The 72,089-nt window shown below is 43.8% G+C and overlaps 1 pseudogene; it reads right to left on the bottom strand.

Moving 5' to 3' along the window:
- Positions 1–46,354: 46,354 nt before the first annotated feature.
- On the bottom strand, positions 46,355–46,472 carry LOC126164162 (5S ribosomal RNA; annotated as a pseudogene).
- Positions 46,473–72,089: the final 25,617 nt, after the last annotated feature.

Below are 72,089 nucleotides of genomic sequence, written 5' to 3'. Positions count from 1 at the left end.
GTCACAGGTTTGTCTGAAACACGAGACTGCGACGGAGATGCTAAAAGAACCGAGTAGGTAGACTCTTGAAGATAGACGGAAACCGTCCCTTGAGAGCATACAAAGGAAGTTTCTGGAACCAACTGTAACCGATGAATCTAGAAATATGCTACAACAGCTTTATTATCGCCCACATGAAGTTCACGAAGACAAGATTAGACTAACTACACTGCGCACAGAGGACAGGAAAAAATCCCTAACAACTCGGACCATGGAACGTACCCTCTGATAGGTACTTCTTAGTGCTTTGTAGAATATAGATATACACTGAAGTGCCAAAGAAACTTGGAATAGGCATGGGTAATCAAATACAGAGATATGTAAACAGGCAGAATACGGGTCTGCGATCGGCAACAACTACGTAAGGCAACAAGTGTGTGGCACAGTTGTCAGATCGGTTACTGCTGCTACAATGGTACGTTATCAAGATTTAAGTGAGTTTGAACGTGGTGTTATAGTCGGCGCACGAGCGATGGGACACAGCATCTACGAGGTAGCGATGAAGTGGAGATTTTCTCGTTCGACCATTTTACGAGTGTACCATGAATATCAGGAATCCGATAAAATATCAAATGTTCGACATCGCTGCGGCCGGAAAAGGATCCTGCAAGAACGGGACCAACGAAAACTGAAGAAAAGCGTTCAACGTGACAGAAGCGCAACCCTTACGCAAATTGCTGCAGATTTCAGTGCTGGGCCATCAAAAACTGTCAGCGTGCGAATCATTCGACGACACATCACCGATATGGGCTTTCGCAGCCGATGACTGCACGACACAATGCCTTACGCCTCATCTGTGCCCGTCAATACCGGAATTGGACTGTTGATGACTGGAAACTTGTTGCTTGATCGGACGAGTCTCTTTTCAAATTGTATCGAGCTGATGGACGTGTTCGGGTATGGAGACAACCCCATGAATCCATGGACCCTGCATGTCAGCAAGGGACTGTTCAAGCTGGTGAAGGTTCTGTAATGGTGTGGAACGTGTGCAGTTGGAGTGATTTGGACCCCTAATATTTCTAGATACGACTCTGATAGATGCCACGTACGCAAGCACCGTGTCTGATCACCTGCATCCATTCATGCCGATTTGGCAATTCCAGCAGGACAATGCGACACCCTACACGACCAGAATTGCTACAGAGTGGCTCCAGGAACACGTTTCTGAGTTTAAACACTTCCGTTGGCCACCAGACTCCCCGTATATGAACATTATTGAGAATATCTGGGATGCCTTACAACATGCTGTTCAGACGAGATCCGAACCCCTCGTACTCTTACGGATTTATGGACAGCCCTACAGGATTCATGATGTCAAATCCCTCCAGCACTACTTCTGTCATTACTCGAGTCCATCACACGTCGTGTTGCGGCACTTCTGCGTGTTGACGGGGGTGCTACACGATACTTGACAGGTGTACAAGTTTCTTTGGCTCTTCAGTATAGTATGAAGAAACTCATAATCCCTTTCTTACTATAAACTATGTAAATTCCATTCCGAATACTTGCAATATCCGCGATTGAAATTCGCCTTCTGGATGACGACAATGGTACCCTGACAACAGTAGAAGAGAATTAAGCTGTCTCTCCTAAGAGCCGCCCAGCACATATTCATTGGTATTTCGATAGATATTTGAATTTCGTAGTTCAGTCAGCCCATACAAATAGTGCTCATCACGTCCTACATGTTACGTCCAGTATCGATGGAGAGCGTCGTTTTGGTTCCCGTTACAAACTAAATGGTTTTTAAGGCGGAATATTACGTGCCCATTCGATAGAGCTGTCCCAAATTAGTGTGGTCCGATATTCGGTTTACCATTACACAAAGAACAAACAACATTTCAACAGCGAAAGCACTTCCCTGGCCCTCGCTGACTGCTACTGCTATGCAAGACTGGTACTTTGTTGCTACTGGAGTGCTGAGTACTCTTCGTGTTTCGCTTATGCTGTTAGTACATATCGGTAAAACAAATAACAGACCAGACTGATTCGGGACCGGGAAACAAACCGACGCTTTGCGTCGGCACTAGGAGTAGCATGAAAGACCTGATGAGCAGTACTTTTCTTCGTCTGACCCCAGCTAAACATTTCAAAAATCATACCACGAAATATATGCCGAAACATTAGTGTAAATGCGCCCGACGACTCTTAGGAGAAACACCCTTGGGTGTATACACCTGCTTGATATTGCCGTTGTCCACTGCTGCTATGGTCTTCTGCAGCAATCCTGCATGACATGGATTCGACAAGTTCTCGATATGTTTCCTGATGTCACGCAGTTTCCATAAATTACAGGCTGGGGGACTGTGTGCCCCGAGCTGACGCCCGATAGCGTCTCAAATGCGTTCTCGGATTCAGAATAGGCGAATTTGGTGGCCAAGACATCAACGTGAGAGCGACACAAGGGCAGTTGTCCTGCTGGATGATTCCGTCGCCGTCGGGGAACACCTAAAGGGGATGCCGGTGGACTGAGATAATGTTCATGTTATCCAGGTCTGTCATTTTGTATTCTACTTTTACCACAGGTCCAATGGAAGCCCATATGAAAGTCCAGATAGCATAATACTGCCCCCACCGACCTGCATCCCCGGCGTCCCGCAAGCTCCGAGCAGCTGTTCGCCTGGCTGATGACGACGTATCTGGACACGACCATCGAACTGGTGGAACAGCAAACACGATGCATCCGACCAGGCGACACGTTTCCATTGGTCCGTGGTCCAATTTCGATTAACCCGTGCTCACTGCGATAGTGCTTCTCGCCAGTGCACCGTACCAGTAGGTTCCAAAAAGCCGCTTCCAAAATTTGATTTTTCTGAGGGTCGTATCTCGGTTTCTACTGATGACAGAGACAAAGGGTAGAGTGTTTTGGATAGCCCTTCGCCAAGAGACCATATGTATACCTTTTGGAAGAACAGGCGTAAGTCGCTATCCTCCATTACAGCGACCAAACTTAAACGTTACACTTCTCTTACAGCCCAGGCAAATTTAGCAAATCAGTATTGTTGTTTTGGATTAGCTGTTGTCTAGGATGGATCTTAGGCAGATTATAAAAGCACTACTTATTCATAGACGTTTCCTGAGAAAACCCGGAGAAACCATAATTTTTGTGTTCGAACAGTGCAATCGTGGGGCGGTGACTTCAGTCATTTCTGTTCATGGCGGGTCATCGAAATTTTTAACATAATTCTTTAAGATGATATTCTCGGTGAACTACGAAACTTTTTAGGATATCATTATCCGTCGCCTAAATCCAGAGGTCCAAAGCTACCGTACATATGCAGTAAACCGCAAAAGCGGTTTTTTAGCTATTTTTGTACTGTGCATCGCAATTATTAAATTAACCATAGAAAATGGCCCAATTTTAAGTTTACATTTTTTAGACATCCATCTAGAAACACAATTTTCCTGTTTCCAGAAATTTGTACCCGTATCAATATACACCCGAAAAACGAAAAGTACCAGTTGTGGGGATGGCCACTTCTATAATTTCTTTTCATGGCAAACAGTCCAAATTTTCACCATATGTTCTTAAGACGATATTCTTGGAGAATTTCGAAACTTTTTTCGATACCATGACCAGTTACCGAGATCTAAAGATTCCAAGTTACCGCACTTATGCAGGTAAAATATGTACACAATTTCCAGTCTGAGGCGTAAATGTAGTTTTAAATGAAATAGTGAACACATGATATTGGTTCTACTGTCACCGCAAGGGAACTGAGGTCACAAAACTATGTTTTTGTGGTCTTTTTTTCACGAAAAAAATTATGACGCGCTGGCTCTATCTATTTAATGGGCACTTTACGCCTATACAAATATGCTCAAAATGGTACAGCAGTGACAAAGAAATGGGCTAAAGAGGGTCTTAACATGCCTGAAATGAACTTAAAAAAGGCTGACGAAATATACTAAAAGTGGAAAGACAGCAAATTCAATAAAATATTTCTTATAACGGATTTACTGTTTTAATATACAAATCATAAGCTGGCCGTTTTCGATGAATTGCGACCGACACTCATAGTATTCAAGAAAAATGTAAAGCAAACGCTTTTGTGTTAACTTCATTTTATGGATACTTATTTGTTGTTTAAAAATGGTTCAAATGGCTCTAAGCACTATGGGACTTAATATCTGAGGTCATCAGTCTCCTAGAACTTAGAACTACTTAAACCTAACTAACCTAAGGACACCACGCACAACCATGCCCGAAGAAGGATCTGAACCTGCGACCGTAGCAGCAGCGCGGTTCCGGACTGAAGCGCCTAGAACCGCTTGGACACAGCGGCCGGCTGTTGTTTATATCTGTCAAAGTTTATACATGCGTCAAAGTATATAAATAAACATTCTGGCGTAGCAGGGAAAAGAAGGGAACCAGCGGAGGAATCCTCCTCTCGGAGCACAAAACAGGCGAATATGTTCCTCTTTAAAAGACAAACAGAAAAGTGAGGAACCAGCAGCCCTAATCCTCATTCCTCGTTCTTCATCAAAAAATTTACCAAGCCAACATTCTCGCGCTTTTTTCGGTTGAAAGAGAGTAGCAGCGAGGCAGTGACAGAGGAAGAAAGAGGAGACAGTGCAATGGGAATTAAAGAGAGAAGATACGTGGCGCTCGGTGGGAGTGTGGATCGGCCGTGAGGGGCACCGAGATGGTACTGTTGCGATAACGCAGTGGTTATTGCACCTGCCTAGTCTGGTGATGGTGGGAGAGAATTATTGGCAATGAAGGAGAAAGAGAGACGGAGAAGACAGCAGCAGTGGGAGCCACAGAAATAGGAGATATTGATGCTAAGTGACAGATAGTGGCATTAAAAGAGAAAGAAGGATGGATAGATGTAGTGGGAGCGAAAGATAGAGGAGACAGTGGAAATGAAAAATAGAGATGAGTCGAAACCATGTATAGACTTGTTGAGTCTGGATCCTCCCAGACCGGCGATCTTTGGTACTTTGTTGCAGAGGTGGGGGGGGGGGGGGGAGGGGGGCATTTGAGCGAAATTTTAGACTCGTAGGTATAGAGGAAAAAGATGTTGGAACCCCCAGCCCATAATTTTTTACTGCCGAGGTATGATGGAGACAGTGCCAGTGAAAAAGAAAGACAAAAGAAGAAGCTGTAAGTGAGAGAGGAGACAGTGACACAGGGATACACTATAAATCAACGGGAGGAAAAGGTAACAGCTTGGAGAGAGATATGTCTAGACAATACGAGGAAGACGCTGAGTATGAAGCCTTAATTACAAAAAGAGACTGGGGAAAAGGATTTAGTATGTTGATAGAGTGTGAGTATTTTCGCACACCAAAATTTATTGTGAGGAAGGTGGAATGAGGACTGACGCAGCTGATACTCACTTTTCTGTCCGAGTCAGTGTTGTTACAAAGTTTATTTTAATGCATGGTGTCTGTTCGTTCGAAAGACCACACACCACGCAATTCCTGCAGCTATATGTAAAATGATGGGGGATTACTGCTATCAACTGCAGCGGCACAATAAGCGGAATCAGCGGCACCAAGCGAAACTGTGTATCCTATCAGGATTCGAACCCGGGATCTCCTACTGAGTACGCAATGCGATAACCACTGCGCCATCCGAGACAAAGCGTATCGCAGCTTCACGGACTATCTCTGTGTGCCTGACAACCGATGCACACTCCCACCGAGCGCCATATATCGTGTACCGAAAAGGAGTATAATGGACAAGGACTGCGGGTAGGTCTCTGCAGTGTGCCTTCCCACCATCCGTCCCCAATTTCCACAAGGAAACCCGCTCCTGCCATGCACAGTTTAATCACAACAGTGGTTCACCATTCGTCTGAATTCCAAGAAGACCCATCACGGCTGGTTAAATCATATTCTGTTTCACAGTCGCAGAGTAGATGTGGTAGACTCCGAAAAACGGTTTTGTAATACAGTTTATGTTTTCATCTATACTTCATCTATAGACGCCAAAACCTCAATCGAAAAAAGAAACTATCCATTTTTTGCCGTGAAGGACAGGAAAACGTGAGCAATTTAGAAAAGTACATCTCTTAAGGAATCGCGACCTACTCGAACACCATGGAGTGCAACAAGATGGCCTGCCACTGTGGCCGAGCGGTTCTAGGCACTTCAGTCCGGAACCGAGCTGCTGTTACGGTCGCAGGTTCGAATCCTGCCTCGGGCATGAATGTGTGTGATGTCCTTACGTTAATTAAGTTTAAGTAGTTCTAAGTCTAGGGGACTAATGACCTCAGATGTTAAGTCCCATAGTGCTTAAAGCCATTTGAACCATTTTTTTGGAACAGGATGCACTTATAGTATTACGAATTGAGCAGTAACGCTTTCGTCGCTGCGAATAATGTGGCAAAAGGGGAAGACGATTGTACGGCCCTATTTGAGACTGTCTCAGGAGCTTTCGCATATTCACCCCTTTCAATGCTGGCCCGAGTTACATTTCAAACAAACAACCCAAAACATAATTTTCAAAACGGATTTTATTTAACTTTAATTAGGCCAATCAGCTTTGAAAAATAGAAGGCATCAAAATAATTGAATAAATCAATTAACTTGGTGTAATGTGAAGTTTTGTAAGCAAACGAATTGTTATAGATGGCACCAAAATTGAATAACAGTATGTGAAGTTTATATCCTATTTCTTTGAAGAGTATTAATCAGTGATTTCTGTGATTTTTTTGCTAATAATAATAGGATTTTCTCAATTTTTCAGATATTTTTGTACTGAAGTTTTTTTTTTAATTTTCGAGATCAAACAAACATTTTTGTAACATGAAGAAAAATATATTTTGTGAATAATTCTAGCTTTACTTTTGTAATTCGTTGGATGTGCTGAATTTAATCATATGGTAATGTAATTTTATTTTTAATCGAAAAAGGGGGAGTCTATCTACCTACTGACCATACAAAGAGATGTACTTTGCATACGCAAATGTTCTATGCCTACCTTCTTTGTGTCAACGTAATCTCTCTTCAGAAAATATTGATTTTAAACTACCAGTCGTTTGACGTACAAATGTTTAGCATTCTCCTTGTGAAATTTAATTCTGAAAATAGTTCAGTTATTTCAAAAACGACAATTCTGGAACCTTGCCCCCTGTTGGATAAATTTACGCGGACACCCATAACATAAAATAAAGCGACGAAACATACATTCGCAAATAATATTACAGTCCAACAAATACAAGCTTCATTTTCTATGATTTCTGTAAAAGAACGAGTAAAACATTACAACGGTAGACATCATAAGAAAAAGATGCTATTCGCATCAGTTTCACAGAGAAGAAAGCTGTTCGTCATTTAATTTCATGGAAAGAAGCTAAATGTGAAATTCTGGTAAAGCTCATCTCCCAGCCGTGTTAGCAATTGCAACTACCTCCTCACTTATTTGCTGGATCTATTCCAATCTCTGTCTTCCTCTAGTTTTTACCCTCTACAGGTCCCACTAGTACCTTGGATGTTACTCTCTGATGTCTTAGTACATCTCCTATCAATCCGACTCTTCTTCTTGTCTGAATTTTCCTTATGTTCCTTTTTTGCTGATTTTGAGTAGACCCCCACATCCCGTACCTTACCAGTCCACCTAATTTTCAACATTTCTTCTACAGCAGCACCTCTCAAATATTTCGATTCTCTTCTTTTCTGGATTTCCCACAGTCCATGACTCACTACCATACAATGTCGTGCTCCGAACGAACATTCTCAGAAATTTTTTCCTCAAATTGAATCCTATGTTGCATACTACGAGGATCGTTCAGTAAGTAATACAGCACATTTTTGTTTCGAAAGCAGGCTGGTTTTATTCAGCATTTCAGCACACCATCACCATATCATTCCACAATCTTTTGGCTACAAAACCCTATTTTTCAATGTAATCTCGGTTCAGTGCGAAACATCTTCCTGCATCAATAGCCTCTCTACCACCTATGCGCTGATTCGCGCGGAGTGCATACTTCATTGAGCTAAGAGAAGGAATTCGGAAACTGTGATATCCGAACTATAGGCTGGATGAGGAATAGCAGTCCAATGAAGTTACATGAGCTCCTATCGGGTGCGCAGAATTGTGTGAGGCCTTGCGTTGTTATGCAGAAGTTCGCTTGCGTTTTTATGGCGACGAACTCGTTGAAGTCGTTTTTTCTTCCATTTCTTAAGGGTAGTAGATTTCAGGGGCCACAGCTGTGTGCGACCAGCCGGCAAGTGGGAATTCGGACGCCTTTGTGCGACCTTGTTGCGATGATGACAGACGCCTCGCCCAGCGACTCACCGTGCTTTTCTTCACTGCCAGGTCTCCGTAAACCATTCTTCAAGGATCTATGAATATCTGCGATACTCTGGTTTTCCGCCAAAAGAAACTCAATAACAACTCTCTTGTTGGACCGCATCTCCGTTACAGAAAGCATTCAAAGGCTACCTACCGGAACTTCATGAAACTCTAGAGGCTGAAGCGAGAATATTCCACTATATCCCACAACAAATTCTGCACTTTTTAACGGAAATTGGCCGAGAAAAAAGTGTTAATTAATGCCCCTCGTAATATACTTTCCTTGGCCAGGAATGCATCCTTGCCTGTACTAGTCTGGTTTTTATGTCTTTCTTGCTTCGTTTCTTATCGGTTATTTTGCTTCCAAGGTAACAGAATTCCTTAACTTCAGTACTGGTTAAAAACAGTCTTGGTTGCAATTTTAGTTTTTTAATTTTTCAACGACGCGTTTCGCTTTATTTAGGCATTTTCAGGTTATCTTTTCTAGATGAACGCGAGAGGCACCAAGATCTGCATAACGCTTTCCCGTTCACAGGAGCGAGTATGCGATAACCCGAAGATGCCTAAATAAGGCGAAACACGACTTTGAGGGAAAAAAAAGAAAAAAGAAAACTAAAATTGCAACCAACACTGTTTTAATCAATACTGTTAAGCACTGGTTTGCTGTTATGCCACATATGGACTGGAAGAATTCCTTAACTTCGTCTATTTCGTGATCACCACTTCTGGTATTAAGTTTCACGCCAATATTATTTTTGCTGCATCTCATTACTTTGGGCTTTCTTCGGTTTACTCTCAATCCATATTCTGCACTCATTAGACTGTTCATTCAATTCAAAAGAACCTGTAATTGTTCTTGACGGGCACTGAGGATAGCAATGTTATTAACGAATCTTATCATTGGTATCCTTTCATCCTGAATTTTAATCCCATGCTTGAATCTATCTTTCATTTCGTCATTGGTTCTTCGACGCTATAGATTGAACAATAGTGGTGAAAGTCTGCATCCCTGACTTATACCCATTGCGTACCATATTGCAAGTCTGCTACGATCCGCCTGAGTGCCGTACGAGGCGGGCACACGTGGCCGTAATGAGTGCGGGCCGCCGTGTGGGCACGCCGGCCGCGGGCGAGCAGGTGAAGGCGGCAGGAAGGGAAAGCTCCGGCCGGCTCTTCCGATTACGCCCGGCCACGCCGCGCCGCGTCGGCACGCGTGACCGATTTCGCTGGCCGTTACACAATGCGCCCCGACCGGCTATTGCTCTCGTGGTGAAATACGTGCAGTGGGCGGCGGAAATACGCGGTTACGCATGCAGATCGATGGTTGCGGGTGTAATTGTACTCGTGGCCAACCACTTATTACCGCCCAGTCAGCTGTGTGCCGATTCTATGCGAGGAGTACGTTGGACGTGTGTGAGTTATGATGGAAGCGAGACATCGCATAATTATGAGGGCAGTGGAAGTTATGAATCCAATCGGGGATAAAACAACTGATCGCACTAATTTTTCAACTGTCCCAAGAGATTCAGGGAAACCATGAAGATTCTAAGTCTGGATAGCTGAGCAGGTTTTTGAAGCGCAATCTTCTTCCTAAATGTGAGTCCTGCGTCCTACTTTGAGCCAGTTAGCTCTGTACTAAAAGAAAGGATAGGTTGATAGGATGCATCCCGAGGCATGAAGGAAAACTTAATTAGGCAGTGAAAGGGAGTGTGGGTGTGTGTGTGGGAGGGGGGGGGGGAGGGAGGGGGAAAGTGTCAAAATTTATACAGGGTTGAAAATTATTAAACCGAGAAATTCTTGGAGGTTGTACGGGACATCAAAAATATTTTCCTCTCCCTCATAATTTCCTGTGAAAGTTATTATTTCCGTATAGAGCGTATTCAGTCTTGAATTAACTTATTTAGTTCCAGTTGCAACGATAGGGGGGCATTCTTCAGTTGTAGTAGCTTTTGACATTCACATTTAGTTGTACATCTTGACCAACCACAGTACTCGTTTACCATTGGAGCAATACATATGGAATGAGTACACAGATGTGGTTGGTGCTTGCTATATCCAGTGTTCACACGTCTGGAGTGACTTTCATCCTCTTGTCACATTTCCTCGCTCTCATCAACTGCTGTTCTACTCGAATGTGTGGACATCTGGTTGTTGGTGACTGTTCAAAAAATGGTTCAAATGGCCTTGAGCACTATGGGACTCAACTGCTGTGGTCATAAGTCCCCTAGAACTTAGAACTACTTAAACCTACCTAACCTAAGGACATCACACACATCCATGCCCGAGGCAGGATTCGAACCTGCGACCGTAGCGGTCGTGCGGTTCCAGACTGTTGGTGACTGTTAAATTGGGCTGTATCTCCTATCTAGGTCTTTAAATTGCGTTCATTTTTACAATTTCCTCGCCAGAGCGTTGCCAGAATTGCTGGATGACGTACCACTCTCTACAAGGCAACGCACGTGGTTCCAGCATGATGGGGCGCCGGCACATTGCAGTCGACTTGTGCGTCGATTTTTGAACCGACAGTTTCCAGAGAAGAGGGATGGCAGAGGTGGTCCTGTACCGTGACTTACTCTGGATTTCTCTTGTGTGGGGAGAGATGTGCAGCCTCGTTTACAAAACCGCTGTTGAATGATAAGAGGATCTGGTTGCCAGGGTAGCAGCCGCAGCGGGAGAGATTAAGGACACTCCTGAAGTCTTTGACTCTGCTGTAACTGAAATAATTGGGTTGTGTTAATGGTGTTGTCTTTTGGTAATAAAGAATTAAGAACTGTTTATGTTTGTTTTTGTCTCCTTTAGGTAAGATTTGATGTCCTCATAATATGGTGCCTCACAGGATACCACGTTAGAAAAGGAGTTTTCAATGTCCCACGCAATTCCCCTGAGTTTTCTGGTTTAATTAATTTTCAACCAGGGAAAACTCTTTCTACAGTTTTAAAAAAATCCTCACAAAGAATAGGACATTAGAGAAGAATATTTGTTTTGATGTCCCTTACAACCTCCCAGAGTTTGTCGATTTAAATCATTTTCACCCTGTAGAAGTGCACAAAGAACTGAGTGTAGTAAGAGTAAGAGGTTTCAAGTAGCTGCACGTCGTAGTAGGTATGCAGAGATGAAAACTCTTCCACAATGTAGACACCGTGAAGCTCTAGGTCAACACAGTATTCATGCTGATGAGTACAACAACATCAACTTTTAACACAAGATTATGAGAGCATTTTAAAATTCGGTCTCTAATTATGCGAAATACTGGATATCGAAATTATCTTGCATTACGCTGCAACTGTTGCAGGGTTCCCGGTTCCGGAATAACGTTCAAGTAACAGACAGCGTCGTTACTGGTTTCAGACCGACGGCCGTTTGATGATGACTGTCGGTTAGAAACCGGTAACTGCGCTACTTGTTCTTAATAAACAGTATTATTAACATAGGCTGACTGCTGCTTTACTTTATTGTAACAATTAACTGTAAGGAAGAATAAGTCTGACGTGCCGTTGACGAGGTCATTAGTAGCCGACCTCAAATTCGGACAAGGATGACCCAGGTGGCCGGCCATCACCTTTATAAACGAATCTGTCTGGTATTCGAATTGAGTTTGTGACAATCGCGTGGAGTAAGACTTGTCCAGAAATGGGATGCGTTGACATTTCGGTGGAGCACGAGACACTTGAGGTAAGTTTTTTGCTTTCACATTCGATGGCTTCGCCAGCTCACAACCAAACTGCCACATTCCAACCTAACATAGACCTCGGTCTGTCACCACAACCAGGTGTTTTGCTTTCACATTTACTGGTTTCGACAAACAGTTCACAACCAAATTACCACATTCCAAGATAACCTAGACTTCGTCTGAAGAGGAGCAAACCATCCAGAAACTTGTTCAGGCAAATAAAAAAGTGACAGGTTGCAGTTTTCTCAATCTTTCAAAATATGATAAAGCTATTTCCTAGTAAAACGTGTCGTAGACTGCAGCATGCTGTGCTACGCTGCTATACCGGAAACAGTTCTTAGTGTTCCCACTCGCCTCCCGCGAAAAGCCACTTATCCCAGCAGGAGCTCCAGGCTACGCAGAAATTCCTCGCCCGCATCTCGTGGTCGTGCAGTAGCGTTCTCGCTTCCCACGCCCGGGTTCCCGGGTTCGATTCCCGGCGGGGTCAGGGATTTTCTCTGCCTCGTGATGGCTGGGTGTTGTGTGCTGTCCTTAGGTTAGTTAGGTGTAAGTAGTTCTAAGTTCTAGGGGACTGATGACCGTAGATGTTAAGTCCCATAGTGCTCAGAGCCATTTGAACCATTTTTTGAAATTCCTCTCCGCAGAAATGCCACTCCGTGTAAGTCTTCCAACCCCTTCGACACAGTTCAGTGAAGCAACGAAGAACTGATATCTGAATAACCGAACTGGGATCTGAACTCTGCTACCCCCGAATCTAAGTCATGTGCAGTAGCCATTGCTCTGCGTCGTAATACTAAAGACTTCTCTTACTTTAAGTTATTTACTAGCTAGTCTGTCATCACCAAGGAAGGAGTATTTCGTCTCCACAGCTGATTACAGCGGACGTGCGACAGTTCATATTTAGATCCAAGTGCATAGTTACCACGAAGACTTATGGTAAATTTCTGGGCAAGATTCTTCGGTGATAGATTTATTGAAACTTTCGTTATGCCTCTCTCATTAAACAGTAAAGTTATTTACTGTTTGCTACTAGACTTTTACTCTACATAAGCAACAACATAAGGAAAGGCAAACCTACGTTTCTAGCATTTGTAGACATAGAGAAAGCCTTTGACAATGTTGACTGGAATACTCTCTTTCAAATTTTGAAGGTCGAAAGGCTACTTAAAATTTGTACAGAAACCAGATGGCAGTTATAAGAGTCGAGGGGCATGAAAACGAAGCAGTAATTGGGAAGGGAATGAGACAGGGTTGTAGCCTATCTCCAAAGCTATTCAGTCTGTATATTGAGCAAGCAGTAAAGGAAACAAAAGAAAAATTCGGAGTCGGAATTAAAATCCGTGGAGAAGAAATAAAAACTTTGAGGTTTGCAGATGACATTTTAATTCTGTCAGAGACAGCAAAGGACCTGGAAGAGCAGTTGAACGGAATGGCCAATGTCTTGAAAAAGGATATAAGGTGAACATCAACAAAAGCAAAACGAGGATAATCGAATGTAGTCGAATTAAATCGGGTGATGCTGAGAGAATTAGATTAGGAAATGAGATACTTAGTAGTAGATGAGTTTTGCTATCTGAGGAGCGAAATAACTGATGATGGTCGAAGTAGAGAGGATATAAAATGTAGACTGGAAATGGCAAGGAAAGCGTTTCTGAAGAAGATAAAGTATAGATTTGAATGTCATGAAGTCGTTTCTGAAAGTATTTGTAAGGAGTGTAGCCATGTTTGGAAGTGAAACATGGACGACAAGAAGAGAATAGAAGCTGTCGAAATGTGGCGCTACAGAAGAAAGCTGAAGATTAAATGGGTAGATCACGCAACTAATGAGGAAGTACTGAATATAAATGGGAAGAAGAGAAATTTGTGGCAGAACCTGACTAGAAAAAGGGATCGTTTGGTAGGATATGTTCTGAGGCATCAAGGGATCACCAATTTAGTATTAGAGGGCAGCATGGAGGGTAAAAATCATAGAGGGAGACCAAGAGATGAATACACTTAGCAGATTCAGAAGGATGTAGGTTGCCGTAGGTACTGGGAGATGAAGAAGTTTGCACAGGATATAGCACCATGGGGAGCTGCATCAAACCAGTCTCTGGACTGAAGACCGCAACAACAAGCAAGTACAAGGAAAGATGGTTAAGTTGTAACATCCCGTCGTTGAAGAGGTCATTAGAGGTTGAGTACAAACTCAGATTGCGGAAGGATGGGAAGGAAATCGGCCAAGTCGCTCTCATAAAAACGATCCCAGCATCTACCTGAAGGGATGTAGGAAACCACGGAGAACCTAAATACGGAGGGCCGAAAGCAGATTTGAAGTCCGATCGTTAGTAATGGGCATTCAGTACCTAACCACTGCGCGACCACACTTGGTCCGAAGTAGTTGTACTGGGAAGATAGCTTAAATACACAGCTAAAAGAGCACAAAAGTCTTTGCTAACTAGTAAAAATAGAGAAATCAGCTGTAGCAGATCATGCTCTTCAGTCAGGAAACCACGAAGTTAAGTTTTCTGAAACAGAAATTTTATCTATAACGTCAAATTATTATCAACGTCTATGTAGAGAAGCCATTTAAACTTACAAGTATCAGGATAAATTTAATAGGAAAGAGGAGGCAATGAATCTTAGCGACATATGGACAGTAGCTCTGCAGAATCTAGACAGTTTTTTCGTTGACAAGACGACAATCGATGGTTTAGTTATATCTCTGACAAGGATTATCTCTGATCATCACATGTTACTTTGACCTAGCCCCCTTTCCTGCAGTATTTATGTCGCTCTCGGACGTCCGTCCGGTCAGTGGGCGAGACTCAGCGGAGGAGCGCCTCTGAGGATGTCCAGCGCAGTCCTGGACGAAAAGTCAGGAACAGAAGAGTTTCTTGGACCACGACCTCACATCCCGAAAGGTTTACCAGCAGATACGTACGTTTACCAATCGAATTTTGAAATAATAAATAACCAAAATTGTTTCGACTACAATGCCCTGTGATTTTCGTGCGCAAACTGGCTAAATAAATTTCCAAATGCTTAGTAATACACTCTCAAATGCAACACTGCAATAAGACTGTCTGAATATGGAATGAAATCTGAAATGATCTTTACCTACACTGACCTGATAATAAGTTTTGAGAAGCAAAGCTAGCTGAATGACCCTATAACCTGACTGTAATGTAAAACTGACCTTAACAGATATTCTTGGCTTACCTGCGACTAGAGTAACACAGTACTGCTCGAAGTGATGAGCATAAAACATGCAGCTTAGCAGCAAGCAGGCTCAACAGGAAAGAAGAAGCCCTGTGCAGTGCAATGCAAGGACATGCAACTATTCTAAGCACCTTATGCTTCACTCTTACTGTATTCTGTATGCCCAAGAGTGCAACGCGGCGACACAAACAGCTAAAAAATATGAATTTTTTCTGTGAGGAGACTATGGCGGAATTTGAACTTGCTAAATAACTGAAAGTAATTTACCTTTAAAAAGCCGTATTACGTAAACTGATAGACATTCCTCAACAACCACAATGATCTTTGCAAAAATTACTCTTTTACAGGGTGTCGAGAAAAGGACTCCCTGATTTCAGAATTAAATATCTCGAAAACAAAGATCGATAGAGGAATGCAGTAAACGGTATGTTTATTGTGAAAGCTCTAAGAAGTTTATACAGCGGTTTGAAATAATAGTTACAAAAGCTGCTAACAGATGACGCAGTACACTGTACAGCTCATATCAGCATACATAAGTGAAATAATCGTATGAAAACAATCTTTGCAAACAATCACATCACAATGTTTTCAAAATGTTCACCATTGGCACTACAGAGGTGGCGCAAACGAAGAATGACATTCGCCATCACATTTCGTAGTGTCTCAACCGAAATGGATTCACATGCCACAGAGGTCGCCGATTCAAACTCGTCCAGCGTGGCGGGATGCTTCGGGTAGATCATGTCTTTCACTGTGCCCCACAAAAAAAAGTCACAGGGTGTCAAATCCGGCGAATATGGAGGCCAATCCATACCTGCACCAGTAAATTTGGGATATTCCGAAGCAATGACTCGATTACCGAAGTATTCCTCAAGAAAGCGAAACACTTGTACGGTCCGATGTGGTCGGGCTCCATCTTGCATAAACCAATCAGTACCTGGTCGATCCTCTAACGCTTGCTGTGTGGCGACAAATTGTTCCAAAATTGCAACATAACGTGCACCAGTGACCGTTTCTCGAATGAAAAAAGGGCCAATAATGCCTCTGCTGCATACTGCAGCCCACACAGTAATTTTAGGAGAATACAGGGGTTTCGCTTCACACCAATATGGCTTTTCGGAACCCCAAAATCGCCAGTTCTGCTTATTCACGTATCCATTCAGGTGAAAGTGTGCTTCATCTGTAAACCAGATGCAGCCAACATCAAATCGTTCACTATCAATCATTGTGAGCATCTGATTAGCAAAGGCAACCCTTTGTTGCACAGCTCGTATGGGTATGGCCTGGTGCGTTTGAATTTTGAATGGAAACATGTGTAGGCTCTTTCTCAGTGTTTTCTGCGTGCTGGAACGCTTCAAACCAGTCTCAGATGCAATTCTACGGACGAGTGACATTGCATTTCGCTGAATAATTCCAGAAACTGTGGAGCGATATTTTCAGGCGTAACTGCGGTTTGCTTGCAGCCAACATGCCCCACTAGATCATCAGTTACGCTGCCTGTTCGTTGAAATTTTGCGAAGAGCGTACGAATGGTTTTCGCATCGGGTCCTTTTGGAACATAAAATCGTGCTTGAAAACTTCACCTTGTTGCCGTAGAACTGTCTTCTAACCTGTGGTACTCTAGCACCAGAAAAACGCGTTGTTCAATGGAGTACATGGTTTTAATCTCTTCCTTCGGTACGCTACCCTCCTTCCACGTTTCAATAGTGGAACTGATCGCTCTGGGCTTCGGATCACTATTTATACCAGGCATTACGTATGGCGATTACAGCGCCATCTGTTAGCAGCTTTTGTAACTATTATTTCAAACTGCTGTCTAAACTTCTTACAGCTTTCACAATAAACATTCCGTTTACTGCATTCCTCTATCGATCTTTGTTTTCGAGATATTTAATTTTGAAATCAGGGAGTCCTTTTCTGGACACCCTGTATAACAGATATTACTGTGCCATAAATTTAATTATTAAATTGATAAAAGAGTGGTAAAACTATAACTTCCGAGTGCGAGCTATGTGAACTGAAAACTTTAGTTAATCACGTCTGAACAATGAATTAACTAAAGCAAACTAATAAAGTAAAAATTCCACGAAAACTTTCGGTTTTTCAAGCGCTCAAGCCAGCAATGTAGCAACAACTTTACCTCATAATCTTCACTGGTACAATTATTTTTACCAAATCATATACTAAAGTTTATCATCCTCTCTACCATTCTCTTTGTACTCTGCAAGCTATTCTAGACCGCCCAGTAGCATAGCCGGCACCCGCCTCTTACACTAGCCTCACTTAAAATGCCTACTGCAACGACAGTACTACTAGCGACCAGAGATCACAGCGCTTGTACCAAGAACATGCGTGGTGTTACATATCGACTATTGAAAACTGCTGTGTGACAAATGTTTAGCGTACAAATATATGACACATTTAACGAAAATATAAATCTCACATCATTTTATTCGAATACCAAAAATTAACTAGAAATCTTACACTGTTTGTGACAAAAGTGCATTAACTCGATTCCAATCATCGAATAAGCAATACAAATAAAGTGCACAAAGCTTCAACTGAATACCTGAAGAGATACGGTAATACTTGAACACAGGTGAGTGGAGAGGGAATTGGAATGATACAGTTAGCTGTGTCCACGTGAACAACCAATGATTGCTGAGTTAGTTAATAGATTAAGGGAAAGACCCAGGAAAGTACACACAGGCACCTGTTCCCTTGCCTAAGTGCATATTGAATTCAACTAGCTGACTGCACGAATTAATACAGAAAAGCAAAGATCTAACTCGAAACAAACGACTTGGCGACCCTCCCGTCACAACGCACGCCAACGGGTCGCATTCTTACCATCGTCATAAAACTCTGGTGCAGATTATGGCTACAATGATAGCTGAGAGCTGTAAGCTGAGCCCCGGCATCTATGATCTATGACGAAATCCTCCCTCTCTGTAGCTCTAAGGCGAAGACATCTAACCCCCTGTCTATCCAAGACGAGGTGTCTATCCTCTTCTCAAAATCCTGTTGGTCCTACCAGCATCAGATTCTTGTCAGCCAGTCGCTGAAAACCTTCTGAATTCCGAGCAATGCAAAATTGATAAAAAAAAATAGCAAGACTCCTCCTGCTTCTAAAATGAATCTGCTGTGATTAACTAAAATAGTAATAAATTTTCTCTCCTAGAGGGGTCAGAAAGAACCCGCTATGAGGATGGTTTCACTCAGATACTGGCTGCATGTACGCGCTCGCTAGTATCCACCCCGGCTACAAAAATAATTTTGATGAACCAATCTTCGGCTCCCTCATAAAATTTAAACATCAGTTATTACTGGCCTCCTTCGTGTCCAACAGATTCTTCTCGCTCTGAGTGCTTCACTGTATAGAAATTAAATGAAGACGTACTTATTAAATACGCAATCATTTTTGTTAGTTTCAGTTACACTCATACTTTAATGAAACACTATTACTTTGATTTGTTGGAAAGAAGTATTTCATAACACAAACATTTGTCAGAGGTCATTAAGAGATTACCACTAGAATTTTAAGGAGCACAGGAATCTTCCATAACAAGCCAGGAACGTTTTGAGATGTTGTGGCACTTGTTTCATCGATAGTGACAGCTTTTCGGTGAAGTTCGTGGTATACATTTCGAACAATTACTGCTAAAAATGTGGTGTGAGTAAACAAGAAAACTTGATCTTTACTCTCTTCCCTTTTGTACGAGTGTTTGTTTACAGTATTGTCAGAATAAACTTTGCTCTCGGTATCCGTATATTGGCAAGGTTTAAAACATTTCACCGTTTCAGAGTTCAGTAACAACAACACCCTTTCTTACACTACGCCACTGCTGTGATGTTTCTGTAGTTCATCTGATTACCTTGCCTGGTTAATATCGTTGCGGCACTCGTAGTAGCCCCTTAGCTTAACCAAATTAATAAGCAAGATCTTCCCAGCGAAAAATCTCGTCTAATCTAATAAGCCTTCTGTATAAATCTAAAGTTTGTTTTTCTTTGTTAAGAGCAAGCGATTAACTTCAGCTAATTTAATTAGCATAATGTAACAAGCAGGAGTTACACTTAGATGCATTTCCACTGATGGAACTTCGTTTTAAACCCTTAGATTTACAGCGGCCCATTTTCGAAGAATGATTACTTCAGAACCATTCTTCATTTCGACGGTTCATATCCAGTTCTTACCACAATAATGAGCTTTACTTTTCTGCACCCTGCAAGTAAGCAATTGCGGACGGAAATTTTGCCTCTCAGATTATAGTAACGCTGACGGGAAACACATAGCAACACGAAAAAATAATTAATGTAGTGTAATGAAATGCCGGAAATATATTTGTCTAAGCAGCATATTTAAATGAGTAATATTGCAAGCCCACAGGTTAATGTAAGCGCGAGGCAAGGCAGTGGAAATGAGAAATGCTGGTACATTAATGACCGGTGTAATTGCCGGAATGTTGAATGCATTGTGTTGTACAGGATGTCCATTTGTGGGATGGACTTCTATGCTTGTTGCACTTGGTCGGTCAGTACAGGGACGATTAATGTTGTTTATGGATGACACTGGAATTTTCGTTCGATGATGTGCCACATGTGCTCGATTAGAGAGGTGTCTGGTGATCGAGGAGACCAAAGGAGGCATGTCGACAATCTGTAGAGGATGATGGGTTACAACAGCCGTATGTGGGCCACCGTTATTCCGTTGGAAAACACTTCTTGGAATTCTGTTCGTGATTGGCAGCACAACAAGTCGAATCACTAGACTGGCGTACAAATATGTATTAAGGATGCAAGGAATAACCTTGAGAGTGATACTTCCGTTATACGAAATCGCACACCAGACCATAACTCCAGGTGTAGGTCGAGTGTGTCTAGACTGCAGACAGGTTGGTTGCAGGCGTCCGCGTGGCCCCTTCTGACCAGCACACGGTCATCACTGGTACCGAGGGAGAACCGGTTTTCATCGAAAAAAGAACACATGTCCACCCAGCCTTCCAATGAGCTCTCGTTTGATACCACAGAAGTCGCAAATGACAGTGGTTTGGATCAATTAAATGGACGCTATGTGGCATCTGACTCAGAGCTGTCCTTGAAGTAATCGATTTGTAACAGTTCTTTGTGTCACTGTAGTGCCAACTGCTGCTCAAATTACTGCTGTAGACGCAGTACAATGTGCGACAGTCATACGCCGAATACAATGGCTTTCCCCCACGGTAATGCCAATTGGCCGTCCGGAGCCTGGTCCTTTTACGACCGCACATTCTAGTGACCACCGCTGCCAGCAATTGTGTGCAGTGCCTCCATTCCTGCCGAGCCTTTCTGCAATATCGCGGAAGGAACATCCAGCCCCTCTTAGTCCTATTACACGACCTCGTTCAAAACCAGTGAGGTGTTAATAATGGTGTCTTTGTCGCCTTAAAGGCATTCTTGATTAAAATCAGCTCACAAGTCCAATCTCAAAGGTAACTAACTCCCACGATCGTTACATCGTGTTTTTAAAACAAACCTGATTTTCATCTTCATTGTCTTGTTACAATCGCCACTCTTTTGCGACTGCCCCTACATTTGAATAGATATCATCAGTCAGTTTGTAGAACCACCTTTCCGTAAGTAGCAAAACGCCTTCTTGGTTTAGTAATTTTCATCCGTCGTATAAGAGTGGCAGGACGTCCAAGGGAAACGAAGGATAAATTTGGAGAGGTAATTAAAATTCTGGAAAGGAACACTTTGAAATTTACTTATGAAATTGTAGTTATGGCGGAAACGGTAAAGGACTTGGAGGAGTAATTGAACGGAATCGATAATGTCTTGGAAACAGGACATAAGATGCACATCAACAAAAGCAAAACAAGGTTGTTGGAATGTAACCGAATTAAATCTGGCAGTGCTGAGAGTGTTAGTTAAAGGAAGAAGACACGAAAAACGGTAGGCGAATTTTGCTTTTCCGCAGGAAAATAACTGACGATGGCTGAAGTATCTATATCTTCATCTACGTCGAAACTCCTCAATCCACGCTGTGGCGCGCGGCGGAGGGTATCCTGTACCACTACTAATCAATTCTATTCCTGTTCCACTAGCAAATAGAAAGAGGGAAAAACGTGTGAGCCTTAATTTCTCGTATCTTTTCTTCCCAGTCTTTACGCGCAATGTATGTTGGAGGCAGCGGAATCGTTCTGCAGCCAGCTTAAAATACGGGTTCTCTAAATTTTCTCAATAGTGTTCCTCGAAATGAATGTCACCTTCTCTCCAGGAATCCCCATTTGAGTTTCCGAAGCATCTCCGTAACACTTGCGTGTTGTTCGAAGCTACCGGTAACAAAGCTAGCAGCCTGCCTCCGCATTGCTTCGGTGTCTTCCTTTAATCCCGTCTGCTACGGACCCCAAACACTCGAGCAGTACTCAAGAACTGTTCGCACTAGCGTCCTGTGTGTGGTCCCGTTTTCAGGTGAACCACACTTTCCTTGAATTCTCCCAAAAACCGAAGTCGACTACTCGCCTTTCCTACCACAATCCTCACATGCTCGTTCCATTTCATATCGCTTTATAACAGTACGCCCAGATATTTATACGCCGTGCCTGTGTCAAGCACGACGCTACTAATGCTGTCTCGGAACTTTACAGGTTTGCTTTTCCTGCTCATCCTCATTAACTACTTTTCTACGTTTAAAGCTTCCTGACATTTATCACACCAACTATAAATTTTGTCTAATCTATCCTTCTACAGTCACTCGACACCTTACTGTACACCACAGCATCATCAGCAAACAACCACAGACCGTTGCCCACCGTCTACGTCAGATCATTTATGTATGTAGAGAATAACAGTGGTCCTATCACACTTCCCTCGAGCACTCCTAAGGATATCCTCGTTTCTGGTGAACACTCGCCGTCGAAGGCAAAATATTGGGTTCTATAACTTAAGAAGTCTTCTAGATACAGAGAGAATGTGAAAAAGAGCAAGAAAGAGAAACTCGTAAGTATCGAATACAAGTTGTAGCGTAAGACGTCTTTCCGGAAGGTATTTGCCTGGAGTGTATCTTTCTATGAAAGCGACAGGTGGAAGATAAACAGTCCAGAGGAGAACAGCAGAAAAGCTTTCGGAATTTGGTGTTATAGGAGAACGCTGAAGTTTAGATGGGTAGGTAGGATACCTAATGAAGAGCAACTGATTATAACTTCAGAGAAGAGAAATTTATGACACAATTTGACTAAAAGAAATGATCGGTCACTAGAAAAAATCCTGAGGCTCCAAGAAGTCGTGAATTTGGTAACCTGTGGGAAGAGTGTGGTGTAAAAATAATAGAGAGAGACAAAGACTCGAAATGTACATAAGTTGTAGGACAAACGAGGAGATGAGGTGAACCGCTCAGGACAGAGAAATGTGCAGAGCTGAATTAGATTGGGATTCATACTAAAGGCCACAACAAACACCTAAATACACTCTAAAACAAGACAAGAACCATGCATCGCGAACGATAACAAATACAAGCCCAAGCGATGAATTAACATTTGTACCACGGTCGAGATTCGAACCTAGGACTCCAGCTCACCAAGCAGATGCTCTAACCACTGCACCACTGTCTAACATAGGTGCATGGATTGTCCTAGTGACAAACTCGAGTTCTCGCCTCAGCGCATTTGATGTTTCCCTTCTTAACTCATATCAGATTGCAGATTATTATTATTATTTTTATAAATAATGTTGAGTCTTAATACGTCGCTGGAACATATAGTTTCATTTGACTAATATATCGCCTATGAGTGAGGCACAGGCAGGATTATCCCCGTTTCGTTCAATGCTAAGATGGTATTCCAATATTGGAGAGATTTTGCTATACTTATACGTGTTAAGACGAAGAACATCAAGATGGACTGAGGCGTGAACTGGAGTTTGCTTTAAGGAGGGAGACGTACTACGGTAATCCGTTCAGCTGTGTTAGCCGCAGTGCCAGGGTAGCGCAGAAGTTAGGTCATCTGCCTAGTGAACAGAAGATCTGGGTTCGAATCCCGACCTTGGTGCAAAATTTAATACATTGCTTTCATAGACAATAATTAATATGTATCTGGCAGATATAATTTCATTTGATTAATACATCAAGAAGGAATTGTGCGAATGGGACGGGAATGGTTAGATGTACACGTGCAAACAAATGAATATACACTCCTGGAAATGGAAAAAAGAACACATTGACACCGGTGTGTCAGACCCACCATACTTGCTCCGGAAACTGCGAGAGGGCTGTACAAGCAATGATCACACGCACGGCACAGCGGACACATCAGGAACCGCGGTGTTGGCCGTCGAATGGCGCTAGCTGCGCAGCATTTGTGCACCGCCGCCGTCAGTGTCAGCCAGTTTGCCGTGGCATACGGAGCTCCATCGCAGTCTTTAACACTGGTAGCATGCCGCGACAGCGTGGACGTGAACCGTATGTGCAGTTGACGGACTTTGAGCGAGGGCGTATAGTGGGCATGCGGGAGGCCGGGTGGACGTACCGCCGAATTGCTCAACACGTGGGGCGTGAGGTCTCCACAGTACATCGATGTTGTCGCCAGTGGTCGGCGGAAGGTGCACGTGCCTGTCGACCTGGGACCGGACCGCAGCGACGCACGGATGCACGCCAAGACCGTAGGATCCTACGCAGTGCCGTAGGGGACCGCACCGCCACTTCCCAGCAAATTAGGGACACTGTTGCTCCTGGGGTATCGGCGAGGACCATTCGCAACCGTCTCCATGAAGCTGGGCTACGGTCCCGCACACCGTTAGGCCGTCTTCCGCTCACGCCCCAACATCGTGCAGCCCGCCTCCAGTGGTGTCGCGACAGGCGTGAATGGAGGGACGAATGGAGACGTGTCGTCTTCAGCGATGAGAGTCGCTTCTGCCTTGGTGCCAATGATGGTCGTATGCGTGTTTGGCGCCGTGCAGGTGAGCGCTACAATCAGGACTGCATATGACCGAGGCACACAGGGCCAACACCCGGCATCATGGTGTGGGGAGCGATCTCCTACACTGGCCGTACACCACTGGTGATCGTCGAGGGGACACTGAATAGTGCACGGTACATCCAAACCGTCATCGAACCCATCGTTCTACCATTCCTAGACCGGCAAGGGAACTTGCTGTTCCAACAGGACAATGCACGTCCGCATGTATCCCGTGCCACCCAACGTGCTCTAGAAGGTGTAAGTCAACTACCCTGGCCAGCAAGATCTCCGGATCTGTCCCCCATTGAGCATGTTTGGGACTGGATGAAGCGTCGTCTCACGCGGTCTGCACGTCCAGCACGAACGCTGGTCCAACTGAGGCGCCAGGTGGAAATGGCATGGCAAGCCGTTCCACAGGACTACATCCAGCATCTCTACGATCGTCTCCATGGGAGAATAGCAGCCTGCATTGCTGCGAAAGGTGGATATACACTGTACTAGTGCCGACATTGTGCATGCTCTGTTGCCTGTGTCTATGTGCCTGTGGTTCTGTCAGTGTGATCATGTGATGTATCTGACCCCAGGAATGTGTCAATAAAGTTTCCCCTTCCTGGGACAATGAATTCACGGTGTTCTTATTTCAATTTCCAGGAGTGTAATTTGAGAAAAAATGACTGATTTATTCAAGAGAAGATCTTCACAAACTGAGCAAGTCAACAACGCATTGGTCCACCTCTGGCCCTTATGCGAGCAGTTTTTCCGCTTGGCACTGATTGGCAGAGTTGTTGGTAGTTACAGAAAGATATCACGACAAATTCTGCCCGGATGGCGACCGTTGCACGTATACTCCGAACTTTCTGAACAGGGGAGAGATCCGGCGATCTTGCTGGACAAGGTAGGGCTTGGAAAGCACGAAGACGAGCAGCAGAAATTCGGGTCGTGTGCAGATGGGTTATTATCTTACTGAAATGTTGTCAGGATGGCTTGCATGAAGGGCAACAAAGTGAGTTGTACAATATCGTCGAGACACCGCTGTGCTGTAAAGGTGCCCTGGGTGACGACCGACTGTCCTGCGCCCTCGAGCGGTCACTAGGGGTGCTGGGGTTGCTGTACTGCCAGCGCAAGTGCACGGCACTCCTCGTCCACCCCACAGCGACGCTGCAGACCGACCATCCGAACGGGTCGACGGCAGCCGTATTAGATCGATACCGGCCACAGTCACAGTGCGCTCCAGTTTCAGTAGCGGGGATCCCTTTCAAGATGTCCTACGTCAGAGAATTTTATCTCGCATGCAGTTATGTCTTGGAGGCGGCTACAGATCGGAGTACGTCGGCTCAACGGATCTATGAAGCTCTTCTAGACTGTCCCTCAGCACAGACACTGGAAATACGGACGCCAACGATCGTCTGGAAACAGGTATGGGCTAATATTAATAACCCATTCCTGCCGTCGGACATCAGTTCGTTGTGGCACCGTGTCGTCAGTGACACCTTTCTGACTAAGCAGACATTCATCTCTGCCAGACGAACGAGTGCAACCAGTGTGGAGCTGCCGACGCCAGAGACCACCGTATAGCGTGCCGCTACGTATGGGATGTGCGGGAGCTGTGCCGGTTGATTGTGGGGCTTATCAACCAGGCTACACCTTCCATGTGACACCAATGTGGATTACCCTTCCTGGCTTTACACTGCACCCAAAAACAATGTGCAATGCCGTGGCCTGGCTACTGGGACACACTGCCTACGCATTTTTGAGTTACAAGTGAGTGACGCCGTGCAGTACATGGCATACCCGTGGGAATGTCATCAACGATTGCAGCGTTCAACGAAGTACCGAAAAACATTATCGCGTTATTGTACGGATATCAGAGAACACTTCACTTACAGTGAATAATTTCGCTAGATGTATCCCCTTTGTTTCAAGATTGGTTGTTTGATACATGAGGAATTTTAAATTTAGGTAAAAATTGTCACGAATTCCAGTCATTGTGTTAAGTCTTACTGTACGATTTGTCAGTGTAATGTTCTGCAGTACACAGTAATTCACGTTTGCTCGATTTACTCTTGATTAACCCAATCACTGGTTCCCAAGCCTTGCTAAGATTATAGCCACAGTCACGGTTTATGAGGTCGTCATTGGTGCGAATTTCGATGGCCTCTCTAACAACGCTGTCCCAGTATCTCGACGTCTGTACCAGAATCCTCGTGCGGTCATACTCCATGGCGTGATTTTCCGACAAACAATGTTCAGCGACCGCCGACTTGCTCGGATACATCAGTCGAGTGTGCCTCTGGTGTTCACGGCATCGATCCTCGACGGTACGCATCGTCTGACCAATATACGACTTGCCACATTGACACGGAATCTGGTACACGCCGGCCTTCCTCAAACCGAGGTCATCTTTGGCGCTCCCCACCAGTGCACGAGTTTTATTTGGAGGACAAAACACAGTTCCGACCTGGTGTTTCTTCAGAATGCGGGCGATTTTCCCCGAGAGTGCGCCTGTGTATGGAATAAATGCAGTGCCTACCTCCTCCCTCGTGACTTCATCCATCTCAACAGTTTGTGCTGCAGTGGTTGGGCGGAGAGCACGTTGAATCTGCCACTCTGAGTACCCATTCTTTCGAAATACAGTTCTCAGGTGTTCCAATTCCTGGGGTAGACTCTCTGCGTCAGAGAGGCTATGGAAATTCGCACCAATGACGACCTCATAAACCGTGACTGTGGCTATAATCTTAGCAAGGCTTGGGAACCAGCGATTGGGTTAATCAAGAGTAAATCGAGCAAACGTATAGTTGTGACGACCATGGCGGACAGAGCCATCACACCGACGTCATCTCAGACGCCGTCGCAATCTGTTCCACCGCGCGACCGTGGCGCGGGGCGCGGACGGCGGAGGGAGCGCGCCGCGGGCGGAGGGTATTTAAATCGTCCGCCGCCGCGAACGAACCCAGTTACCTCTGAGCAGCCATAGCGTACGGATCTCCGTGCCGGCACGTTCACAGGAGCTCAGTCCGTCAGTTCACCTGATGATGGCGACATGTATGATCGCCGAAATATTGTGCCCGTTGGACACTATAGACCGGCAGCACACCCGTGGATATTTTGATTATCAAACACGCCGGGAGAAACTCAAGAATCACAAAAATAATAATAACGATGCATCCAGCTTTCTTAGAACATCTGAAAGTCTGAGCTTGGTCCTTCGGCTGCTTGGCGACAGACAAGAGCGATTGAAAAATAAAAAACAAAAACGGGGTGCTGTTATGAAATGAAGTTGCACCCCAGACCATCACTCCTGGTTGCCGGCCTTATGGCGGGCGACAATCAGGCTGATATGCCACTGTTGATCCGGGGCATCTCCAGTCACTTCTTCACTGCTCATCGGCACCCTTACAGCACACATGATATTGTACACCTCGTTTTGTTGCCCTTCATGGCGAGCCATCCCAGTCCTACAATTGAGTAAGATAATCCCCGCCCGCCCATGGTCAGAGTTTCTACTACTTGTATCCGTGGTTGCCAAATCTTACCTTGGCCAGCAAGGCCGCTGGATCTGTCCCAGATAGAGAACGTTTGGTGCATCATGGGCAGGCTCCTCCAACCACCTCTGTATTCTGGCGATCTAAGGTACCTATTGGATAGAATCTGGCACGATAACCCTCAGCAGGACATGCCAGGCGGAATAAATGCTTGCATAAGGTCCATAGTTCGAACAACGCGTTATTGACTTGCTCAATTTGTGAAGTCCTCTCTCTTGAATAAATCATTCAGTTTTTCTGAAATTAGAGTCATTTGTTTGTCTGCGCATGTACATCACATCCACCAATTTCCGTCGCATCCTGAAAAATTTGTTTTTTTTTGTGTTATTGTGTTATGAACAAACTTTTCATGCATCTCATTTGTAACTGCTCATAATCTGTTATTGCGCATCGTTTATTATTTATTTTGTTCATGTGGACATTCAGTTGTTAACACTGGGATAATCGTCGTCACTAGTGATGGCACAGTGGGGAATACTGAAACGCACAGAAACAAAGAAACGTAGAAACGCACAGATCTTGCAGGAATACCTGAGAGTCTGCAGGAGTACCTGAGACTGACGTATTGATTTCCAGAGAAACCAATTTGCGCCAGCGGGAGCGGAAGTCATTACCTCCGCTGGCGGGGGCCGCCGTGTATCCGGAGACGGCGCTGCGGCTGCGGATGTAAGCTACAAAGTCAGCCAGGCCGCTGCGCTGCGCCGCGCCCTGCTAACCGTAAGCCACGGGCCTACACTCTCTCCACTGTCTCTTATCGCCGTTCGGTCCGTCCTTGCATCTCCTTCTACACGATGGCGTGTGGTGGAGGGTACTTTCGGTAGCGCTATCTGATCCCTCCTATCCTGTTCCACCCGCGAATAGTATGTGGGAAGAACGATTGTCAGTAAGCCTCTGTACTGGCTCTGATTTCTCGAATTTTTTCCTCATGGTCAATACACGAGATGTATGTGGGGGAAAGTAATATACTGTTCGACTCCTCCTGAAAAGTGCTGTCCTGAAATTGCAATAGTAAATCTCTCTGTGATGCACAACGCCTGTCTCGTAACATCCGCCAGAAGAGATTGTTTAGCGTCTCCGTAACGCTCTCCGTAACGCTCTCTCGCCAGCTAAACGATCCGTGACGAAAAGCGCCGCTCTCCATTGGATCTTCTCTATTAGTCCTACCTGATAGGGATCCCAGATAGTTAAACAATACTCAAGAATCGGGTGAACAAGCGCCTTATAAGCCACTTCTTTCGTGGATGAATTACATTTCCTTAAGATTCGTTCGATGACTCTGCTTTTCCCACTATCTGTTTTATGTGGCCATTCCACTTAAGGTCGCTCTCGATAGTTACGCCTATATATTTTACGGCAGACGCTGTCTCCAGCTGTTTGTCATCAATAGTGTAGCTGTACAGTATACCTGCATGGTATATAGATGGGGATTTTGATTTCTACCTATCTACACACATTACACAAGTAAACTCTCACTGTCTTCTTTCTGCCACCACGAATTATCTCCTATGCCAACCTGTTCACCTCAGTGTAGCTCTTGCAACCTACGTCCCCAATTATTTGTTTTTTACCCTTTACAGCGACCTCTAATACCTTGGGAAGTATTATATGATGTCTTAATACACGTCCAGTAATCACGTCTCATCTTCTGCTCACTGTTTTCTTATGTTCCTTCCTTTGTCTGTCCTTATAACTTCCTCATTCATTATCTCATAGAGTCACCTAATTTCAAACATTCTTCTACAGCATCACATCTCAAATGCTTAGATTCTCCTCCGTTCCGGTTTTCCCACTGTTCGCGCATCACTACCAAACAATGTTTTACTCCAGACGTACTTTTTCAGAAACTTCTTCCTGAAATTAAGGTCTATGTTTGGTAGTAATAGATTTCTATTGACCAGGAATGCCCCCCTCACCTGTGTTAATCTGCCTGCTTCATCCGTGAGGGATTATTTGCTTCCAAGTTAGCAGAGTTCCTCAACTTCGTCTATTCTGTTACCACCGATTTTGATGTTTAGTTTCTTGGTGTTCTCATTTGTGCTATTTCTCATTACCTCTGTCTCGTAGTCCATGCTCTGTACTCATTAGTCTGTCCAATCAATTCAAGAGGACTTATAATTCTTCTTCACCTTTACTGAGGATATAAATGTTATCAGCGAATGTTACCGTTGTTGTTCTTTCACCGTAGATTTTAATCCTACTCTTTAATTCCGAAAGAAATGAAAATAGCTAAGCACATAGGCGAAACAGACAGGCGGGTCTAAACGATCAACTGGCTGGAAGGAACCAAGTGTATGTTGACACTATGAGATCACTGGTTAATGTTAACTGCTAACCCTGGATGCTATGTAATTTAATTGTGCTACCTACTGCATTTTTCAAGATTTTATGTTTTTAAATTTCTAATTTTTAAAGTTTATTGAGTTTTATTTTCAGTTTCCACACTCAGTGGGTGCTCCATGTAACGCACACTGTGACCTATACCTATCCCTGGCGCTCTTGCACTGATATATCTTTACGATTTTAACAAGAAGGCTCATTATCGTTTGGAGAACGAAATAGTTTTTTTAAGCTGATAGATTTCTGCTATGCACCCTCTAACATATAGCTGCCAATGACGCTCTTGCACTGATGTAACTCTGTGTTTCTAACAAGAAGGTTCATTATTGTCTGGAAGTTGAATTTTTAGGATGGATTCTTGCTAACAGCTTTTGCACTGAGGAACGTCTGTGTTTTATATAGGGTGCAACTTAATTAACACTGACAGTTTTTTAACGTTGATACGACTGTATATTATATTTTATGTTTGTATTAGTGTTTACCAGCATGCCACTGAAATGTATTTTACAACTTAGATGCCGCACTTTCTTGGCATCTGAACATAGGAATGACGCTGTTAGTAGCAACAGATAGGCACGATCTTCGTGCATCGGGGGGAGACGGGTGGGGAGAGGGGGAGGAGCGTAATTTCTGGTTTTAGGGAGATTCGGGTATGCACAATTTTGTTGGCTATAATACTACTTGGGACACTCAAAATTGGTATTCGGGGCTCCTTTTTGTACTTTTATGGTTTCCAATTGTAGCAATGTGTTTTTTATACACTTTAGTTTTTGATTTTTGTTCACCCTGATTATTCTGACTATTACTCTAAGCATTTTATCAGCAGTTTTTAGAACACCAGTCATCTACGGGGTGTTCAAAAAGTCTCTCCGCACTGCCATTTGGTTGTTAGCCGAGCGTGCCGTATGCCGCAGTGAATACACCGAAATGGAACTCAGTGAAATACAAGTTATTAATTTATTAAATATTCATTTTTACTTACACATTTTCATTTTAAATGTTGAAAGTGACCCCCCCTGTTGTTGAATAAACAATTTAATTTGTCTAATCATGTTTCCAAAAACAAACTGTAACATTTCTTCTGTAACAGAAGCAGTGAAAGTGGATGTTGCAGTTTTCAGTTCGTATATGGATTTTGGATGGTTTTTATAGACAGCTGCTTTCGCTGCACCCCAGAAGAATTGTCAGGTTGTGATAGATCAGGTGATCGTGGAGGCCAAAGTCCCCGTGAAATTATGCGAACACCAAAAACATCAGCAAGCAGTGACATAGGAACGCGAGCTGTATGCGCGATTCCACCATCTTGTTGAAAATAACCGTTCAGTATTTTACTTAACACAAGTTCTCCTGCGAATGAGTACAGAATATCACTGCAGTATCGTTGTGCGTTTTTGTTTCGTTGAAAAATATGGGACCCACAGTCACACGGCTCGCACGGCTAACAATCATACGGCACTGCGGAGAGACCTTTTGAACACCCCGTACAATAATTGTCATGGTTTGTTGTTATGACAAGATTTAGCAATTGAATACTATCATAGCTTACAGCCTGCAGGTGCCTTCTGCCGAGTGCTGCCTGCCTGCACTAGTCTTAGGGACCTTGTATATTTTTATATCCATTGTGATGTGTGTAACCAGAATATGCACTGCACCTCCGCATGTTGATGACGTAAAGCTTCTGTAGATCTGGTTTGCATTGGACTGTGCCATATTCCGTAATAAGGTAATCTGCTACTTCCATCTTATTTCCATTGTGGGTTGTCTATTTAGGGACGAAGCAGGTTACATATTTTTTTTTACATATACCTTTTTGTCATATTTTGTTTTATTGTATTGTATAGGATACCAAGCAGTGTTTTTAAACCATTGACAAGGCAAATTTATCTGCTGGGATATTTTATGCGCTTTACCCCACGTACCCACCGCTAACAAATATCAGTAGGTTGTTTAATATGTTCTTGGTAATCCAATCTCGCTAAGTGGGGTCACGCCACAATTATAAAATTTTGTATTTCTTTAGTACGCCATCCGAAGATGACTAAATAAACTTGAAACAAGACGATGGGAAATAATAAAATAATTTTACGGTGAAACCAAGATAGTTTGTTTCGTCATATGACAAACACTGGTTGCTGTACCAACCCCGTTGAACATATCTTTTATGTCCGCCATTGCTTCTTCGATACAGGGATTGAACAGCAGGGACTGAAGGATGCATCCCGCGTACACATCGTTTAATCCGAGCACGTGTTTCTTCTCTTTTAATCTTATTGTTCCTTTTTAGTTCTTCTAAATATTGTATATTATCCGTGTTTCATTACAGCTTACTCCTATTTTTCTCACTGTTTCGAACATCTTCCACCACTTTACTTTGTCGAACACTTTCTCTAGGTCAATATATCCTATGTACGAGTCTTGATTTTTCTTCAGTCTTTCTTCCGTTATCAAGCACAACGCCAGAACTTCCTCTTTCGTGTGTTTTCCTTTCCTAAAGCCAAAGTTATCGTCAACAGTTTTCTTTTCCGTTCATCCGTATATTATTCTTGTCAGTAATTTGCATGCATGATCTGTTAACCTGATGGTGCGATAATTCTCGCACGTATCTGCTCTTAACTACCTTCGGAATAGTATGGATAATATTTTTCAAGAAATCTGATGGTACGTCATCAATCTCATAGATTCTACACACCAACCTGAATAGTAGTTTCTTTGTCATTTCCCTCAATTGTGATTGAATGTTATTCACTCCTTCTGCTTTATTTAGTATTAAGTGTTCCAAAGCTGTTTTAAATTCTGACTCTAATACCGGGTCCCCTGTCTCTCCCATAACGACTCAATTTTTTTCTACTATTACGTCATCACACAATTCTTCCCCCTCATAGAAAGCTTCAAGGTACTCTTTCAACCTATCCGCTCTCTCCTTTGCGTTTACCTGTAGGATTCCCATTTTACTCTTAATGTTGGTGACCTTGCTTTTAATTTTATATATGCGGAGTCAGTGATTCAAAGCGTATTTCTCTTCGATTTCTTCACATTTTTCCTGCGGCCGTTTCGCCTTGGCTGACATGCACTTCCTATTTATTTCATTCCTAAGGAATTGTTGTTGTGATCCTGTCTTTCAATTAAAATATTTGTAATTCCTTCTTTCGTCGATCAGTTGCAGTATTTCTTCTGTAAATCGAAACTTTCTTCGCAGTTGTCTTTCTAGTCCCTTTGTTTGTCATTCCAACATCGGTGCTTACCATTTTTAGAGATATCTACTCCACTTCAACTGAAAGGGTTATTGTAGAATTTATTATCGCATTATCTACAGCCTTCGAGAACCTCATGCGTTCCCCAGTACCAGAGTATCCCACTTCCTTCCACACTGATTTTTCCGCATGGTTCTCTTAAACTTCAGTCCAGTCTTCAACATAATTAAAATGTGAATTGGGTCTTTATCTGCTCCTGTGTACGCTTTACAGTTGAATGTCTGATTTCGGAATCTCTGTCTGACCATGACGTAATCCATCTGTAATCTTTTCCTTCTTTTGCGGTTCTTGAGCAGAGTATTCGCTGTCGCTTGCTGAAATTTATTACAAACTCAGTTAGTCTCCCATTCCTACCACCAAGCCCATATTCTCCCATAACCCTTCCTCCCACTCGTTTCCCTACAAGCGCATCTTAGGCCCCCATGATTACTAGATTTTTATTCCCTTTTACGTACTGAGATGCCCGCTCAGTATCCTCATGAATGTTCTCTCTCTCTCTTCATCTTGCGTCGTTGGATTATATACTTGAACTATTGTTATCAGCTTTGGTTTGCTCTCGATTCTGATGAGAACAACCCTATCACTGCATTTTTCGCAGTAACTCACTTTCTGCGCAACTTTCCTACTCGTAACGAATCCTATGCCCTTTGAACCATTTTCTGCTCTGTTGATATCACTTTGTATTCGTCTGACGAGAAATCTCTGTCTTCTTTCCATTTACTTCACTCTCTCTCTTTCCAAGCATTAATCCCGACTTGTGGGAACTGCAAGTTAATCGGATGTGGCATGTTAATTTTAAGGGGTGGCCAGAAGCCCTTCCTGTCCCCACACCATCCACCCCTCCACCTCCCGGGAAGGAATTAGTGTAGCCCAACTGTCGGCGTCAAGTGTAATCTATGGAATAGTGCGAATGTGTTCAGATGTCTGCGAGCCGTGTTACTTAGGCGGAACGTGGGGACCATCCCGGCATTCACATAGTGGGATGTTAAAAACCGCTTAAAAACAACATCCAGGCTGGCTGGCACACCGACTCTCGTCGTTAATCCGCCGGGCGGATTCGATCTGGGCCGTCCAGTTAGCACTCTCGGCTACCCTGGCGGGTCTTCTGTTTACTTCACTGACCCCTATTATGTCTAGAATGAGCCTTAGTATTTCCCTTTTTGGCATTTTTAGCTGCCCTTCCACGTTCATACTTCTGACATTCCATGCTCCGACTTTGAGAACGTTATCCTGTCACTGATTATTTCATCTTTTTCTTATTGCCATGTCCCCCTTGACAGTCCCCTCCCAGTGATCAGAGATTTGAATGTGGGAGTAATCCAAAATCTTTCGCCAATGGTAGGGTAATGACCACAATTTTTGAATTACATGCCACATGCTCTGTGGATACACCTTGTGTGTGTTTAATGTATTGGTTTCCATTGCCTTCTGCATCCTCACATGGTTGGCCATTGGTAATTCGTTTGATTTTTAGGGGCAATTTCCCACTCCAATGATAGTGTCCTGAATCTCTACCCACTCCTCCGTTCTCTCTGAGAAGGCCATTGGCAGAATAAAGGTGCCTTCTTACGCACGAAGTCATCGACCGCCATTTCTGAAGATTTTTCTTCAAAATTTAAGCAACAGCTACGTCTGAACCTGGGAACCAGTACGTTCTGATGACTAATCGAATACATAAACAGTAGACCACGGGCTACCTGTCTCTGTGAAGGCCAATCACAGGAACTACTGTACAAATTTTTATTGTTTACGTCCTACTCGCCTGGTAGGTCTGCAAACCTTCTCACACCTTTGGTATGAGAGTGGCCCAACCTCGAATTGGTTACATCAGCGGACGACAGGACTTCAATCACGCGTGCTGACCAGGTCAACAGGTGGCAGCGCGATCGCCGCTAGAGGTCACCGCCCCCGCAGGTCTGTTTACTTCCGCACTCCACGTGATTGCAAACAGTTCTTCTAGTACCTCTAGGTGGTGAGGATAATTAGGGCGGCGCAATGCCTTTCCAAGGCAGTCTCCCGTCGAACTCTGGACCAAGCGCCGAATGTACCTGCTGTTCTTCAGTCAGAAGCTCGATCGGAACCTTCGCTGCATACGATTTTGCGCCACACCAGTCACCACCGACCGAGGGAGCCGCCAGTGTTTGTCGCCATCATCAGCAGGACTTGTCTCCCGCAACAGGGAACAGCTGTACTTTGATATCATCTGCCGAAAGTATCTTCATACATCGTTCTTCCACCAAGTGAACCTCAGACTTTATCCCGTCCTGCAACCAAGTGAATATCAGACCTTGACTGTTTCATCATTGCGGGACTCTGGCTAAGTTCAGACTTGTGTTTATTCAGAACTGATCACGGACTTTCACAATCTATTGTATGTGATTAACTTTTCTTGAAGGAGAAGATTTTGATTGACGTATTTCTTCATAAAGCTGTTCTACATTGTTTACCTGGACTGTGTTGTCAGTGTTTGTGTGAACCGGCGCAAGACATATGAATTTTTGACACGGGTTTCACTAACAGACAAAGTGACCCACTAAGGAAGTCTGTGCCAGACAAGCTGTTCAGTCATAGACACTCGTAGTTATTGCTACCAGTGCTAAACCCGGGCAGGTCGCTAGTTATATACGAAACAATAGTAGAAAACATGCGTATATATGGGTCAGAGGTTTGGGAAGTAAGAAGAAAAAATCAGTTTCTGTCAAATGAAATAGATCAGTAGAGACGAAGTAATAGGATCTGAAGATTAGACTAGATCAGAAATTAAGAAATCAGAAAAATGATGGCAGTGGAACCTTTGGCGTGGAAGAGGCTACTATGATTTGGCCGTTTAGAATGAGTGGATGGTAATTTATGGCCAAAGAATGTAAGGAGGAGATTTGCAGAGTGGAAAAAGAAAAACGGCCACCTAGAAGATGGGAGACGCACGATGTATACTTCTGCTGTTGCCGTGTCAGAAGATCTTAGTAAAACTCTGTAAACGCCGGTCACCGTCTTGTGCCCGTAATTTTTTTATTTGCACCACACTAAAATATTGAGCTTTTTTTGTATTAATATAAAGTCAACTATTGCGGCAAGGCGCAACAAGTATATTATTCTTGGAAAACATATTCAGTGATAAATTTAATTATTTACAATGTAGCACAGTTTCTTTTACTTTAATGCTTGTTACGTTTAGTAGGTAGGGATATTTATTCCTTAATTGCGACAAACTGCTCCTCAGAATGGTTGCACATCCGGAGGGACGGAAACCTATTGTCGTGGGAATCTGGACCTAAGTCGCAGTCAAATCGCAAATTTTAGGGCCCCAGTATATTTTACTGTGCCACTGACTGGGCATTTTTATTCTAAGTCTCCATGACTGTCGATTCATCCGAGTCAAATTAGTGGAACCGATATTTAAAAACGTTAGCGCTCGGGAACCGAAGGTTGGAAGTTTCTCAGTTAAGCCCAATCATTCCGATAAATAGCCTGAACCGACGCAGTGTGTTGAACAGCGCAAATATTATTGGCATTTAGATATTTAGTGACGTTTATTCTCTCTGTATCTTCCCTCTGTATATAAATTCAAGTAGCTTCTTGCATCTGTCTTTATGTGCAGGCTAATCTCGGGAACTGCTGTAGGAATTTTAACCCGCTTTTCAGTAACATATACACTCCAGAATGAGGTTCTAGGAGAGCTTCTGTAAAGTTTGGAAGGTATGAGACGGGGCACTGGCAGAAGTGAAGCTGTGAGGAGCGGGCGTGAGTCGTGCATGGGTAGCTCAGATGGTAGAGCACTTGCCCGTGAAAGGCAAAGGTCCCGAGTTCGAGCCTCGGTCCGGCACACAGTTTTAATCTGCCAGGAAGTTTCCTATCAGCGCACCCTCCGCTGCATAGTGAGAATCTCATTCTGGAAACATATCCCATGCTGTGGCTAAGCCATGTCTCCGCAATATCCTTTCTTTCAGGAGTGCTAGTTCTGCCAGGTTCACAGGAGAGCTTCTCTAAAGTCCGAAAGGTAGGAGACGAGGTACAGACAGAAGTGAAGCTGTCAGGATGGGGCGTGAGTCGTGCCTGGGTAGCTCACATGGTAGAACATTTGCTCGCAAAAGGCAAAGGTCTCGAGTTCGAGTTTGGGTCTGGCACACAGTTTTTATCTGCTAGGAAGTTTCAACGGATACACTGATTCACGAGGAAGTTTTTTGCAGGTAACTTATAAAAATTTCTTACAAATTGCCTGAATTATGATGAATTAAAGTTAAGATTTGAAAACGATGCCACTGCCGCCCTGCGAACAGCCGCCGAAATCCGAGAGAGCAGCAGTCCCTTGAGGCAATAGAAAACATGACCGAATACGCCGCTGGTGTTATGGTCTAGAGGTAGAGCGTTTGACTAGCATCGAATCCTGTGTGGGTCAATTTTTTTTCATTCTGTCTTCTAACCTAGGATTAACGTCTCAATGACGGGGACATCTGTAGAAATGAGACGTGGCTCGGATTCCACGTCACACTGTAGTTCCCCCTTCCCAGATTGGATAACAGGTTAGGGACATGCAAGTCGCCTAAGTGGCATCCAGTTCATTGCAGTCATTTCAGAACAAGTCAATGTCGAAAAAACGTGCGATTCTAAAACCTGTGGTTCTAAATTATTTATATATAGAGTGAAACGCAGCACGGGGTGCATCTTTACGTCGTTCATTGGAAGAAAGTTCTGCAGCAACGCAGCGGATGACTCAACTTTCAGCTACCTGCTTTCCTTGATTCAAACATAGATGTGAACAAGATTCTCTGAACGGTGGGGTGAAAGATATTATTTATTTGGACGCTTTCAAATTATGCAGAAGACTAGTAGAGGAATCGCCACTGGTGAGAAAGAGGTATAGGCCTTTCAAACACCTAAAGACATGGGCACGATCTTCTCGAATGGGACGCAGAAATTTCAACTATTCGGATGTCAGTACTGCATCCTTACACCATCGCTCACAAGTAAAATAGCCTTTGTCAATGTTCCACCATCCCGAGTATTATCAGTACTTGAAAGTTCTTTTGCTTAAAATTAATCGTTTGTGTTTTAGTATTTATGGCTGACGACAGAACAATATTTTCTAATGGTTTAGTTTCTTATACAAAACCGGAAGATGAAAGCTTTCACTCTGTAAAAACTTTGCATGTAAGTGAAGAACAATGAATGTTGTTGCATGCTATACTTAAAGTATACTCTTTAAAATTGTGGTCACGTCTCACACACTCAACAAACCTCTCAAATGTTCAAATGTGTGTGAAATCTTATGGGACTTAACTGCTAAGGTCATCAGTCCCTAAGCTTACACACTACTTAACCTAAATTATCCTAAGGACAAACGCACACACCCATGCCCGAGGGAGGACTCGAACCTCCGTCGGGACCAGCCGCAAAGTCCATGACTGCAGCGCCCCTGACCGCTCGGCTAATCCCGCGCGGCAAACTAACGTCTCCCATGTATATCACTTATCGGCTAAACTCCCGTACCGCTTCAAATTCCAGGAACACGTCTGGACGTGTTAAACGTCTCACAGAAGTTTAGCAGAAAAATGTCACGGTAATCTCTGTGGTCAGTAAACTAGGCTCACTGCCGCTCTTTCTGGATATGCTTTTCCTCCTCAATCAAGGACGATTAAAGTGCCTTCGTCTTCCGCCCCTCGTTTACAGTTTAAAAGCTTCCTTTAAGCGCTTGAGGCAAATGCCGGGACACTTCCATTGTCCCACAGTTCCACAACTCGTAAATAATTGAGGAACGTCATGTTTTACCGGAAAGAGCTGCTGATAAAATTTCTTTATTGAACAATCCGTCTCGCTCCTTGGACTATCATCACGTTCATGAAATACTAACAGCATCATATTAGGCGATATGAAATCGATGTCGTCAAATAACAAAATCCATGTCAAACAGTAACATAAATATGTAATTGACGATGTAATTGATATTACTATTTGACAGATTATGATATCATAGATCTGATTGTTTGACGCCACTGATTTTAAATCACCTAGAACGATGTTGTGAATGTTTTACGTACCTGATTATAGTCCGTGGAGTGAAACTGATTGTTTAATAGAGAAACATCATCAGGATCTCTTGGAGGTAAATCACCACGTTCTTCAACCATCTTTTTCGCCAGGAGTTGATTGTCTGCCGGGAGCGAAAACTGATCTCTCCACAGTGGCGTTCAGAGATGTGATTGATGCCGCGCGGGATTAGCCGAGCGGTCTCAGACGCTGCAGTCATGGACTGTGCGGCTGGTCCCGGTGGAGGTTCGAGTCCTCCCTCTGGCATGGGTGTGTGTGTTTGACCTTAGGTTAAGTAGTGAGTAAGGTTAGGGACTGATGACCTTAGCAGTTAAGTCCCATAAGATTTTTGTGATTGGTCAGGTGGCGTCGCTTGGAATTCTACCTTTTGCTGGCGTTGACGACATCTGCACTTCTGACTACAAAGGAAACAGACTTTCTCACGGCAGACAGTCATCTCTTCACGAAGAAGATAGTGTCAGTCTTCTAAAGCTCAAGTTTGAACTCAGATTTGACCTCGTCTGAACACCGAGGAAATTATATACAAGGAAGCCGCTGTGAAAAACTTACATTTTATACAGGATGTCCCAGAAGGAATGGTCCGTGTTCAGAGATATGGCAGCAACGACCACTCCAAACGAAACAGTCCAGTAAATATGGACTGTAAAATGCATACCATAAGCGCTATGAGCATTCGTTCAATGGAAGACGTGTGCTTTACAATAGCGAAGATGAACAAGTGCACGTAGGTCTTTACAAATGCACTTCGGAGCGTATGTTTACTGGACATTTTCTCTTGTTTTGATACATACTACCACCCCTGAAAACATGGAAAGCAAAAAGTTTGATGTAGAAGAGATTGGTTTCGCAGCCTCGAAGATGAAGAAACACTCATATCTCTCAAGGTACGCATTTTAGAGCCCATGTTTACTGGCCTTTTTGGTTCGAATTATCGTTCCTGTCATATCGCTGAATATTGAACGTTACTCTGGTGGTCCTGTATAACTGACAGAGAGTTACGAGTGTGCATAGTGGCCAATTATACAATAGCCTGCATTATAAGAATTATCTGTTTCCAGTAAGATGACTACAGATTGGAAAATTGCGCAGGTCGCACCAGTGTTTAAGATGGGTTGTAGCTCCATCGAACTACAGACCTATATCATTGACGTCTGTTTGCAGTAGGGTTTTGGAGCATATACTGTATTCAAACATTATGCATCACCTCGAAAGGAACGATCTATTGATACGTAATCAGCATGGTTTTAGAAATCATCATACTTGTGCAACGCAGCTAGCTCTTTATTCGCACGAAGTAATAGCCGCTATCGACAGGGGATCTCAAGTTGATTCCGTATTTCTAGATTTCCGGAAAGCTTTTGACACCGTTCCTCACAAGCGACTTCTAATCAAGCTGCGGGCCTATGGCGTATCGTCTCAGTTGTGCGACTGGATTCGTGATTTCCTGTCAGGAAGGTCGCAGTTCGTAGTAATAGACGGCAAATCATCGAGTAAAAGTGAAGTGATATCAGGAGTTCCCCAGGTAAGCGTCCTGGGACCTCTGCTCTTCCTGATCAATATAAATGACCTGGGTGACAATCTGAGCAGTTCTCTTAGGTTGTTCGCAGGTGATGCTGTAATTTACCGTCTAGTAAGGTCATCCGAAGACCAGTATCAGCTGCAAAGCGATTTAGAAAAGATTGCTGTGTGGTGTGGCATGTGGCAGTTGACGCTACAAAACGAAAAGTGTGAGGTGATTCACATGAGTTCCAAAAGAAATCCATTGGAATTCGTTTACTCGATAAATAGTACAATTCTCAAGGTTGTCCATTCAACTAAGTACCTGGGTGTTAAAATTACGAACAACTTCAGTTGGAAAGACCACATAGATAATATTGTGGGGAAGGCGAGCCAAAGGTTGCGTTTCATTGGCAGGACACTTAGAAGATGCAACAAGTCCACTAAAAAGGCAGCTTACACTACACTCGTTCGTCCTCTGCAAAAAAAGGCAGCTCGTCTTGTATTATCACGTAATAGGGGAGATAGTGTGGCAGATATGATACGCGAGTTGGGATGGAAGTCATTAAAGCAAAGACGTTTTTCGCCACGGCGAGATCTATTTACGAAATTTCAGTCACCAACTTTCTCTTCCGAATGCGAAAATATTTTGTTGAGCCCAACCTACATAGGTAGGAATGATCATCAAAATAAAATAAGAGAAATCAGAGCTCGAACAGAAAGGCTTAGGTGTTCGTTTTTCCCGCGCGCTGTTCGGGAGTGGAATGGTAGAGAGATAGTATGATTGCGGTTCGATGAACCCTCTGCCAAGCACTTAAATGTGCATTGCAGAGTAATGATGCAGATGTAGATGTAGACTGAATTCTGCAGCTACATATAATGGCAATGTGATATCGCCGTGTACATTATAATCGTAGGAACGACCATGGTTGCCGCCGCCTGCGTTCGCGACGAGGTCGCTGTCTCTGCGCTCTCGCGGCTTGCCGACCTCGGACGGGGAGCCAGCCACGTGTGCGCCCTGTTTACTCGTAACCATCCGACGGCGGAAAGAGAGGAAGAAAAAACGCGCCGGCGAGCCGGGCTGTAGGACGGGGCGCAACTTTTCCCTCTCCGGCACAAACTTGTGCTTGCAGACAGCGGCGCCCGCCCGGGGGAGTTGCGGACGTGACCCTCGTGCGGATGCGGCCAGTCGGCGGCCGGCAGCTGTTTCCCTGCCACTGTGCACGCTTATGCAGACCCCGCAACACACCACAATATCAAAAGTACGAGGACCTCGTTATCTATATCTGACTTTTTATCCAAGTCTACAGTACAGTCACGCAAAATTTCATCTTCTTTACAAATATCTTAAGGAATTCCAGATACATTTATTGTAAAACAAAATACGCTCCTGGTCGTAATAACTGCAACATCATGAAGGTGGCGTGTAAGAAACGATAAATTTTCAAAACGGTAAGGAGCAGCATTCTACTTTCCTAATGGAAGGTAACTTGAAGATACGAGAAACTGGCTTATTTATTTCGAGTCAAAAACATTACAACAATATTTACAATATATACAATATAACAAATCAGGTCAAATCATAAAAGAACAAACTAAACGGTATTAGCCCAAAATTGTGCAACGGCAGCAGCATTGTCTGAAACATCAACAAGCTCTTGTGTGGAACATGATACAGGACATCTAGGACAGTTAATTAAATGTTTGGTTGTCTGTTCTTCTCCGCAGTCACACAAGGTGGAAGATTCCTTCATGAAGCCCCATTTAAACAGATTGTCCTTAGTTCGTCCGACGCCACTCCTGAGCCGATTTAGAGACTTCCACACTGTCCAGACTTGATTTCCACCAGGAGGAAGGGTCTCAGAAGGAGTCATCCAATCATTACTGTCAGATTTTGCTGTCCACTGAGATAGTCTGGCTGCTCCAGTCCGACCGGTGAGGGGTGTAGTAGTTCTCATGAAGCTCCTCCTAGATTTGAGTCTACTAATTGGTGGCTGGTATCCATGTAGCAGGTGATCGGTGTTATGATCTGCTTTATGTCTCTCAAGTTTGGCTGCGACTTCACGCCTTATGTCTGGAGGAGCAATACCTGCTAGTTTATGGAGTTTATCAATAGGTGTAGCTTTGAGGCATCCCGTTACTGTCCTGCAGGTTTCGTTCAGGGCCACATCAACCTGCTTTGCATGAGATGACTTGTACCATACAGGACATGCGTATTCAGCTGCGGAATAGCACAAGGCCAAGGCTGATGTTCTTAGTAGTTTGGGATCTGCACCCCAAACGCTGCCAGTGAGCTTCCGCAGGATGTTGTTACGAGCAGCAACTTTCTGCTTAGTGTTAGTGCAGTGTTTTCTGTAGGTCAACGTTCGATCTAAGGTGACACCCAGATATTTGGGGTAGAAACAATGTTCAAGCTCTTGATCTTCCCAAACCACTGTAAGTTTTCTATAGGCCTCTCGATTGCGTAGGTGGAAAGCACAAACTTGAGTTTTAGCAGGGTTCGGTCTTAAGTTATTGACTCTGTAGTACTCAGATAGGTCCTTGAGAGCAACAGTAAGCTGGTTTTCTACTGTGTCAAAATCTCTGGCTTGTGTGACTAAGGCAAGATCATCTGCATAGATGAAACTCTTTGTAAGAGAAGGTTGAGGCTGGTCATTTGTAAATATATTGAACAATATGGGGGAAAGGACACTACCCTGAGGCAAGCCATTCCTTTGACTTCTCCATCTACTCTTTCTTCCTTGGAACTCCACATAGAATCGCCGGTTTTCCAAAAGTGTCTGCACAGTTCTGGTGAAATTAATGTCTCTAGTGATGTAGTAGACTTTGTGCAATAATTGTCGATGTTGAATGGTGTCATATGCTGCTGTGAGATCCACGAAGACAGCCCCGGAAATGTATCCTTTTTCATATCCCTCTTCAATATGTTCAGTCAGATTAAGGACTTGTGCTGTACAATTCTTTCCAGGTCGGAAACCTGCTTGTTGAGGTATGAGTTGTTTTTCAACAATGGGAGTGAGTCTATTTAGCAACATTCTTTCATAGATTTTATACAAATGGCAAAGGAGCGAAATCGGTCGGTAGTTCTTGGGATCAGCTGCACCCTTTCCAGGTTTTAGTAAGGGAATAACTTTAGTTTTCCTCCAGATGGCAGGGATCTGTTTCCGCTTCAGACAACCATTATAGAATTGCAGAAGCCATCTTTCCGTGATGGGACCAAAATGTTTAATTTGCTCAATCATTAGGTCGTCTAGACCAGGCGCTTTACCATTTTTGCATTTCTGAATTGCGGTTCTGAGTTCTTGTAAGATGAAGTCATTTGATAGATGGTTGTTTTCACGTTCAGGTTCTCTTTTGAGTTTTGTTCTATCTTTAGAACAATTGACCCTTCCATTCTGAACTAGATGATGAGCAATTTGATCTGGTGCAATGTTTGCATGGCCATGATTGTGGACAGGGTCGTTGTTCAGGCGTCGCAGCAACTGCCAGGCTTTCTGACTGCTTTTAGACATATCAAGGTTCTCGAGTAACTCTATCCATCGTTCTTTTTTGGATTTGGCTAAGGCTGAGGATAAATTTTGGCCAGCAGTTAAGGTTTCAATGCTGTAAGGATTATCATTGAAAAGTTGGATATAGTTATGTAGATGCTTCACGGATTCTTCTGTCAAGCCAGGTATGTAGTTAACTCGACAGCCTCTGGGAGTTGAGAGTCTTGAGCATCTTTTCACGGCTTCTACAAACTCATCATAGTTGGAAACTGAGGGTTCTATGCGTGAAACTTCTGAGTCAAGGAGGTCAGCAAACTTCTGCCAGTCTGCTTTCTTGAAATTGTATCGCCTTCGGAATGATGTGATTCTAGGAGTAATGGCTGCAAACACTTGGCAGCCTATGGGGCGGTGTTGAGTATTTGGTATCGGGTTTAGAACAGTTTTTCTGCATTGGTGAGCTATGTTCTCGCTAACAAAAATTAAGTCGGGGTTATACCCACGTTTCCAACGCCCACTGTTAAAAGATGGTGGGAGTTTATTATCATGGACAAGATTAAGATGGTTGGTATCAGCCCAAGTCAAAACTGCTTCACCATTACTGTCGTCCTCAACATAACCCCAAACACTGCTATGACTATTGAAATCTCCAACAATAAAGTGAGCTTGTTGATTGGTGTAGTTGTCTGTAGGTGAAAATTGGAAATCTGCTCCTGGGGGTTTGTAAATTGACGACACAATACAACCATTCAGTTCTACAGACAGTATTTCAATATTGTTGAATTCTGTAAGTGAGGTAGAGAGAACAGCTATATCGTTCCTCACAAAGATAGCACTGCCATATTGTCTATGGGGTCGCTCAACTGCCAGTTTCATCCCAAGGATTTTTGGTCTTCTCATGGTGTCATCTCGATGGGTTTCTTGTATACATAAAATATCACACCTAGGTTCCTTGGCAATATGTTGCAGGAGTTCTTCTTTGGCAACAGACAATCCTTCTATGTTGATTGATACGATCACAAGGTGAGGTCTTGATAAAGACCTTTGGTTTCCATTCATAGTGAAACCTATAATGCAATGCTTTTGGAATGCTGACGTTCAGTTCAGTACTGGAGAATCTAGTCCAGTACCTATGCAGGGGCACCACGTGCAGGAGTCAGCTTCACCCCCAGAAACTGGCTTGAAATGCTGTAGATTCTTGGACATCAAAATGATTAGCATTTCAGCTCAATCGCACAAAGTATCAGGCGTAACATGGTGTACAGTACATTCTGTGTATAAGGAAAGATACCGCAACGGTTTTCTCATTCAGAAATAGCATTTAGATGTTGTTGGTGTTGCCTTTTCAGTAGTTGCAGGGGCAACAGTCTGGATGATTGACTCATCTGGCCTTGTAACACTAACCAAAACGGCCTTGCTGTGCTGGTACTGCGAACGGCTGAAAGCAAGGGGAAACTACATCCCTAATTTTTCCTGAGGGCATGCAGCTTTACTGTATGGCATGGAGAGCTGCATCAAACCACTCTCGGGACTGAAGACCACAACAACAACAACAACAGTGTTGCATCTCGCATAAGGAGGAGGAATATCTCGCAGCACGTGTCGCTATCCGACGGTGACATAATCTTGTCCTGGTTAGCCGGAGGCTAGTAGTTCCACGACATTACTGCTAGCCCACGACTGCGGCGAGAAGTTGAGAAGGGCCGTACTCAACCCCATGCAGAATTCCAACGGCCCACGCAAACAGACCCCGAGAGGACAGACATTATTCATTTTGTCATGTAGGATCATACCGCCGTAGCAAACAGGCTTGAATACAGCAACACAAGTATCTACATCAGTGGTTTCCAACCTGGCTGTAATTACGTCCTCAGGGGTAAAATGAAGTTTTCTGAGAGGTAGAAACAAAAGCACTCCGTCATCAGGCCACAAGTGGCCCATCGGGACCATCCGACCGCCGTGTCATCCTCAGATGAGGATGCGGATAGGAGGGGCGTGTGGTCAGCACACCGCTCTCCCGGTCGTTACGATGGTTTTCTTTGACCGGAGCCGCTACCATTCGGTCGAGTAGCTCCTCAATTAGCATCACGAGGCTGAGTGCACCCCGAAAAATGGCAACAGCGCATGGCGGCCCGGATGGTGACCCATCCAAGTGCCGGCCACGCCCGACAGCGCTTAACTTCGGTGATCGGACGGGAACCGGTGCATCCACTGCGGCAAGGCCGTTGCCTAGAAACAAAAGGCTCACCCTTGAAATCACGTGGTTTTCTTAACGATGATTGAGGAAGATTTTCCAAACATACCACAGCTCAAAATCGATAGGAAAAGGTCTCAGGGGGGTGGTATAAATGGCGTCAATGAAACTGCCTCTTTGCATGGGACGTTGGTTCCCACATTGCTCGGCAACGACATAGTATGCTCACTATGAAACGGTTCAAGGTCAGCACTCGTAATCGCATGTGAAGAGTCAGTCATGACCAATTCATTAAACAGAAATCTTCACAAAGTTGTTCTCCACTGTCCCATAAAATACCGGAAGAACTTCCTGATGTAGTTAACTTACTGACATTTAGATGCAAAATCTTTTGGCTACCTTCATGTTTATACTAGTGACAGGACATGGATCTGCTACACACACACACACACACACACACACACACACATACACCACACACACACACACACACACACACACACACACACGACCACACACACACACACACACACACACACACACACACACCACACCCTAATTCACTAATTCACCTTGTCCATATCTGATTGATTACTTTCGGTATAATCGCAGGAATATGTCGCTTGCGCAAAGCTTGAAAGTTTGTCACTAACGGGATTACAAGCGGCATCCAGCCATCCCGATTCTATCAAGTCTTCTGAAAGTAGTATATCCACAGATTTCATGACGACAAATGTTCGATGAATGTACCATAATTTTTGTAACATTGATGTCCATGCCAGTAGAAACATAGTGTTCTGCAACAGTTGATTTACAACCTTGCAGCACACTATAATGTAAACTGCAATCCTGATTTAGGAATTTTCCTTTAAACGATTTGCTTACCCGTAAAGTATCCTAAAAACCCTGCCTTACGCAGTAAGTGAGAGAGTTGTACCTAGAGGGTAGTGTATCTAGCAACATACGCTGTTTTTTGGTCGCTACATCAGCCTATCGACTGATTTTAGAATCAAATTAAGGAAAGTGCTTTAGAGAGCGCCATAAACAGTTTCTTCCATGTTCCACGATTTTTGTTGCTGTTACACATGTTCAACTGTTCAAATGTGTGTGAAATCTTATGGGACTTAACTGCTAAGGTCATCAGTCCCTAAGCTTACACACTACTTAACCTAAATTATCCTAAGAACAAACACACACACCCATGCTCGAGGGAGGACTCGAACCTCCATCGGGACCAGCCGCACAGTCCCTGACTGCAGCGTCTAAGACCACTCGGCTAATCCCGCGCGACGCTGTTACACATGCGATTGTGTTTTGCGCAATATTTGTAAATATTTCACGTCCTACGCATTTAAGTGCTTTACACTATATTAAACCTGTTTGTTGTACAGGTACAGAATTTTACGGAGAATACAACGGTATATGTGTTAGAACTATTGATATATGTGTACAGCTAGGTCACACTTCATAGTTCGTGCAGCGTCTTGTTCGTTGAAACAGAAGAAGCTCATTTACCATGAAATATGCGATACTGGCAAATTGAGAATTTTACCTCTCTTGAAAATAGACATTTGTTGTTAGTTTCCATTAGTCTCTATTTCAGAATATATTGTTACTGCATTTTGACAGTACTTCTGTTTAATTTGATTTCAATTACTGGTTATTGGTCTATGTACAGTAATTGTGTAATAGATTGGTAATTAATTACAGTACTGATAAAATTTTCTAAACTGCAAACGCTTTAAAATTTTAATCGAATGTTTGTTCCCAGGTTTTTGACCTTCAACCATGTTTCCACATTTGGAAAAGCCTTCATTTTCCAGAGTATTTTTTACAATTTCAGAAAAAGACTGCAACACATAAAAATGAATGCCATCATTTAAAAAGGAACTAACAAAATGTATTAAACTACTATTATAGGGCTCGCTTGAGAAGAAATGCTGAACGTTTACCAAGTTACTACACGCTCCCCACCAAATCGCCTTTAACTGATCCCAGAAGCACCGAGGGTTTCGCTGTAGGACGAAAGTCCTAAGTATTCTATCTATTTTTGCTGAACTATTCTCAGTGTATTGCATATAAGTTGCGTCTTGAAGGCGCTCCCTCTTTCCAGTTCCATCATTTATACGTCTGATCTTTTGTATAAAATGAGAGGAACATCGATGCTGTAGGAATACAGTTTAGAGGTATTCCACGGGCCAGTTTGCAGGCTATCTGCCTCTGAGATTGTATGGCTTTTGTGAATCAAAGTCTTCGGAGCACTCATAGTCTGATCCTGTTGATTCTCTGTAAGTACCGAACCATATAGGTAGGATATCAATACACGAATATCTGAGTACCATCACTCTTACATCCGTCTAAGACTTCTAGAAGATGCAGACCCTCCTCTTTCTCCGCCTCCACATTAAATTTTGTGTTATGATGTGTACTGATAAGCCAAATCATTATGATCACTGCCCACGACGAGGCTGGATGCTGCTTGGTGGCATTTCGGGCACTTGACGCGGTAAAACAGGTGTGTAACAGAGCAGACACGGACTTGTGATTACCCTACCGAAGATACGGGCTGCAAAAGGGGGAATCCATTGATTTAAGAGACTTTTTCAAAGGGGAGATAATTATTACGCAGAGCCTGTGGACGAGTATCTCGAGAACGGCGAAGCTGGTCGAGTGTTCATGTGCAACTCTCGTCAGAATCTACGGAAAGAGGGAGAAGCACAATGAAACTACCACTAGGCGTTAAATGGTTGGACGTCCACAACTCTGCACAGAATGTGGGGTGAGAATCTACGGGAAGAGGGAGAAGCACAGTGAAACTACCACTAGGCGTTAAATGGTTGGACACCCACGATTCTGCACAGAATGTGAGGTGAGAAACAACGGAAAAAGGGAGAAGTAGGGTAGACTGGGTATGGTTGTAACAATTTTCATTTGATTCCCTATATTGTTGATACTATGCGAGTTCGATGGAGTAAACATGTTTTTTGTAGTACAGTGTACATTTGTCTAAATGAAAATATTAAAATTTTGTCGCTAGTTACAATGGTTATCTCATAGGAGCAAATTAGAAAAAAAATGAAAAATGTCACAACCGACCACACCCCAGGGGTCGGTAAAGACACGTTAAATATTGCGTCAAAATAATATAAAATCAGTTTTATTACAACTAATATCTAACATAATAGCAACATAATCTTCTGTAAAAATTTAACTTTTATGGCTCAAAGTGGCTCTGAGCACTATGGGACTTAACAGCTGTGGTCATCAGTCACCTAGAACTTAGAACTACTTAAACCTAACTAACCTAAGGACATCACACACATCCATGCCCGAGGCAGGATTCGAACCTGCGACCGTAGCAGTCGCGCGGTTCCGGACTGCGCGCCTAGAACCGCGAGACCACCGCGGCCGGCATTTAACTTTTATGCAACAAAAGAAATATAATCTTGTAACACATTTAATAGCTTGTAATTAATAAGGAATTCTAGCATCTATAGCTGTTATTATAACAGTCATCATATTACAATCAGCAAAAGAATTTAACTAAAATATCAAACTATACAATATAATAAGTGTGTTGAAATACAAAACATATAAATAAATAGGCATTATAAAAACCTGTGAAACAAAAATCTTAAAATGTCTTATTCAAGGAAAATCTAAGCATTTGTGTAAATATGATCACAAAAAAATAAACAACAGTAGAAATATAAGGTTGATTCTTAGTTCTAAAAGTGCAAAAGTACGACACAGAGATCTAGTCTGACTCATCACAATTATGACAAATGTAAAACCGACTGCCACCTGCGCACTCCAAGTGGGACCAGAGCTCACATTTTCCTTGACATTTTATCCATTTTTCGCCAGGCCTACTTTTTGAATATGGGCCTAAGCAAACCAGACGGAAATAATCTTCTTCAACCGATGACGATGGTGGTATCTTCCTTTTCTTTGCTTCGTTTTTTCCTTTTCCTTTATTTATTCCTCTTGATTCAGTAAGATGTTTCTTTACCTGCTGAGCCTTCAATCGTTTTTCTTTTTCGTCATATTCTTGCCTAACTGCCTCTTTTTCAGGCGTGTCTGTATAAATGGTTGACTTTTTATTTCTGGAACCTCTTGTTTTTCTTTGTCGAGCATTAGGAAAAGGCCGAACAATTTCAGGCGAGAAAACAGGTGTAGTGGCTGAGAATGACGCAGTTAGCTCAATACTACTTGAACTTGGGACTGAAGATTCGCATAATAAAGAAAGTGGCTCCAATTCATCATTGCGTTCACGATTGTTCTCTCCAGAGTCAGGTCTTTCTATTTCAGACGATAGTGAAAAGCCAAATTCTTGTGTTAAAAACTGTGGTATTTCATTGTTAACTCCAGCATTGTTTTTCCCAGTCTCAGGGTTCGGTGTGTGCATTTCAAGAGATGGTGTTGCACAAGTGTTCTTTTCTGTGTCAGGGTTTGCTCTGTCCGTAACAAAGGAAGATGCAAAGTCAGTTTCTTGAAATACATTACGATTATAGGGGTGAATACCATGATTTGCAAAAACCAGCCTGAATGTTCGATTGTGTGAAAGCCAGAGGCATAGCAGTTTTGATAATACCTGATATATCGTAGATTGTCATTGTTTTTCCAGGGTGACTCCGCGTCCAGCCATTACAAGCAGTATTTATAGCTTTCTTGAAGGGTCCGAACACAGATCTATCCAAGGGTTGAAGTTTGTGCGAACAGTGTGGAGGAAATGAAAGCAATGTGATTCCATTTTCTTTACAAAAATCCAGTGCGTTGATGTGGATGTGTGAGGAATGGTTATCAGGCAATAGCAACACTTTGTGCGTTTTAGAAGCATTAGAGAATTTCTTAAAGTGTTGGAGAAATACTAAGAACGATTCATCTTGCATCCATCCTGAAGGGTTTGCAGTCCCAATTGATCCTACAGGCCCATCCCTAACAAAATGATCACGATAACGAACCCGTGGAAATATAAATAGAGGAGTCATAGTATTCCCCAAGGCATTTACTGCAAAAGCAACTGTGACTAATGAGCCTCGCTCAGCCGAAGTAAGAGCTCCCACTTGGCGTACCCCACGTCTTGCTACTACCTTGTCAGGTTTTTGGACAGTAGTAACGCCTGTTTCGTCAACATTGTATATATCCTGTGGTTCATATTTCTGTCTGTCCATAACAGTTTGCAAATTGTCATAAAAAGCTTTTACGTTTGTTTTATTAAAGCTCGTTGCTCTTGAAAGGCTAGTTGCTTGAGCTACGCGAACAGAGAGTGAAGGATTTCTATTCATGAATGAACGAAACCATTCCTCGCCAGCCATCTCATTCTCGAGCCAAGTAGCAGGTCGCTTCAGATTGTATTTAGTACTAAGTTCGAAAGCTAGCTTCCGCACCTCTTTCGGAGAAAGGCCAAAATATATTTCTGAGCATCGTGTTATATGAAGTGCCAGCTGCTGTTCCTGCTCCTCAGAGAACACTTTATTATGTGCGACATATCCAATGCTGACGCTGTCTTCATTCTGGCCTGCAGTGACTCCATCGCGTTTACGAATGTATCGTAGCAAAGACATGCGATTAACTTCGTGCATTTCCGCGGCTCTGCGTATAGAACTCCCGTTTTTCACTTCATTATAAGCGTCTTCATATTTTGTAATACCACACTGCCCTCTGTCAGTCTTCCTCAACCTCTTTCTGGGCATCTAGAAAAAAATAATTATCTTCGTGTCACAGCGGTACCCAGAAAATACGTCACAACCGTACGCTTAAAACATGTCACAACCGTACCCAGAAAATATGTCACAACCGTACCCAACGCACTCCTCCACAAGAAAAACATCGCAATGGTAATACAAAACTTTCTACGTGCGAAGTAATCACTGATATTAAACTACTAATGTTTAACGTTTAACGAGAAGAAACTCTCATTACTTTATCAGTACACATATAGCAACAATCATTAAAAGAAATGGAATCAAGAAACTTACTTTTGACTGTTGAATAGTAATGTAGACCGCTGCTAGCGTTATTGTCGCGCGACGGCTGACGCAATACTGTGACACAAGTCCAGACAGGCACGCCGCTTTTGTCTCCCTCCCACTCTCCACGTTATTCTTTTTTGTTTGGCTAATATGGCGACCGTCACATCCGTACCCTGGCACAACCGTACCCAGTCTACCCTACAATGAAACTACAACTAGGCGTTAAATGGTTGGACGTACACGACTCTGTACAGAATGTGGGGTTCAGAATCTTGTGTGCTATGTAAAGTAGGATACTTGATGATCTGTGGCATCTCTGCGAAAGACTGCAATGTTGGTCCCCGTAACAATGTTCCGGAGCACACAGCTCGTCGTACATTGTTGAACATGGACCTCCGCAGCTGACCACCCCTACGAGTTCACATGTTGACGACATTGTCATTTACGATTGGAGTGGGCACGGGACCATCGGAATTCGACCGTCGATCAATAGGTAGGTTTCGGCTCTTCGGGTGAATCACATTTTTGCTACACTAGGTCGATGGTCGTCTCCACAACCGCCGTCATCGAGGTGAACGAAGGCTCGAAACATGCAGAGCGCCACGGACGCTGGCTGTTAGAAGCAGTATTTTGCTATGGGAGATATTCTTCTGCGATTGCGTGGGACCTGTGGTAGCAACCGAAGACACTCTGGCAGCCGCGAAACACCTGCATCCGTTCACGCTTGAAGTCTTCCCCGACGGCGGTGTCATCTTTCAACAGTACAATTGTCTGTGTCTCGGAGTAAGAATCGTGCTACGGTGGTTATGATTCACAATAGTAAACTGAGGTTGATATCTCGGCGACGAAATGCGCCTGATGTAAATCCTATGGAAACCGTGTGGGTCACTATAGGGCGCCACCACCGCGTACGCAACTCAGCGACCCGTTATTTATGCGAATTACATGATCTATGCGTGGACATCTAACGCCACGTACCTCCATAAACCTACCAACAAACTGTCGGACTCCTGATAAGCACAATCAGTGATGTATTTCATTTCAAAGACGGACAAACAAGCTATTAAGAAGGTGGTCATAACGTTTTAGCTCCTTAATATATGGAGTTAATGTACAGGGTGCATCAGTCAAACGCTTCAGTACAAACATCTCTGGAACGGCAATAGATATTGAAAACCAACTGTCACGCCAATGAATGCAAGGAAAGGGTTCATGAAAGTAAATACAGGATGGTTAACATGGCTATGAGTACTATGGGACTTAACATCTGAGGTCATCAGTCCCCTAGACTTAGAACTACTTAAACCTAACTAACCTAAGGACATCACACACATCCATGCCCGAGGCAGGATTCGAACCTGCGACTGTAACAGTCTCGCGGTTCCGGACTGAAGCGCCTAGAACCGCTCGGTCACCGCGGCCGGCTACTATGATACATTCTAAAACATAAGAACATATTATTTTCAACACAGACTTACGTTTTTTTTAAAGAAAAAGGACACCGCGTATTATTTCGTGCAATATTAATATCATGAAAAATCACAGAAAGAATGGCATTGGTTGCATCGCAATACGTCAGTTACGTCCAGAGCAACTGCAATGTGACGTTGACGCTCGAAATAAACGAAATGCGCCGCTATTGCATATTCCAGGATGCAAGTGTGAAGCCCATGTTTCTCGTAATCGCGATGTGATAGACGAACCACGATGCAACAAACGCGGTACTTCTTGTTATTTACTGTGTTATTAAGTGGACTGGAAACAGTATAGACGCCCAGTCACATAGAATGAAAAATAGGGAAAGTATTTACTCGTTCTTGCTTTATTGCTCTTTAGTACAGTATTAGAATGGACATTACGGTAATGAAAAACCAGATATCACCGGCCAGTGTAAACATAATTAACGGCTGATAAAGCATCGAAGAGGGGTAAGTGGTAGTTGTACGTAGTTGTGTGACTGGACGTATGTATTGTTTCCACTCCATTTCGAACAGTGCAAGTAGCAACAAGTACAGTGTTTGTTGCAACGCAGTATGTCAATCACATCGCGATTACGAGTAGCGTGGAGTTCACACTTGCATTTTGGGATGTGAAATAACAGCGCGTTTCCTTTATTTCAAGCGCCAGCTTCATTTTGTAATTTCTCGGGATGTAAATGACGCATTGCGATGCAACCAGAGCCATTCTTTTTATCATTTTGCATGTTATTGATTACGTGAGAAATAATACGGGGTGCCCCTTTAAAGAAAACATAAGTATGCGCTGAAAATAATATTTGCTTTTGTTTTAGAATATGTCACAGTATTTACTTTCATGAGCCCTTGCCTTACATTCGTTTGTAATATCTTATTGTTCCAGAGAAACTTGCGCTAAACCATTTAAGTAGATCACTATATATATATATATATATATATATATATATATATATATATATATATATATATGATTCTGAATAAAAAAACTTGATGTGGACATACCCCCTATTCTGAATGGTTTCCGAGACGGAACAATTTTAATGTGCATTTCTATTTATTTTCTGTTTTATTCATTGTCATTGTTTACAACGTACCACAGTAGTATAGAGGAAGTTGAGACGAACAATTTGATACAGGACTCATGTGGTCTATCAAGGCGGAAAACCACTTAAAACTGGCCTACAAAGAGTACGTAAGCTACAGCGCACGCGCGTCTCGCGAGATTTCCAATATTCTCGCGATCTATTCGCGCAAACTTTTAGTTCTAGACAAAAAATAAATAGGAGTTTTCTTTGCTGCAAATTTACTTTAGTTTAATTTGTACTGAGACACGTTTTCGTTGGAGTGTGCGGTTTTCGACTTATTAGAGAAAAGCGTACTAAAGTGATATTGAACGTGTTCTATCTCGGAAACCATTCGCAATAGGGCATATGTCCACATGAAGTTTTTTGTTCAGTATCACTAATACTATCGTGTCTCAAAACATGTACCTTTCCTCCTGACTCACCCTGTATATCGCCAAATCCTTCTCTCAAAGATGAAATTTATCATCAATATACACTCCTGGAAATTGAAATAAGAACACCGTGAATTCATTGTCCCAGGAAGGGGAAACTTTATTGACACATTCCTGGGGTCAGATACATCACATGATCACACTGACAGAACCACAGGCACATAGACACAGGCAACAGAGCATGCACAATGTCGGAACTAGTACAGTGTATATCCACCTTTCGCAGCAATGCAGGCTGCTATTCTCCCATGGAGACGATCGTAGAGATGCTGGATGTAGTCCTGTGGAACGGCTTGCCATGCCATTTCCACCTGGCGCCTCAGTTGGACCAGCGTTCGTGCTGGACGTGCAGACCGCGTGAGACGACGCTTCATCCAGTCCCAAACATGCTCAATGGGGGACAGATCCGGAGATCGTGCTGGCCAGGGTAGTTGACTTACACCTTCTAGAGCACGTTGGGTGGCACGGGATACATGCGGACGTGCATTGTCCTGTTGGAACAGCAAGTTCCCTTGCCGGTCTAGGAATGGTAGAACGATGGGTTCGATGACGGTTTGGATGTACCGTGCACTATTCAGTGTCCCCTCGACGATCACCAGTGGTGTACGGCCAGTGTAGGAGATCGCTCCCCACACTATGATGCCGGGTGTTGGCCCTGTGTGCCTCGGTCGTATGCAGACCTGATTGTGGCGCTCACCTGCACGGCGCCAAACACGCATACGACCATCATTGGCACCAAGGCAGAAGCGACTCTCATCGCTGAAGACGACACGTCTCCATTCGTCCCTCCATTCACGCCTGTCGCGACACCACTGGAGGCGGGCTGCACGATGTTGGGGCGTGAGCGGAAGACGGCCTAACGGTGTGCGGGACCGTAGCCCAGCTTCATGGAGACGGTTGCGAATGGTCCTCGCCGATACCCCAGGAGCAACAGTGTCCCTAATTTGCTGGGAAGTGGCGGTGCGGTCCCCTACGGCACTGCGTAGGATCCTACGGTCTTGGCGTGCATCCGTGCGTCGCTGCGGTCCGGTCCCAGGTCGACGGGCACGTGCACCTTCCGCCGACCACTGGCGACAACATCGATGTACTGTGGAGACCTCACGCCCCACGTGTTGAGCAATTCGGCGGTACGTCCACCCGGCCTCCCGCATGCCCACTATACGCCCTCGCTCAAAGTCCGTCAACTGCACATACGGTTCACGTCCACGCTGTCGCGGCATGCTACCATTGTTAAAGACTGCGATGGAGCTCCGTATGCCACGGCAAACTGGCTGACACTGACGGCGGCGGTGCACAAATGCTGCGCAGCTAGCGCCATTCTACGGCCAACACCGCGGTTCCTGGTGTGTCCGCTGCGCCGTGCGTGTGATCATTGCTTGTACAGCCCTCTCGCAGTGTCCGGAGCAAGTATGGTGGGTCTGACACACCGGTGTCAATGTGTTCTTTTTTCCATTTCCAGGAGTGTATCATAAAAATGCTACAAATGGTCGCTCATTTAAGTGCCTTATCTTCGGACACCGAGCATTCTCCACGGCAACACTGACGGATTGTTGAAAAGTATGCTGAGGAGAGTGCGTGTTAGAATAACATTGTTAAGACGGTCCCAAACGTTTTGCCAATGAGATGTATGAAGTCCACCACAAGTACTAGTGCAAAAAAAGAAAAGAAAGCAGCCACAAAACTGACCGGCAATTCGTTGCTTTTCAACTTGAGTGGCCACAGTCTACTAAAGACGCCAAGTATTTGGCCATGTCATTGGCTGGTGCTCCAGTATTACTCATAGTAGGTAGCACAGGTTACAGTTCTTCCGAAATTTCACGGCACAATATATATACGCTGGGATTGTTTTAATTTTCACATAGTTGTAACTGTCCACTTCTGCGACAAGCTGTCCTGTACTCAACACACAACTTGTTGTCCTGCATTTAAGGAAGAGCTGAAAGATTTTGTTTTGTCGTTCTCATAATTTTTCTCTCAAAGATTAACGTGCGCTGCACAGAATGAAACGAGTCTCCACTTGTTGTTCTTATAAGCATTCTTTATCTTATCGTATCTCAGTCAGTTACATCAATATCTTTCTCCTTTTCTGTTAAGTGCTATGTGTTCTTTCCCAAATCCCTCTTTCTCTCCGTCTCGTTTTTCTTTCGCGTCTCTTGCTGTCATGGACTACAAGTTAAATCTGGCGGCATACAAATTATCTGTAATTTTATTCCTCACAACTAAATATGAACTATTTTCTCCAGTAATGACTTCTGCTCTTTGTACTATTTCTGTCATGATTATTTCAAAATATTAGACTCCACGTCTGATGTAGTACCTATTGTAACTCGTATATCATAATGATTGTATAGGTAAAATATGAACAATGCCTGACTTGTTGTCAGAGAGGGCCTCAGTGCCTAATATTGTCATGATATACTAGCAATTTAATAATTATTCCATAACCTTAGTCGCTTGAGCTAATTTTTTTCGTTATTACTCTTTTTTTTTTACTCAATATCGGTATTTGGCAAGGGTCCATTGTCCTTTGCCATACTCTCCAGTACTATCTTCCCTGTACGGAAGTAAAGGCGCACGAGAAGTGGCGAGTTGCCGCGTAACGATGTGGAACACAAGTCATAAATCATGGCAGGTGCTCTGCTGATGGTGACACGGCTGTCAGTGAGCCGAGACAGCGTGCATTGTCACTGAATAAATTCTCTGAATCTTAATGTGCTCCGCCTCTTGTCACAGTCAGACATCGACGTGCACGCGACACGTGCATGAAAGAATTAGCATCTACATGACACAGCCGTTAAGCGACCGCGAAATACACATATGAATCACGAGTAGCCGAAAGCTTGTAACGCTACACAGACACTGTTCAGATCGGAATTTTAACCAACACTCCTGTCATTTCGAATGTGTTGACAAAGCTACCGACAAGGGACTTTTTGTTATCTCCAAGTGATAGCTATGTTGCTGAGAAAGTGTAGCTTATGATGTTTGTTATTCTCGTGTATGTCTCAGATTGAGCTAGTCAGTTTCTGCAGATGGACCTAGCAACATGATACTGGTTACCAGTTTTCATTTGAAACTAATCATTCGCGATTATGTGAACATGACGAAACACTTTTGGAGTTAGATTTTCAATTATATGTTGGGCAGTCATTGTCATCAGAAACAGATCAATGAGTTTTCATAATTCAGCAAGAACTTATATCTCCCATTTTCGAATTTAGATGTGATACATTTCTGTTGGAGCTATCTTAACACAAATTTTTCGTCTCTGATGCTCTTCCTGTGAACAGAATGTTAAACCTTCCGTCTTATCATAAGTTTTATTTCCTATGGATCCATCACAGCCTTTCCAGTAATAAGCACATGGTCGGTTCTTTTTCTCAGTCCTGAGTGCTTCGTCTCTGAGACCGTCTCGAACTTTCCGAAGAAGCCATAAGGCAGGAACAGTCACAGCGTTCACAACTGCACACATGTCAGATGTTCGGGCAGTGTGTAGGTCAGATCTCGGCCTGTCTTGGCTTTGCTCGGTCCTTCTAGAACGTAACCGGTCCAGCGTGAAGTTTCATTATTATTATCTTTCGGTCATCACAACTCTCATCATATCGGCAGAATCGTGGGGTCAGAGCTACTTACCCTCTGCATTTGTTCGTTGTGTGAAGGACTTTTACAGGTCTAGCGGCTGTTTGCGCAAAAAGAGGTAGTCTACTGACCTATCGTCATAAGCTTTTAAAAATAAGTGGAAATTACAGAACAGAGGGGCGAGAGTTCTCAGTGTCTACCATCCAGTCGCATAATCAATAGGAACTGCAAATTTTCTGTGGAACGACATTACAATATCATGCAGAAATAATTTAAAAATTTAGTTATCAATGAAAGAGCAAAATATTACAACTACCGACAGCCGGGATTCATTTCTCTGTACATCAAGATGCATTTTATGCTAAATTTGTAGGGCTCGAGGGGCAACGGCCTTGACGCAGTGGATACACCCGTTCCCGTCAGATCAACAAAGTTAAGCGCTGTCGGGCGTGGCCGACACTTGGATGGGTGACCATCCGGGCCGCCATGTGCTGTCGCCATTTTTCGGGGCGCACTCAGCCTCGTGATGCCAATTGAGGAGCTACTCGACCGAATAGTAGCGGCTCCGGTCAAAGAAAATCATCATAACTACCGTGAGACCGGTGTGCTGACCATCCGCCCCTCCTATCTGCATCCTCACTGAGGATGACTCGGCAGTCGGATGGTCCCTATGGGCCACTTGTGGCCTGAAGACGGAGTGCTGCCTTCTTTTTTTTAGGCATCGAGCACGTGAAGATATTGATGGTACAAATAGTAAAATTTCTGAAGTCAAACGCATTATTCCACTGTCAGTTACAACAGTTTTCGATGGAACTAAGCGAAGAGTATGGATACGTTATACATTACTGCAAAGTACATTGCGTAAATCAAGGGCCATGTCTGGGACGATTATCGATTTAAAACCGATGTTGTTGAATTTATGAAGAAAAAGGGAGTGCTGGAACGAAAATTGGAACATCTGGAATGGATTGCAGACCTCGCATTTTAAATGGATTCAACTGCACACTGCCGACAGTAAGCTATTGTAAGAGGAGAAAAAAAATTCTGATTTGATTAGGATGCATTTAAAAACAAAGTAGCAGTGTAGAAGGGACAAATAGAGCCCAGTGCCCTAAGCTCACTGGAATTACAGAAAATACCAGGTTTAAACAACTGTATGTGGCCTGAAAGGAGTGATAAAGGTAGATTTCTAAACCGTTTGATGACGATAACAATCTTACATCTGACACTTCCTGGCAGTTTTAAAACTGTGCCGGACCGAGACTCGAAGTCGGGACCTTTGGATTTCGCGGCCAAGATGGTAGAGCACTTGCCCGCGAAAGGCAAAGGTCCAGAGTTTGAGTCTCGGTACGGCACACAGTTTTAGTCTGATTGTAGAATGAAGGCTTTCACGACCGGGTGACATGGCTGTTGATATACTTTCCGGGATGTGAGGTCGTGGTCCAAGATGAGCAGTGATAATCCATAGCAAAGATAAGGTTGACTATCGATTACCACCTTGTCAAAGATAAAAATTGTTAGCAATTTTGTAGAGCCACTGTCCATATATCACTGAACCACGCCCCCCTTTCTCACAATATATAAGTCGCTCTCAGACACCCGACCAGTCAGTCGGCAAGACTCAGCGGAGCAGCGCCTCTGAGGAAGTCCAGCGCAGTCCTGGACGAAACGTAAGGAGCAGAAAAGTTCTTGGACCACGACCTCACATCCCGGAAAGTATATCAACAGCCACAGTTTTACTCTGCCAGGAAGTTTCATATCAGCGTACACTCCGCTGCAGAGTGAAAACCTCATTCTGGAATTTTACATCTATTTTCGAGGCTGTTTGCTGTTTCAGTTGAAAGTGCCCCTGTGCAAAAAATGATTCAAATTGGTCTGAGCACTATGGGACTTAACTTCGGAGGTCATCAGTCCCCTAGAACTTAGAAGCACTTAAACCTAGCTAACCTAAGGACATCACACACATCCATGCCCGAGGCATGATTCGAGCCTGTGACCGTAGCGGTCGCGCGGTTCCAGACTGTAGCGCCTAGAACCGCTCGCCCCCGCCCCCCCCCCCCCCGGGCACCCCTGCGCACGTGCAGATATAACTAACTAATCTGCAATGTAATTCTCATTTTTAAAGACAAATCCTTTTATATTAAAACTGTTCATGACGTCTACATTGTTTTCCTCAGGTAGAGTTTCTACGTCTCCACAGTGAGGTAGAAAAACTATTACAATATTCTGATTAACATACATTCGTGAAAACCTCTTTTCGATTATGAAACTAAATGACTCACGACTACGTGAGAACCTGAGTGAAAACTCTGTGAAATCGTCTGTATCTTTCTGCATGGCGACAGTTTGTACTAGATACAAATCAGATTTTCTCTTCAGCGTGCAATTTAATAATACCGAAAACTTGTTTCATTTGTGATCTATGTTGTTGGGAAACATCAAGTATGAAACAAAGCCGTGTGCAAAGCGACTGCGTTTCAACCTAAACATGGCACTTTCGCGATTTCCACCTGTTCCCCCCCCCCCCCCCCCCCCCCCCCCCCCCGCTCAGACAGCGTGGTGGGGCGGTTGGGGTAAGTGTGCAGCTGGCAGCATTGCGGCTCGCGAGACAACTTCTTGGTCGCCACTGACGTCGGGGCCCTACGGATGTCCTGCGTCTCTCCTCTCTTTCTTAGTAATGATCTCAGAACACCGGTGTAGGCCACTAAAAACAGATCACACAAACTTTTAGTTGGCGACCTCTTTCGCGGCAAAATTACATCTAGACATACTTCTTCCAATATTGTCGATTTAGTGTTGGCATTCACTACAACTAGATTTGTGTGATTATTACGCTGTGAACCATTCCGGATGGATATACCTAAATATTTTACCGTGTGACTGAGTCCATTGATGGTCTAGTCAAAGAATGTTACCTATTATTGGCATAACATTTCATTTGGTTATGTTGAGGGTCAACTGCCAATCTTTATATGCCTGGTCTCCTGACGATAGGCCGACCTGTTTTTCAATGATTCTAGCTCCCTTTGTGCAACGGCGTTTTCAGACAACGGCGTTTTCAGACAACGGCGTCAGCCATGTACAGTTTTATCATACGATTTACATGGTGAGCAGTAACAGCGATGCCACACTCCTTGAGGAAGTCTGCCGGCCGGGGTGGCCATGCGGTTCTAAGCGCTTCAGTTTGGAACCGCGTGACCGCTACGGTCGCAGGTTCGAGTCCTGCCTCGGGCATGGATGTGTGTGATGTCCTTGGGTTAGTTAGGTTTAAGTAGTTCTAAGTTCTAGGGGACTGATGACCTCAGTAGTTAAGTCCCATAGTGCTCAGAGCTATTTGAACCATTTTGATGAAGTCTCAATGGAACTAAGTAGGAAGTTCCAGTTATTAAGAAGCCTTCAGTACAGTACCACCTCTAATGCAAGTGCAAAATCTTGGCAGTTCGAATGAAATCGTTGTTGGTAATGAAATCGTTGTTGGTAATAAGATGCGTCATTTCGTAGCACTGAAAACAAATATAGGACACAACAGGCCGCTGCAAAGATGGTCGAAATCTTGTTTTTAATTTATAGTGTTGCGAAATAACGCGTCGTACTACCCAAAGTGTTTTATTCAGATAGCATATCTGCGCCAATATTCCGTCAGAACGTACTTTGTCTCTTAGACGACAGCGACAAGGTGCCTCGAAGGATTTCCGTAAGATCAATTTAGGAAAAGTATATATTCGTGATGTATGGCAAAGTCTACCATTGGTCAGATAAGTATCCCATATGTCTAGAAGAAAGTGGGGAACTGCTACAGTCATGTCCGACAGACAAATAAAGCAGTTTAATACGTTTTTCTCGCGTATTTCGACTGACAGGGGGACCGCGCCGACTAGTCATCACCGATTTAGTCCAAGCTAATGGCATATACAGGACTTGGCCAGAAATGAAAGTGACGGAAATGTGAGCTCCCGATGACAAAGCGTTTAGAAAATGTAGCACTTTTGGCGCGGATAGGACGTGTCATAAGCCATTTATGAATCTTTGCTATTCGGGGACAAGTGCTCTAGCGATTGAGCTACCCAAGCACGACTCGCCAGCCCTTCTCACAGCTTCTCTTCCGTCAATATCTTGACGCCTACCTTCCAAACTTCACAGAAGCTTTCCTGCGAAACTTGGAAGACTAGCAGTCCTAGAAGAAAGGATTTTGCGGAAACATGGCTAAGCCATAGTCTAGGGGATGTTCCAGAATGAAATTTTCACTCTCCAAAAGAGTGAGCGCTCATATGAAACTTCCTGGTAGAGCACTTGTCCGCAATAGGTAAAGATCCCGAGTTCGAGTCTCGGCGTGACACACTGTTCTAATTTGCCAGGAAGTTTCATATCAGTGCATACTCCACCCCAGAGTGAAAATTTCCTTCTGGAACTGAGCCATTTACGTTATTGTAGTTTCCAGGCAGCAGGTAGCACAGAGGAAGTAGTACAGAACGGTAATCGGAGGTGCGGTGAGTTGAGTCCCTACGCGAAAACTTTCTAAAATTTTTTCATTTTCAACTTTTGTGTTATTTATACTGCAAACAAACCGAAATAATGTTCAGTATAATGTACTTTTTAATATTTTCAAAAAAGGCATGAAAAGGAAAGGAAAACGGTAAATCTGGGATTGCAAACGAATTTCCAGGAAAGGATGGAGCTTCAGTACCCACTGGACTCGTCAATAGCTTTCCAAGAAGGGACTGTAGCTAATGCGTACAGGACTTCGTATTTCGTTCGTTTTAGTTTGACTTACGAACAGCCTTCCACAGCTTCACAACAACAATAAGTTCCTGGTACGTGTAAAATCGACAAATAGGCCTTCGAACACAGTTGCGGAACTCATTCGCTTGCTAGCTCTCAATCAAGTGACGTTAATTTTTCGAGCATATTGTAAGAACACAATGAGAACTTTGTTTTTCTATAGAAAGTTAAACAGTCATGTAACTGTAAAAATTCTCCGTTTACAATGAGAGCAAGATGCCGGGAATTTGCTGCTTCTCCTGATTTTACAATGAGTGTCATTCCAGGGCGTGTAAACCTTCATCTTTAAAATAAAAAAATTCTTTAATTTTACATATAAAGTTATCGTGTACGCCTTACAACTCAGTCCTGGAAATTTATTTGCAATCCCAAATTTTCTGTTGCCCTCCTTTCCACGCCTGTTTTGAAAATGTTAATAAATATTATATTATATTATAATATTGACCCCTTTTTCGGTCTATTTTGCAGCGTAAGTAGCGTAAATTTTTCTTTTATTTCCGTTTCATTCCTTTCATAAAAATATTAGTAAATATAATATATTGAACATTATTTCGGTTTATTGTGCAGCGTACGTAAAATTGAAAATAAGAAAGTTTCTGCATAGGCAGACGTGGTCTGCTCGTACGTCGAAATCAGCGGATGTTAGTGGGTAAGTTGGAATTTGCACAGATAGGAATCACGCGTAGTTACGGATAGTTATGTGTATAGTGTGGTCGAGCTTGAAATTTCATGTGTATGAATACTTGGGTCGAAGTGTATGCCTGTGATGAAAATGTCACTGGCGTAATTATTAATGCTGGTAAGCTATCTCCAAGCAAAGAATGTAGACAGATAGTAAACAAAAGGAAAAAAGGTGCACAATATATCTACAACATATGATATCAGTCAGAAGAGTGTATTCTATCTTCAGCTGAAAGAACGTCGCACATATATCAACATGGGTTTGGAAGTGCATAGTTTCAAAATTGACGACAGTGTGTTGTGATTACCATGTAATTTGCATGTGTGTTTGGATTGCTCCTTGAATATTCAGCACTTTTAGTTGACTAGCTCAATGACATACAGCTAGTAGTTTGTAGAGGACCCCTGCTCATTCAGGATGGAGCCACTTCAGTGTGCATACCCTAGCGCATTGTAAAGCACAGTTCTGTCCGTAGGCCGGTGGAGGCGCACCACTTCCTCGGCCTCTGCTCTCCCCTCTCTTAAGGTCGCTTCATTTCTTCCCACAGGGCTATATGTGAGCTGCAAGGCATCCCATCTCGAGGTTCTTGTGGAAAGATGTGAGTCCGTAAGCACTATGCTTGATGCGTTTGAACGTGTTGTGAACTCGCTTGGGGCTTGAACGGAAGCCTGTATTCCGGTGTAAGTGAACTCTTTGAGACCTTTGTGAGCAGCTCGTCTGCTAACATAACAACGTGCGACAGACTCACAACACGGAGACTGGATATAGATTTTACATTTATCCAACCTCAAGTTTGGAAGCTGTGTCGTAGCTGATTCTTAATTCTATGATCTACTGCATAAATCCGGAATACAGACATTAAATAATATTTATTACTTAATTAAAGACATTTAGTTGAATGTAGCAGTACAAACAAATATAGAAAATGCACCAGGTGCAATAACTATAACAACGAAAGGCAAATGCGGTGGAATTACTTTTATTTCCTGTGAAATATTGACTACAGGCTATAGCTAAATTTCTTTACGATTGTCCACATCAGAACAATCCAACTCTAGATTCTCTACTTTTACAATGTGTAACAAGTGTAGACTTTCTTTGGTAAACACACTCCTGCTTGTGTGTGTGTGTGTGTGTGTGTGTGTGTGTCGATGGGGCCGTCAGTGGCAAATGTCCCGTTTGATAATACTAGGGTCATTCCATAACTCATGACAACTATAGTACATCGCGCGAACATGTCGCATCACGGTAATCGCAGTAAATACATTTGAAATCCATCGGTATGCTGTACCGAAATCAATCGATGGTTTGTGAACGCATGCGAGGATGGCCCGGTGCCAGCGCCTGAAACATTCCGTGTGAGCTTGGCCATACTACAAGATTCATGGAACCAGAGTGGAACGCGAGCATACAACAAAATTGCTTTTGTTCCAACGTATCAAGCATAGTGCTTACGGACTCACATCTTTCCACAACAAACGCGAGAAGGGATGCTTTGTAGCTCACAGACAGCCCAGTGGGAAGAAATAAAGCGACCTTAAGAGAGAGGAGAGGAGAGGCCGAGGAACTGGTGCGCCTCCACCGGCCTACGAACAGAACTGTGCTTTACAATGCGCTAGGGTATGCACACTGAAGTGGCGCCATCCTGAATGAGTTTCGGCCCTCAACAAACTACTAGCTGTATCTCATTGGACTAGTCAACTAAAAGTGCTGAATATTCAAGGAGCAATCGAAACACAAATGCAAATTACGTAGTAATCACAACGCACTGTCGCTCAATTCTGAAACTATGCTGGCAGAAATGATGCTCACAGCCATGCCGAACTACGAGCGGCTGTGGGTGACAGGGCATTGGCCTATCAAATAGTTGCACATTGGGTGGAGGCTTTGCGACGTGAGCGCCCAATAACGACACACTCGTCGCGAAGAGGGCAGTCCACGTGTGTCCTTACTAATCTGTCCATGACCGTCATTGAACAATCTTTAACTTCAGTTCATGTGACTAGGACCTGTTTCGACAACAAAAGCAAACACTGCGTGGGAGGCACATGTCAAACAAAGGCGGATCTCATCACAGCATTTCGGCGACCGGTGGCACACTTTGATGGCAACGCCAGTGACATTCAGCACCTTAACCATCGTTGGCAACTTTGTGTGGATCCAGTTGGGGACTGTTCTGAAGGACAGCAGTTCATTTTGATTCATTTTTGCTTTATCTGTACTTGTGCACAATAAATGTACAGAGCGATTCAGTGCACGTGTTTCATTTCATTATTCGCCGTGACCTCCTGTACTGGAACGCTGTCTTATGTTGGCATTCAGATACACACTGCTTTACCCGTTCAATGGACATCGTGGAACTCCCTTGCGATCGCATTACCGCAAGATATACCGTAGTTGCCATGACGTACGGAATGACCCACGTATAAAAGTTTCCATTCTCGACTAGAAAATATTTTTATTAATTCACGACCAGTTTCAATACCTTATTGACCTTTATCTGATGTAAAATGTGCGGCAGCAAATAAAACGTCAATTTTAACTACAATGGCGTAAACAACAGGCTCTGGTTTTTGCTATCATTTGCCAGAAATTTCAGTTCGATACCCAGAACTGTTTACGAAATATTTGAGGTTTCCAAATTACGTGCAGCTGTTCGCAGTAACGTGGACTTGAACTCTACTTGCTACCGACGTAGTACACCAGTAACTGACTAGTGAGAACAATTATTTTGGATTAATTCATTATCTGTTAGCATTTAAAGCTATTAAAGTAACTCGCCTGTAATGCGCAACGTTGTCTCGATTTTGTACCTAGTTCTGTACAGTTTGTTTACAGGGCTATAAAATTGTTTCATGGGTAGGCGAAAAGTGTTTTTTTGTATGTCATCGAATTTTTGACTCTGCAGAGAAATGGAACCTTCCTGGAAGACTGATAGTGTGTGTCGAACAGATCCTCGAAAGCCGTCCGTTGTGGCCGAGCGGTACTAGGCGCTTCAGTCTGGAAACACGCGACAGCTACGGTCGCAGGTTCGAATCCTGCCCCGGGTATGGATGTGTGTGACGTCCTTAGGTTAGTTAGGTTTAAGTAGTTCCAAGGTACAGGGCACTGATGACCTCAGATGTTAAGTCCCATAGTGCTCAGAGCGATCTGAGCCATTTTGAAGAGCCTTGAAGCTCGTACCTTTTCCTTTCGCGGGCAAGTGCTCTACTGGCTCACGACCCGCACTCAGAGCTTCCCTTCGTATCTTCCAAAGTTTAGAGAATTTCTCAAGTATACTCTGCAGGACTTGCACTCCTAAAAGTGAGGATACTGGGGAGAAGCGACTTTGCGACGCCTTAGGGGATTCTTTCCAGAATGAGTTTTCACTCTGCAGAGGAGTGTGCGCTAATCTCTAACTTTACTGATAGACTAAATCTGTGTGCTGGACTGAATGGTTCAGTTGGTACAGCGCTTGGCCACGAAAGGCAGTTTTAATCTTCCAGGAAGGGTTCAAACCAAGGCACATTCCTCTGTTGAGTGAAAATTCATTCAGGATACTTTTTCCTAGGCCGGGGATAAGCCACTTCTCCACAATTTCCTTTCTTCCAAGAGTTCTAGTCCAGTAATGAATGCAAAAGAAGTTTTGTAAAATTGAGAAAGTAGGAGATGGGGTACTGGCGAAAGTGAATCTGTGAGAAGGGGTCGCGGGTCATGCTTGGCTAGCTCAATCGATAGAACGCTAGCCGCCAAAGGCATTATGTGAACGCTATCTGATCAAAAGTATCCGGAAATCTATGAGTGGCCATTAATATTGAGTGTGTTCACCTGTTGCTTTAATGTCGGCTTCAGCTCTGCTAGGGGCACGTTCAATGGGGAATCTGAATGTCTGTGGAGGGATTGCAGCCAGTTTTCCATCAATTGCCGGAACTAGAGAAGGTACTGATGTTGGAGACTGAAGTCTGGAGCGAAGTCGACGTTGTAATTTGTCACAGTGGTGTCCCACTGGGTTCAGGTCGGGACTGTGGGCAGGGTGGTCCACTTGAGGAATGTCACTGCGCGCAAACCATTGACTCACAGATGCTGCTCTATGGCAGGGTGACTTGTCATGCTGAAGCAAAAACTCATCGTCTCCGAAATATTCCTTGGCTGCACGCAGGTCACAGCGCTGTGAAATGTATTCATATACTTACGCATTTAGAGTTTTCTTAAGCTCAATAAGGGGACCACACTGTAACCACAATAAACTCCATACCGTAACTTGACCTCCGCTGTACTTTACTGTTGGTACTAGACATGATGTCGCGTAACGTTCTGCAGGTATTCGGCAAACTCAGTTGGATTGCCTCAGGGTTTCACGTGATTCATCACTCCAAATCACTGGTTTCCGATCATCGATTATCCAGTGGCGTCCCTCTTTAGACAACTTCAAGCGCCACCTAGCAGAGAAATGTGTGGCTTATGAAGAGCTGCTCGACCATTGTCCCTTTTCTTCTCCCTACGCACTGTCTTTGTGCTGTCTGACTGCTGGTAGCACTGTGGAATTGGCAAGTGGTTGCTTCTGCTAATTTCAAGTGATTTTTTACAACCACGCTCTGGCAACGCTCGACCGTCCCTGTCAACCAGTATATAAAGTCTGAAATTGGAATTATATTATTACCTCCAGCTGCCGACGGGCGTTGATTTATATCAATGGGGACAACAGGGCACACAGGATAGCGCGACTGCAGGCACTATCTCGCGCACGCCTCCCGCGAGACCCACATTCTCACCTTGTATGTCCACACACTACATTCGTAGTGTCCCACCCCAACACACTCATTACTCGTGGAAGACATTCTTACCAAGTCCCGTAAGAGTTCGGGGAATATGTGTGCATCCGCACAGAAATGGCTCTGAGCACTATGGGACTCAACTGCTGTGGTCATCAGTCCCCTAGAACTTAGAACTACTTAAACCTAACTAACCTAAGGACATCACACACACCCACGCCCGAGGCAGGATTCGAACCTGCGACCGTAGCAGCAGCGCGGCTCCGGACTGGAGCGCCTAGAACCGCACGGCCACCGCGGCCGGCATCCGCACAGAAGAAGAAGGTCATGGCTGGTATTGCCAGAACTATATCCTTATACATGTCCGAAAGAACAGACACCATATCCATATAAGTATATGAAGACTGTCTGGCCTTGGTTTAGCGTTGGTTGTTCCTTCGCATTTCAACATCACTACCACATGACCATCAGTCGATTTGGATGGCTTTAGAAGGGTTGAAATGGCCTCGATGAATTTGTTGCCCTGGTAGCATTCAATGACTAGTCCACGTTCAAAGTCACTAGGCTCTCGTGCCCGGCTACTACTGCTACTACTGCTTTCTACTGACATTGCAGTATTCTCTGCTTACTTTTATACTGCCAGGTCCGCTTCTTATGACATCTGGTGGTGAATTCTACATCAAATAGTTCAAATGGCTCTGAGCACTATGGGACTTGCCTTCTGAGGTCATCAGTCCCCTAAAACTTAGAACTACTTAAACTTAATTAACCTAAGGACATCACACACATCCAACCCGAGGCAGGATTCGAACCTGCGACCGTAGCGGTCCCAGACTGTAGCGCGTAGAACCGCTCGGCAATTCAACATCACTTAGGCATGTCCCCATATTTACAAAGAAGAAGACAGCAACAAGCCACTATTAATACTGCTATTTATTTAAGTAAATAGCGCCGTAACCGGTTTCTAAGTGACAAGGTTCATCATCAGACGGCTGTTCACAAGATTTACACGATGCACTTTACATAATCGTCAGTTTATGACGATTATGTAAAGTGCATTTTGTAAATCTTGTGAACAGCCGTCTGATGATGAACCTTGTCAGTTCGAAACCGATTACGGCGCTATTTACTTAAATAAATAGCAGTATTAATAGTGGCTTGTTGCTGTCTTCTTCTTTGTAAGAATCAACCTACATTAATTGTACACAGCCACGGTCTCACCATGTCAGTTTTAGACAAAAAGCATGCCCGGATACATTTGATCAGATAGTGTATGTACCGGGTGATCAAAAAGTCAGCATAAATTTGAAAACTTAATAAACCGCGGAATAATGTAGATAGAGAGGCAAACATTGACACACATGCTTGGAATGACATGGGGTTTTATTAAAATAAAAAAAAACAAGTTCACAAAATGTCCGACAGATGGCGCTGGATAGCAAAACGTCAGTGACTGCGCACGACAATCGTGTATAAAAGGAGCTGTAATGAGAGAGAGAATCTTTCGGCTGAAGAGCAGCGCATATGCTGCTGCCAGCCCGCCCCGATGGGGAATTGAAATGTAATAAAGAAAAAAAAAGAGAGAGAGAGAGAATCAGATGCGCCAGCAGTCACAGCATGTTGACGTTACCTGAAAAGGCGCTTTTAGTGAAGCTGCATTATCAGAATGGGGAATGTGCTAGTTCGGCGTTACGATCCTATCGCCGTAGGAAGGAGATTCGAACGGGTAAAGGTCCGTTGACAAATGCAGCTGTGGCGAGAATTATTTCGAAGTTCGAAGCCACGGGTTGTTTAGACGATAGAACCCGTAGTGGCCGACCGAGCACAAGGCGTAATGCTGCTGAGACAGTTCAGGAAGAAATGGAGCCGCGCGGGCTTAGCCGTGCTGTCTGAGGCGCTGCAGTCATGGACTGTTCGGCTGGTCCCGGCGGAGGTTCGAGTCCTCCCTCGGGCAAGGTTGTGTGTTTGTCCTTAGGATAATTTAGGTTAACTAGTGTGTAAGCTTAGGGACTGATGACCTTAGCAGTTAAGTCCCATAACATTTCACAGGAAGAAATGGAGATGTAGCGGGTTCGTCTATGGACAGGGAAGTCGGCGCTCGTGCAGTCGCACGTCGCACCGGCATTCCACACACTACGGTTTTGTTGGCACTTAGGCGTACCGTCCGATGCTATCCGTACAAAATCCATCGGCATCATGAACTGTTACCTGGCGATTTAGTGAAGCGGAGGGCATTTGAGGTGTGGGCGTTTCAAAAGATGGCGGAAGATGACGATTGGTTCAGTAACGTGTTGTGGACCGACGAAGCTCATTTCACTCTCCGAGGGTCTGTTAAAGCCCACAACTGCAGAACTTCGGCTACCTAAAATCCTAGAACTGTTGCGGAAACTCCATTGCGCGACGAGAAAGTCACGGTATGGGTTGGATTTACCACATCTACCGTTATCGGGCCTTTTTTGGTTCAAATGGCTCTGAGCACTATGGGACTTAACTGCTGAGGTCATGAGTTCCCTAGAACTTAGAATTACTTAAACCTAACTAACCTAAGGACATCACACACCTTCATGTCCGAGGCAGGATTCGAACCTGCCACCGTAGCGGTCGCGCGGTTCCCGAGTGTAGCGCCTAGAACCGCTCGGCCACCTAGGCCGGCTCGGGCCTTTTTTCTTCGAGGAAAAGCGTGATTCTGGTTTTGTAACTGCTACCCTGGCGGATGAGAGGTACGCCGGTATGTTACAGAATCGCATGATCCCCAGCGTGGCTGATAAACACCTGTTGTAACGTACGATGTTTATGCAGGTTGGCGGTCCACCCCATATTGCTAGACGCGTGAAAGATCTCTTGCGCGCGTCGTTTGGTGATGACCGTGTGCCCAGCCGCCACTTTCGTCATGCTT

The sequence above is a fragment of the Schistocerca cancellata genome, chromosome 2 (assembly GCF_023864275.1).
Source record: "Schistocerca cancellata isolate TAMUIC-IGC-003103 chromosome 2, iqSchCanc2.1, whole genome shotgun sequence".
NCBI lineage: Eukaryota > Metazoa > Arthropoda > Insecta > Orthoptera > Acrididae > Schistocerca > Schistocerca cancellata.
This window is presented reverse-complemented; position numbering and strand designations above follow the sequence as displayed.